Here is a 72089-nt window from a genome sequence, read left to right as displayed (position 1 = left end):
TCTTTTCACTCGACCAATAAAGAAAGATTCATTGAGCCAAGCTTAAAAGGACTAGTGAATATGTTTAGTGCTGTTCCATCAATCAAGTTTAACCTTTTATTTATTGATGGTACTTAAAAATACCTTTAAAATCAGGCTGATGTCTTTACAAAATGACTGTTTTCTTCTAACGGTAATTAAAATATTTTTATTAATTTAAAAAGTTTTTTTACTATTCCTTGGGCTTATTCTATGCCAAAGCTAAAGCAAATAGGGATTCTGCCCCGTGTCAAATCGGAATATTACTTTCTGATTCACTTCTAAAGTCCTAGAAGCATTATTGTTCTAACACTAGAGGTGCAAAATTAATCACTCATTCATCGATTGTACCAGATTTCTTATCTTTATAACAAAAATTTTCTCCATGGGTAAGCAATGCGTATGATGAATCATCTATTCTCCATACATTTTTTTCAGTATTTTTTACTGTAATACTGTGAAGATTTTTCTCTGGTTAAAAAGAGTTTTATTTATTGTTAAACGAGTTAATTTTGAATGATGAAGAATGCATTTGTGCAGAAGTCCTTAAGTACAGTTAAAATTATACAATATTATAAAGCGGTGCTGGCCCTCAAAAATTAAAAAATATATCACAAATTACAAGGAAAAATATAGTTAATTGAGCTACGATGCCTTTTTTTTTATCATTATTAAACGTTTTGTAAATATCAGGGGGGGGAAGAAAACGGAAGGAAACAAAATGTTTTTTCATTGATTGATGTGGTACAACTCAACTAAAAAAAAAAGAAATAACAATAGTAGACTTCATTCTAAAGATTGAATTACACCTTTCTTCTTGAAAGATAAGGTAATGTATATCTTTACCGACCTTGGAAAGTTTTTCGGGTCCTGATATTTAATTTATTATCATGACGCTAATTAGATACAATTTAAAAACAAACACAAATTATTCTTCTGCTGTTGATTTTTCTTTTTTTTGTTCAACCGCCATCGTTTCAGAGCATATTTTAATTGTTAGAAACAGAGTTAGATAAAAACTACTAAAAGGAGCCATTTTTTTGTGCATAGAAGAATCCAAAAGAGATAATTTCCGATTACCCATTTGAGACATTAGGTTCAACGAAGTCAAAATTCATTTAGAGAGCCAATGCACAATGCAGAACCATGGATTTTTTCCTGAATCGGTCACAGTAGCTTTTGTATTATGTGCTTACTACTCTAAGAAATTTATTTTTAATATTAAAATCTTAAAAGCTTCGATTATTTAGAAATAAATATTGCATTAGTTAAAAAAACTACAAAATAAAGCAGATACTTTTAACTTTCCAATCATTAAAAATTCCCCAGTAGAGCTTAAATTAGTTTTAGTCTCAAAAAATAATTTTACTTCAGAATCCGTAGCATTATTTTTTTTTTGTATTTTCAAGAGAATTTGAGTAACGCAGATAAAATAAATAATAGATAAAATAAATTTGTTCAAAATGCTTCTTATTTTAAAAAGATTTACTTAAATCGATTAAAAAGTATTTTGATTTTCAAACAAATCTACAGATTATTTTATCATTAAATTATGCCGTTATAATATTTATTGTTATTATAAGAAGCAAAGATTAATTAAAAATCTAAAATACGCAGAAAGCATTTTTTCCCGGAATTTTCCTTCACATTCTTCCAAAGGTTTAAGTATTCGACCTTGCACAATTCATTTATAAGATATGCCTTTTTAATAAGATGCCTTTATACATTTATAACATTTATAAGATGCCTTTTTAATAAGATATATTTGTAGACAAATATATAAGAGGATATAAAAAAGTTGCCTGCTATTTTAATATTGTAAAACCTTTTTAGTTCGTTGTTAAGAAAGAGCAATGATCCGATGAGCAATGTCCGATCCAGCCTTCTCCTATTCGTTTTTTCCTCTTATCTCTTTATCTCTCCTAAATTAAAGGATAAAAAACATCAAAATGAAAACAAATAAATAAATTTCCTGTCTCTTTACCTTTCGCATAGTTTAATAATTATATGCACAGATGTTTGAATGAAATGAATTCAAATATATTTCACATTAGTCTCTTTTGACGATCAAATGGTTCTCTGAGAATATTGAGAGCATTTGAGTTTCATTATATCTATTATGCATAAATTTTATGTTCATAATTTTCTCTCACTCTCTAAAAAAAAGGGGGGGGGAGTGTCAGTACCAAATCCTACTTACTATTCTGGTAATCTATTTTCTAACTGCTCGTCGTCTTTTGTTGTACTATTTTATTACTTACCCGCCGCGATTATTTATTTTGCAGAGGTTAACGATTGTTAAAAAATTTCAAATAAATGTTTTGGATATCTTGATATTAATGACTTCCCCAGCAAAATATTTTTAAATTTGAAATTTAGATAGATGTATAACATAAACTACTTTAGATGCCTTATACAATTCTATTAATTGTGCTGTGTATTTTCTTAAATTTTTGATTATATTTTTATACATCCAAATATACCACAGAGAAAGAGAAGCAGGGTTTAAAAACGGACACTTTTTCATCATTTCTTGATTCTGAAATTAAATATGATTGTAAATCAGAACAAAATTTCAAAATTTTATTAAAACATGATTTTATACTAAAACTTGCTCATCATGGTAATGTAAGATGAATTTCCATACTATTAGTAGTATTCCCATTCCTTGATTCGCAATGAAAAAAAAAACGGCATGAAATATTAGTCGCAAAAATGAAAATGCTTTGAGTTTCTCTTCAACAAAGAAATATATTGTTGTGAAATATGCTTTAAATGTTTTTTTTTTAATTTATTAAAAATCGGAAAAAATAATGGCAAGAAGTAATATAATTGAAAATACAATGGTTTAAAATTCCAAGTGTTGTAAAAACAGTTTTTATGCTGTATTATTTTCTAAAATTTTAGTTACAAAACGTCAACATTTCTCTTAATTTTTAATCTATGAAAATTTAAAAAAAACCTCGTACCAAGGAAAACTTTCTCACTTCTCAAATTGCATCTGTGTCAAATTTGGCAACTCTAAATCAAACCTTGTATGTTCTTAGAGATATCAAACTTTCACACACGTGATACTTAGTATGTGTATGTATGCTCGTATTATCACATCAAAACTGTCACACACACAAACACACACATTTATCTTTATTATTATTAGATATAAATTATGCATATATTATATTATCAATAATCTTTTGTTATCTTTCCTTTTTAGAAGAAAATCATGCGATTAAATAATTGATGAAACAATGAAAACAGTTTGAATTTCACTGCAATAGTAGATTATATTATTAAAAATTTTGAAAAAAGAAAAGTGTTTTTAAAACTTATTAAAACCTGGTGATAAATAAATAAGCAACATTAGAAGGGTAAATTTTTGAATTTTAAATCAATATAAAAATTATTTTTGTATTATAACATTTTCTGAAGTTATCATGGAAAATGCCAAAATTTCGCTTAATTTTAAGCCAATTAAAATTTTAGAGGTACATATTCCTATTCTTCAAAGTATATACTGTGTAATTTGGTTGCTCTATCTCAGATGGTCTGATGTGTAGAGAACCAACACAATCCCTTACACACACACACACACACATACATTCTATCTTATTATTAGTAGCGATAATGCAATGCCATATGTAAGTGCGAACAAACTGGAAAACAAAAGTCATCCCTTTTGAAAAATATAAGTTTTGCAATATGACTTATTTGCTCAAAAATTGTTACACAAACTTCAAAAGAATTTCCGCTCTCTGGTAATGATACTCTAAAACAAAGAAGTCATGTGACATAAGCAAACCGAACAACACTCTTTATTAAACAATAATAATTTTTAAACAATGCTCGCCACAAGTGCAACTGGGGAGAACTTCCTGTTGTCAGGATCCATGAAAAAGACGTAAAATAAACAATTGCATGTAAAACAATACGTAGATACACCCAGATCATGGTACACTGAGCATCATTTAAATTCTTTATTTCAACCATTACAAAGTTAAATAACGAAATTTGCACGTACTAATGAAAAGATTTGTGCATGCACCAGAAATTGAATATACAATTACTGAAAATTCTTTCAGATTCAAGGCATACTTAATGTGTGGGTAAGTTTTATGTATGATTTTTTAAAAAGTAAATTACATTAGACAATAATTGAATGAACGGAAATGCTTTCCTTTCGACTATTTTTCTATAATATTGGGATACTCATGTTAAATATATCAAATAAGATGGCTGTGGATGGCATTCTATTAGTATTTATGATAAAAAAATTAAGCAACATTTCAGACGAAGCGCTTGTTATTCAATAAATAATAAAGAGAAACCAGAAATCTTGAGAAAAAATAAACAAAAAAATTAGAGAAAGCTCATGAGCAAACGATTCAAATCATAATAAGTAAATCACAAAACCTTAATTTCGAAGAAATGACTTCCATAAGCTGCTTCGTTATTAGACGGTAGAATTATGACATGTTGATAAGTTTTATGATCCCAGAAATTCAATAACATCAATGTTTTCAGAACACAATATTCATGAAAAATAATTTAATTCGTCACTTAAATTGAGTTACTCGATATTTGTTATGACAAGTTTTCACAAACGAAAGGATGATCAGATATTATTTCACAACAGCTTGGTCTTCTCGTTAATTTGGTCTAACCTCATGTATTTTTTGGTTATGGGTACGATTGCTATGAAAACTTCTTATTCTTTTTTATATTTTTAAAATTTAATGAATGATGGTATCAGAATCTGAAACATTTGTTTAAATTCATATCTTTTGGATTGATAAAATCCCCTATGCAGCCCTTTGAGTTAGGTGCAAATGAATTTGAGCAACTTATACTTTTTTTTGTTTATACATTTAAAACTACCGAATTTAAATATTATCTTATTTTTGATAAATAAAATTGGAGGACCTGCATCTTAGAAAATATCTTTACACTAAGGAATAGAGCCCCTCTATTCTTTCCGCTCCCCAACTTCCAAGAAATAATTGCTTGCAAATATTAGAATATGAAATTTGTAAGTTTCGTTAAATTTTCTTTTTCCAAATCACACAAGGGGCTCAGTATCAGGTGGGTTCCTAAGATGTATTGAACGTGTACTAGATTTGTTTACACAAAATTTTTTCTATGGAATCGGGTTTCGAACTTTGAATTCTCCTGTCCTGAAACCTCACCACAGATCAACGTGGCCCTCATAAAGTTTGTAAAGAACGCTTATTATTGCCCACTGGCATAATGTTTTTGATGATTGAATCTGTAAACAATTTTACATGAGAAATGACAATAGCTTCTCTATATATTTCAGCATTCATATTAATTCTGATAAAAATTGTAAGCCAGAGTGGCCACTCAAAACTGTGTCTGCATATACCACATAGCTCTCCACCTTTTACATCAAAGGTTTTCACAGATATTTTCAGGACTTTCGCATGTACTTCATTTCCTATAAATTTTAAGCACCTGGAATTATTTTCAGGTAAAATGGGACTTATCAGAACAGGATTGTTGACCATAATATTCCTATCTCTACCCCTACAATTGAGCGCAGTTCACATCCGAGTTAATTGTTGGCAAATCATGGGTTTCTCGCAAACAACCCTGTTTATGCAGTTTTGTTAGCTGACAGGAACTTCTTTACAAGCTGATCTCCTGTAGTTGCGTTGAAGTCTGTTGCTCTCTTAAACTATCTATGTCTCTGTCAGCAATGGTTGACATATAAGATTTCGAAATTATGTGATTTCGAAATAATGTTGATTTTGAGTTGCCAACCACTTTTCATTAAACTTCACTTAATAGAATTAATATAAACATTTTTTTATGTCTCTTTAATTTTGCTCTCCCATTAGTGAATTATTTTTTAAGTTCGATAAAAAACAAAAACTCTAAAAAATCGAAAATATTCAAAAATATAAGAAAGAAGTTTTGTTTAAAACGATCCGAAATAACTTTTATCTCAAAATCCTTAGCTTAATGTTTTGCATGCAAATCTTTCAACGAAAATAATATTGTTTAACCATAGCAAACAAAGGTATCAAACGGATAAGTTGCATCTTTTAAAGACACAATCATAGAATTTTAATCCTCTTAATTTTAGACTTTTCCCGTTTGTTCTTTTAGAAAGTCAGGCTGCTTTAGAGAATGATGGGGAATAATGAGTCAGAATTTTCCTGTAAATGTTCTTATCGTGTTTGCTTCCAATTTATGCTATTTTTAAGGACTATAAATTTCTCTTAAAAAGTATTTTTACTTGAAAAAACAACTAAAATAGATGCAACAGTAAAGCCATATTTTTTATTCATTAATAAGATATTTTTGAAAGCGACCTTAATGTTAACAATTTCTACGATTTAAAATTTGATAAAATAATTGTCAACTAAGAAAAAAATATCGTTAAAGACTTCAATCGTTAAAGAATATATCTTTTCATACTTCGTATAATGTAGTGTAATGTAAAATAACTTAATGTATGCATGTAAAATAACTTAAAGGGATATTTGATTTTGTAATAATTACAAGGCATGGAATTTCGGAATAATATCTTGAAGCATTTTTGCTTGTAGTTTTAAAACTCTTCCTTTGAATTTGTCTTATTCATTCATTTTGTTAATGAATGATAGACACTCCTTAACAAGATGAATGATAGACATTAATAAGGAAATATTCTAGGAAATTGTGTCTGTAATTGAAAAACTTATAAATTAATATTTTATGCATATTAGTGATGTAATAAGCCCAAATGTGTAATAAACATTACTTAATAGGTTCGATCTTCCAATTGCAATGATGCGTTTACTAAGAAAATAAACATTAGTTTCTATAGTTTATTGTCATTAAAATGATCTTAATTCTTCCAAAAAGTTTGAATTATTAAAAAGAGTTTCATTTGGTACTAACGTTTTTTAAAGAGAAAATCGTCACAAAAAGAATCCAGACTTTCATTAAATTATATTAGATATAACATGGGATATATTTTACATCTGTCACTAGAGACTGAAAGAGATCGAAAGTAGATTTTCTGTAAACAAAGTAAAGTCTTGTTATGTTATTTGGTAACCAATGTTTATAAAATAAATAATTCATAAAAATCTATAAAAGTTTTAAAATCTATAAAAATCTAAGTGTCAGCATAACAACAAAAATAAAAAAATGCCCTCCATGGTCTACGCATCTGGTTCTAAAAACCATATTTTATGCTTCTTATTTTATAAATCAGATGTACTAGTGTATTTTTATTTTATTCAATAGTGCACTTCTATAACATTTCTGAAGATGAAAGGAGATTATACCTGATTTTAAAGAAAAAATGAAAATAATTTTCTTTCAATTTTATTAGTTCAAAAAGTAAACCCTGAAAAACTTTTACTCACATTCTTACGAGTATAATTTCTTTTTGCTGTCATATGATCACACACTATACTAAATGGGCCATATGAATTTAACCAAAACAAATCTTCAGCTGTACCTACAGACTTGCAGTCTCTTTTCAAAGAATTTTCGTGCTTGGAACTATTTTGTAAAGTGCTTTATTATGGTTTTTGAGTTCTACAGATGTGAAAAGCGGAAAATCCTCCTGAGCATAAAATTGGATTCTTATGCTGTGTTTCTCTTCAATTTTCTCCACGGGCAATTGAGCAATCTGCCGGACATTTTGTTAAAGAGATACTTCCGCTTGTTCGCAGTCGAATTCCCAGAGTTAGCTTTATTACGTAGGAAAATAACAGAAACAAAAATTTGTTTTGTTTGACAAATTGCATTAGGTAAGTTTTCTTTTCTTTGTTTCACACGTTCCAAACATACAGGGATAAAAATTTAAAAGATAAATGTTTTGTTATTCATTTCCTTGAAATTTTGAGTGTTAACAAAACTAGTGAAGTTTAAAGAAGACATTTGTAATTTTATTTACCAAAATTGCATTTTTTATTGAAATGTTTTTGTGTAATTTACAAATAAATATAAAGTTCTTGGGAAAAAAATTCAAATCTATTCTATTATATCTATTATCTATCTTTATATATATTTTTATTATAGCATTTCATGTATTTCAGGAGAAAAAGATGAGTGATATAACCAACAAAAAATTCAAAAGGGTTATATTAATAAAAAAGAAAAATTAATTTATGAAACAGAACTTTTTTTGTTATATTTTGGCTTGTAAATTACTTCTCTAATCAGTGTTTTCAGTATAGCTTCTGCGTCACATCCTGTGATGAAAGACTCACATTCGTACTCGAGGTTCTCTCTTTCTTTTCAGTATACAGTATATTCCCGAGTATATGGTTCTCGACTCTCCGACTTTCGTATTATCCGACCTAATCTTCTTTTATCGTAATTAAATGAGGAAGGCAAGACTTTGCATGGTGGTGACGCTTTATAAGCCAGATATCAGCTACGAGACATGAGTAATTACTTTTGTCTTGTGGTCTTATTACTCTGCTACAAACCCAAACATTGCTAGTTCGGTCCTCGCTATCGCCAATTGCAATAAGTTCATAGAACTCTGGCCTATCCGGGTTTTTTGGTATCCGGCTTGTCTTTCTGCTACATTAGATCGGTTAATCGGGAGTGTACTGTATTTCAAGATTGATTCGATAGCATTTCCCCCTTTTTCTTATGAGTCATTTTAACATTCTATCCTCGGATCTTCTTTAGACTTGCCCAATGAAACAAGAATCCTTTTTTCAGTCAATAAAATAATACAGTCGCATAAAAAAGCATAAGTAAAATTTATAAGTACATTAGGAAGATTCATGAAGATAAAAACAAAACAAATATAGAGCTATTAAAACAATACGGCTTAATATCTGTCACAATCTGATGCTTAAAAATGCTTTGAGGAAATCATAACAATCATGATATGCATCAAAGATTTAGTTAAAATTAGACACAATCAGTATTTCTGTGAAGCATTTGATTGATAAAGCCGACTACTGAAAAACACAACTGTTTTCATTTTATGATTTTTAGTTATTTCTAAATAGTTGTCAAATAAAATGGAATGCCAAAAATTTCATAGCGATGCTCTGCCAGACACTGAACTAAAGAATTAAAAATTGGAAAAAAGGAAATCTAGTGATGATTAGCTGAATTTAATAGGCATTTTAACACAAAACGTTTTTAACAATTACATTATTTTTCTTTTGACGTGTATAAATTGTCTTTTGCAACAAAAACTGTATCATTGTGAATTAAGTATAACTGTTTTCGATTGATATTTTTTGTAATTTTTGATCGTGGGGTTGTTTAAAATGACTTATGTATTATGTAAATTTATTCTGTGGGAATAATTTAGCTAAAGGATCATACAGCATTGCAGATTAAATAGATCGATAGAGATGTGATGCATTTTGTTCTCTAAAGTCAATAGCATTACTTTCAAAATAATCGTGGTTGAATATGTTCAAGGGAAACATGGATTGAATATGTACATTAAATTATGAAATAAAAGGAGCAAAGCGATTAAAAATAAGCTCTGAGTTGTGAAATCAACAACTGAACTGCGAAAGTGTAAAAATTAACTTAAATAATTAGGATGAAATGCAACGACTCAAAATTTGTCAGTGATGAAATGATAATAGAAGTGTAGTCACATGAAATGTTCCTTTATTTTTTCTTTTTTGCCGTTTTTTTCTCTCCAAATTCAGATTGCAGCGTTTCTTTTTATCTCAAGTAGAGATAAGATGATCTATTTTGATTCTTTGTCAATTGATTCTGTCTGGTAAAAGCCGTCTAAACAATATGCATATTTATCTCTCAATAAATGGGCACTACACCAATCTGGTCATTTTTATTATTCGACATTTTCAGAGAGGGAAGCTTTAAAAAGAACACAGAAGTCGTTGAAAAGAACACAATAAAATTTTCGCATGCTTTGTATATAATATACATACGTTATTATCGAAATGTGTTTTAAATAATCAACCTCTACTAATCCGGCAATACGGTAATCACCGAATCCAGTTAGACTTCTATTAAATGGCATTTCGTTTGTCCTTTTTCCTTCTATGTAAATGACCTCTAAACACCTATGTTTTAATCATCATTACTATAAATTTATGTAAAATTATAGCTGTGTTTATAAAAGAACAATTTATATTTTTTAAAACTGAATTTTGAAACTGAAACTTAATTTAATTTATTTTAAAACTAAAGCGAAAACGTTCAAAGTTTCAGTGAAAACCTGTTTTACAATGAAATCTCTTCAATATACAAACCAAAGACCTACATAGCATATTCTTATATTAATTTGAATCAAAGAAGAAAAATATTCATTTGCATATTTGTATAAATAATGAAAAATTGCGAATTTCGTTATAACAATGAAAAATAATAAATTATTTAAAAATATTCTTAGAAAATTATTAAAATAAGAAAAAATATCGTATGACAGTTAAAATAGCATTAGGTGATAAATCATTTTTTAAATTTTAAGGCAGTGTAAACATTTTTGGATGATAGCATTTTAATAAATTATCAAAAAATGCAAAAATTTTGTTTCATTTTTAATTAATTAAAAATATAATAAATATCACAGTGAAAATAAAAGCTAAAAATCGCTCCAAGATGTATGTCTCGGTTCTTTAAAATAATTTTGTTTTTAATATGGAAACTCTAGGCTCAATAATCTTCGCTGTAGTGTATTTATAAACAGACTGACACACAAATTTAAGTAGATTTCTTTTTATCATTGTTAGATAAAGTATGGGATGCTAATATTGTAGTTATGAATGAAACTTGAATGTGTTATTGCTTGCTTCCTAAATGATTTAAGATAGCCTTTCATATATATGACTCGACTTCTTTAAAATAAATATTATAATTCAAAGAATAAGTAGAAGAGTTTAAAATTAATTATAGACAGAAAATGTGAATTACTCTTACTACATTTCCTCCTTTCCTACAACTTCCCTTTATAGTTAGCATCCATTACGATGAAGAATAGAAGTTATTATTTCCTTAAAAGTTTCCAATCATTATTAAAGAGATTGTAACTTTATATAGCTTTATCAATGTGAGCACAAGTATTTTAATAGCTTCTACATGCATCATATTGGTCAGGGAGGAGGAAAATTGCAATAAAGATATTACAAATCGTGATTTTTTCCTTGATTAATACTACTGATAATCACAGACGATTACCAAAATGTAACGAGCGCATTGACACGAGCTTTCAGATGAATATCTATGACAAAAAGAAGAAATATTGCATTGTTACTTTGTAAATCATCTTGTGGACGGACGGGCTGTTGTAATAAAAACCAGACAGGACAAAGTAGGATAATGAAGCTTTAATCTTAAATGAATGTTTGTATGTTTAGAAACTAGAGGATTAAACTGTAATTGTAATTTCTTTTTTCACTGGAGGAAAGTCGAGACAACAATGATAGTATGTGTTTCTTGGTAATATGTAATCATTTGATATTAATTCTGTATAATAAAAAACATCTAAGATCTTATTGGCCTAGGTTTATAAATTAGTATATGGTTATTTAATAACTGTACCCTAGTAGATGTATATTTTATTTCATTCATCAATTCATTTATTTATTTGGAAATAGCTCATATTTCAATAGTGATCATGTGTTGATAAGATAAAGTTTATAGGCTGGGATATTATCTGTAAACTGCGACATATATGATGCGATATGCATGATGAAAAAATCGTCAAAAACGCTGTATTTAAGAGATAAAAAAATTTGGCTCGTAGTTACTTCTTGGGTAGTAGATGCTCGCTAACGAAGGGTCTAAAAATTTTTTAATTAGCTTTTTAATAAAAATATTAATTAAAATTTTGACATTTTCTTCAATAACTTTGTATAATTGCACGAGAACTATGTTTTTTTTGTTTAAAATTAAAAAAAAAAACTTTTCAGCGATTTATATTTTTCGATTTCTTACTCTAATTTTAATAAATTAAAAAATACTTTTGCTTGTAGACTACATTACTATTTTTTATAGTTTCATTAACTGGAACTATATTCACGTAAGCTGCAAACGATATTAAATGCATTCATTTATTAGCATACTGTCGCTGCTGTATAATTAAGGGTAATTGTCAAAAATAAAAGACGAATAGAGGAATTGGTTCTAAAACTTTATCACATCACGAGTTTCAAGGCTTTCTAGAGGTTCGGATCTCTTTTGATTAATATTTTTAACGTCTGCTATCTTCATTTTTTACCAGAATAGAATCATTTAATACCATTTTGTATCTCGCATGTTTGAAATGAGACATTAAGGTTTTCGTGTTCTCTTACCATTCGTTCCGTGCACACCTTTTAAAAAATTAGACCAATAGCCTTTATTAGACCTTTATTTTGCTTTAAAGTGAAAGCACTGAATTGCGTGGATTTAATTGTTAATTGATTGAAGCAGGAATAACATAATCTAAACTAGAATGTTCCGATGATGAGAATTATTCTGAGAAGAGTAACTTTGTAACGAATTATAGATTTAAAAAAAAACAAACAGATAGACTTAAGAAACGATCTTTACCGATAAATCTGTTGAGAAACCGATAGCCTCTGGTATGGGAGTGAATTAAAGATTCTGTCAAGAAAATTCGATTTATCTAAAAGGGGGATCTGAAATAATTTTTTATTAGCAATTATGGGAGCAGTGGGACATCCGCTTTTAAATTTTTCCGATCGTTATTAAAAGAAGGAAGCAATTATACAATAGATGTCACTTGTAGTGATTACTTGGTCCATGCCAAAGTGATCGCTTCATCCAAATCATCGGTATAATAAAAAAAATCTCTTAAAAATAATGCAATTCTGTAGAAATACAAGCACATCAGAAAAAACAGACCACCCATCCAATCATTCATATTATTGATTCATTTTAATAAGAAAGCAGAAAAGTTGATAAAATGTCCAAGATTAAAAAAGTAATCATATTTAAATTCTTTTTAGTTTTCTTAAAAAGCTTTCGAAAACTACATTTTTAAAAAAGTATAAAGCATTCACTGGACAAATCATTCACATGAACAATATTTATCCATAGCTTCAGTTCGCGATTGGAATGATTATAATTTTCGGTCTTCTGACGAAGCAATGGGCCATGTCCGTCGTTTTCTCACATTTTGAAAAATTTTTCATTCAACAAGTGCTCCACATCTCTATCCTTTCCATATCGCTTTCGTTTAAGCGCTAAATAATCACTCTTCAGGACTAAAGCTTAATATCACATAGAAGTTCATTTCAGCAATTAATTAATCGACAGTAGAGAAATTTTCGCATATTCGCAGTCTTCGGTTGGTCTAATTTGAGAAATTGATCTTAGTCGTTCAGAAACTTTCACTCTCAAGACGCAAATTTGCTCGATATAAAACTGGTGATGTTCCCTGGTAACAGCTGTTAGTTTATTAAATAAAAGGATATAGAACGCTACAGAAGGTAGAGGCTTCAATAGAAATAACAATCTTTTTTTAAACTTTTTTTTAAAATTTTTATTTTACCACCCATCTGAAATCTTCCCGCCCTTTCAAGAAAATTGTTCAGGTTAATCGTTGATAACTAATACCAGATTTGTATTTATTTAGAAATGGCAGATCCGTTCTACCCTATTTGATTGATTGAACATTATCTCCATGATCACTATAATCGGCAACTACGATATTTCCATCAGTTATATAGCAATATAATTACAGTAAAATGTCTCATAAGACTTTTAATTAATCGCCGATATCAAAATAACAGCACTTTTGAAGGTTTTTCACTTAAATGCAAAATTGAGGCAGTGGAATAAAATAGAGGGTAAGTAAAAAATAAATTTCCAATTTCAGGGCTCTGGATTACGTTCTATTGGATCAAATGATATAAAAAGTGAACAAATTTTAATTCAAACAATGCAATTTATATTTATGATATAAAAAAGATTTAGTACCAAAATTCACCAATAGATGGCTCTATATCATAAATGGTATGTATTTGCATCTATTGGAAATTGAAAACGTAAAACGTCATTTTCCTTAAAAATAATAAATATGTATGGGATAGCGAAAATGAGATATTGGATAAAGTAAATGTAGACAATTATGATCTATTCACATTCCCTTGAGTTGATCGAACAAGATATGAGGAAAGGGAAAGATGGTGTTGAGCTGGTGTAATGGAATGAAGATGAAGACAACACAGAGACAAAGAAAGTTATGAAAATTGTAGATGAAAAAAATGTAGGCTTCCATAATATTTTATGATAAAGTTCATCTATATCAGAAAATGATTTTATAAAGCTTTATAGTACATTCAAAATGAATTTTTAAAACTCTAGCGATAATCTTAAATGTAGGTCGATATTCGAAGTTACATCCTATCGAACGAAGAAATTCATTATTTTATGAGATGATAGGCATGTTAACGTATAAATATATATTTTCTAAAATATAAAATTTTGCACATGTGGCTAAATTTTAATTATTTCAATGGTTTTTAATAATATTAATATCATTGCAGTATATTCATAGATAAACATTTTCAACGGATTTTACATGTTAAAATTTTTATTATAAAACATGAACAGATTTAATTATTCAAATAAATCTCTTTTCAAGCATCGGTGAGGTTTTGTTACTACACGATAATAGGAATTCTAAAATACTAGCAGTAAATATACACACTTCTCAGCAGGTTTTCGAAGGTATGTCTTTACTTTTCATTTCAATCCTAAGATAATTTTTAGCAACATTATTTTTACTGTGAAACTTTAAAAATATGTTTGTTATTTCTTAGTCACTGCGAACTGTGCAGATATAGGCTTTGCTTAAGCATGAGGCTGATATGTAGGCTAGTATATATTAGGTAATTTTCATAAATGAAACATCTTGAGGCGTCACTAATATACTTACGTTTTAAATTGCAGCGAAGTTTCTAAAAGTTAGTTATAAATCTTTTTTATAACAATGAATGGTATTTAGATTAAAAAAAGGTTGGTATTGAATGGTAAAGTACCAGATCTGTTGTGAGTAAGCAGGTTGTTAATGACCTGTAGTTTGGTGGAAATAACTCAGAATTTCTGAAGCATTTAAAAACAATATTTTGATGCCTAACTTATTTACATTGAGTTATATCAATTTTCTTCATGCCTTTATTTTATAGATAACAAAATATGTTTAAAGACATGATGTAAACTGTTTCAGCACATTTTACATAACTTTATAAATATCCATAATTGGGAAATAGTATTTTTGAGACGGCTTTAATTAGTAGTGAAAAACCAATAAAAAAAAACGTAATATTAATTTTTTGAACAGACAAAAACAATTCTTGTACTTCTCCCCTATCATATTCACAATGAGACTTTTCTGATTTATACTAACAAATCTTGAAGAAATGAGCCGCACAGAACAAGAAAGCTACCAAGCTTGAATAATGGTCTTAATTAGGAATATCAAGATACATTATTTTTATTAGGATCAAATTAAAAAAACAATTAATAAGCACAATTATCTATTAAATTTATTAACATTTTTGATTTGAGATGAAGTTAGTTGCGGCTTACTATTTGTTTAGTATTTAATTAAATAAATGCTCTTTGGCTAGTATTTAATTAACTAAAGGCTATTTGCTTAGTATTTAATTCAATTTTGTTATATTTAAAGTCATTCTCATTGTTACTTATCTAAAAGTTTTTTTCCATATTTACAAGGATTAAAATAAAGTTTTTACATAAAATTTTCTATATAACATAAACAGTTAACACGAAGAAAAAAAAATCATTTACAATATTTCGAATAATTTAAAATGAATTTCTGACCCAAATTCGAAACATAACAGTTGTCTTTAATTTTTGCTAGAAATATTTTTTTTTGTGTCAAAAGCATTTCAAATTTTGCTCATAAATAATAAAGTATAATTTTTTTTACTGAAGTTATTGTGCGAATTATTTAAATATTTAATTTTACATTAAGTAAAAACTATGAAAATAATTTCATCCCACCAACGCCAACTATATCAGTTTGCTAACGATTTAAAATGAAAGATGAAAATCGTTTGCTTTTTATAATTTTATTATTTTTTTTTGTGTAGTTTATTTTAAAATTGAAATTGTGAAAGCCCGATTCATCGACCATGAAGAATTTTTGAAGTAAAAGGGAAAATAATAAAATGGAAAATAATATTTTTCCTTGTCCCTGATAAATTGGATATTTCGTTCTTTTATATAATGTTTGAATGTATTTAAAAGTTTTAAAAATTGATAAAAATGACTAACTTATCATAGAATATCCCAAAATAGTTGAAGTGGAACTATACTGAAACACAGGAAATGTGTTTCTAATATGTGAAAAAAAAAGATAACGACATAAAAGTGTTTAGAATGCCTGATTTTATAAAATTATTTAGGAAACGAGAAAAGTTTTAAAGCATTATAATATGCATGAAAATGAATTATTGTTTTAGATTGAAAGAAAAATTATTGCTAAAACTGTGTAATATTTGTTATTTGGCATTTTGATGAGGATTTTGCATTGATAATTATCGGATTTTTATAATTTGCCCTATAATGCTATGTTAAGTAAAAACTGGTTAAGGAAAGTGTTTTTTGAAAATTCGTAGATTATCGATGGATTAGTATTTTTTTTTGTTGAAAAATACCGAAACTATTTGAAGCATTTTGTGCTTAGTTTCATCATATAGTGGAGAGTTTCTGGTATACCTGTTGGAACAGAGCATCTTTAAGCGTTTGAATCTAAAGTCTGATATAGATTGATAATGTATAAAGTTTCTTTTTTATGCAATGTAAAAAAAGTATGATATAGACCATGCATGCATTTTTTTCTAATTCAGTGCATACTTGAGGCCATTGTGTTCGTAAACACATGGACGGACAAACTGAGAGAATTGATTCTTTGAATGCTTTACTCTAAAGTTTGAACTTTACTTGCAATATTAGTGTAACGATCACATAAGAAAATGCATCAGTATAGTTTGCTGTATTTTTGCGTCATCATGTTTTGGTTCTTATAGTTTCAATTACATATAAAGGAACAATAAATTTACATGAAACCATATCAGAGCTGTATAGAATGTGAGGCATACATTCAGCGTCTTTTACATCTAAACACAACTTAACAATGGCAAAACATGAGAAAATGCTACGCCATTGTGTAGATGCCAATCTGAAGGATACTGCTCAAGGTATTTTTATCGAATATTTTAATTATTCGAATAATTATTTAATAAGGGTTTTATTAATTATCACTTCACTTTTATTAGAGTAGGTTGATATAATATTTATAGCAATTTTATAATTAATGTATATGGAGGTGCTTTGTATTGCTAAACATATCATGATAGCTGGAGAAAGAAACCTTTCCTGTTAACCGAATAACTTTGGTATTGAAGAACCTGAAGATTTCCAAATTGTGCTTGCTTTTCTATTTCCTTAAGGGATTTAGTATAAAACCAACTCTCGCCAATAGTGATGATAGATTTTGTTTGTAATTCAATAAATACCTTTATTAGATATATAAACTCACTATATCTACTACCAGAACATATTTTCATTCACACGTTAAAAATTTTGAAAGTCATTTAGTACAGATGCCTCTCATATTCAGACAAATCAAGATGGTGAATATGTTGAGTTCCAGAAGTTCATTCAGTGTTATTTTGTCATGGAGAGGTGTTATGTCTTCTCATAGAATAGAAGAAACCATTTATCATAATTTTTGTCACTGCGCTAGATGGAACATCTGAACTCACCAGTTCCGAAATAAAAATAGAGACTATTTTAAAATTATTTAAACTCCCGGAATGATGTTGATTGTAGTATGACTTCTCATGCTACTCTAGCTACCATAATTCTTGCGTTTCTGTTGCAAAACTTCAAAGATGCTTTCTGCTCTTAAAGAATTGATCCCCTCTTTAATAGTCGAATGATTAATTATCATTCATGCATTCAATGTTCCTAAATAATAAAATTGATGCTCTTATTTATTTTTTCATGATAGTTGATCATAGAATCAAAATGTATCTAACAACTGCATTTCCAACTTTCTTTAAGAACAAACGTATTTTCAATCCTTTTTTACATGAAAATTTACGAATTGGTTATTCCTGATCTGAATGAAATGAACATATCTTTAATATTTATTTTATGACACCCTTTTATCTCTGATGACGTAATTCTGCACAGTTTTACGCAATATTTATTAGGTTTGTGTTCGTTTTTAACGTTATGGGGAAACAACGTTCGAGATTTTTTACTTGCGCAAAACATATAATTCTTATTTGGGGCATGAACGTGGGACTTTTAGTCTCTGAATAAATGTAATTTTATCACACAGGACGGCAAGTAGGTAAAGATTTAAATATTAAGAATACGAAAGAGAATATGTAGAGAAAATAGCGTATGAAATGAATTTTTTATGTATTTAATATTTTCTAATATAAGATAAATATGAATATGAATATGAATAAACTACCTTATTATAAAGGACGGCAAGTAGGTAAACCCTTCAATATTAAAAATATGAAGGAGAATAATGGATGTATTAAAATTAACGTATGAAATGGATTTTTTAAGTATTTAATATTTTTTAATATATGTTCAAAAATTTGTTCTTTTGCCATTTTTTAAAGTTTTTCTTTTCTTTAAATAAATGTTATTAGACTGCCACAATGCATTAGGAAATGATTACTGACAAAATACGCGCAAACTCCCATTTATAATAGCTATTGCCTTAAATATTTAGTATAATCTCGCTTAATGAAAAAAAAAGAAAAAGAGAAAAATAATAAATATTCCAAAAAAATAAATATATAAAAAAAATTCAAATACCCTAAATAAATATCTTTTTTTTTTCTAACAAGATTTTGCATATTTCATAGCTATGAACTCTTGTTTCAACTGATACTTCATAACTGCCACAAAGTCTGGTAGTAACAATTGTAGTTACCGAGGGCCTTCAAGCGTGAATCAGATTAACTAATAAAACTTTTTTTATGTTTCAAGAAACAATGTTTGCCGCTGATATGAAAATAATGATTCTATTGCAACAATCACAATATTTCAAAATTTATCGTGACGATCCATCTTAGTCTGAACGGCTGAGTGACTTACCATAGCTGAATATCGCACAGCTTTAACGTAGTCATGTGGTCAATATTATGGCATTATTTGGTCATCTTTAACTTAAATTGGTGACAGAAGCAGTGATTACTTTTCAGATAAATATTTTTAATACTTAATTTCGACAACTTTTTCAGAAAATGATTTTTTACATAAAATTCGCAAATATATCATCTTTTGCAAAAAAATTTCAAGCAATTTTTAAACGGTAAAATTTTATTATAAAAATTTTAATTGAATCTTAAATTAGAATACCATAAATATTTAAGCTCATGCTATGATAGATTATTCTGAAATAAGTAATAAGTAATAAAAACATTCCACTATGAGTAGAAGTTTCACAATCCTGTTTATGTATCATAACTGATTTCACCATTGATATATAGGAATACAAGAAAATAAATTAGGGAAATGAAGAAAAAATTTGAAGAACGTTCAGACATTATAATAAAATGGTTGTAAATCAAGGGAATTCATTATTTTTATTTATTTACTGATGAACGAATGAAAGGGAAAATATGCTATGTAGAATTGTTTACAACTATGTTTGGGTCCAATATTCATATTCTAAAAGCCCTTTGGATTAATTTCTATTATTGCAAAGCTTTGCGATCTTATTTTTACGAAGAGAATTTTTTCAGAATTATATTTACTAAAAGAATAGCCAAATCATCACCATGAATTATGAAATATATTTATATTTTAAAATTAAGCCAAATTATATTTTTTAATCAGTTTATTTTTGCCTTGATTGAAAATACTCTAATAAATTATATACGTATTCTAATAAAATAATTAACTCGCGATTAATTTATTTATTATAAACGTTTCAATAGTCGTAATTATTATATTAAAATATTATAATTAAAGTAAAAATAAGTGACTTTTTAGAATTAAACGAGAATAATAAGCTACACGATTTTCACAATATTTGAAAACGCCAAAATAATGCAATGAAGGATAATGATACATGGCGCCATCTATGTTTGTATCCTGAAGATAAATAAATTTATAAAAGTTCCTGGAGAAGATACTAATATATAAGACTGTTTTCTTGTTTTAGTTACGATACTGATGTACAAGAAATAAGCTTGACGATTAGGCAAAGTACGCCAACAAACCTTAAAATAAAGTTGATATTCATAAAGAGTATACATATAGCATATAGGCTATAAGTGTATTCGGAATATGGTTTCGCTTATTATAGTTTTATAATTATCTAATTAAAGAAAAATTCTCTTCAAACCTATGATTTTAAAGCTTTATTAGGAATTACATTAGAAATTTTGTACTAAAAGAGAATTTTTAATTTTATTTCTTCAGTTGTGTAAATAAAACAGAACTGAAAAAAAAAATAAGATTTTTATAAATTTGATTGCAGTCCTTTCATAAACGTAGGATTGAAAATTAATCAGTTGCTGTTGAGAAACTCTGTCTGAGTATTTAGGAAATAAATTGATACTTCCGACTGTGCAACGTTTGAAACTTGCAGTTTTGGTATAAATCAGTGCGATTCTCATAGAGTTCTAAAAGGAGTCTTCGCATCTATGCAGTGAAATATAATATATTGAATACGAAATTATGATTGATGATAACGGGAATTTATTTGGGTTTTTGGTATGGAATAAATAATTCTGATTTTGATAATTTTAAAATTGTTTTCATTATCTGTATATGAGTATGTATAATAATGCTTTTTTAAACGGTATAAATCCGATAGAAGATTCTCATTTCATTAACAATTTAATCAGTTTATCCATGCGTCGTGCATGCATAGATTTATTGCATTTTTACATAGTTAAACAACAATTAAACTATTAAAAATAAATTTTAAAGTTCATTAGAGACATTTATTAGAATAGATAAATTTTCAATCATAGGGAATTTATTTTGAATCAATACAGCAAAACATTTCCATAAAAAAAGATGTCATCCATTTAGAAAGTACATAGAATTAACCCGTTAAGTGGTTAATGTGGATTTTACAATTGTATTTCAAATGCATGTTAAATTAATTCAAAGAATTCAAATCTCTAGTCCTAAATATTGAGGTATGATATTTTAGATTTTATTCACCTGTCTTTGTTTCATTTTTAAAATTTAATTGTAATAATTATTCTGCTCTGAATTATATAACAGCGCTAATGAGGAAACAAAGAAAAATGTGTTTAATATCTTCATGATTGACATGCGTATAAATTCAACACCTCAACCGTATATTATAAAATATGCTTAGAAAACTTTAAAAAATTATTAAAATTAGAGAAAAATTTATAAGGAAATAAAATTTGTATAACTAAAAACTCTTTTAAATTCAAAAATAGTTCAATTTTTTTTAATGTGCAATAAAATGCTACAAATTTGAAGAAAGAGCTAAACAAAAGGTTAGGTTTGTTATTTCATTGACTCTCTTCGGATCTGAAATAACACTGTGGGACAAATATTTCTCTCTAAAACACAACAAGAAAAAGCATATTTTGCTATTGATGCAAAAACACTTTATGAATAAACATTTAAATTTTAACTGGAATCGTAATTTCTTTGATTGTTTTTGGATTGTTTTCGTTTTATTGTTTTCGGATTACTAATGCCTCTCACCAAATCTGAATACAGAAATAATAAAAAAAAAAGTCAGTCCGTTGTCTATAAACAGATTATAATTTATAGGAAATGTCTTCAACAATTATTTTTCAGAAATTTATGTAGGTAGTATGCGGCCTTGCCTGTAGAGCTTTGATTGAGTGCTTGAAAGAATAAGTCAAGGCTAAGAAGTAGGTGATATAAGGCGATCTCTCAAAAAAAGTTAAGCAAAAGTCGATTTTCTTGAAGATATTGATGACGATGTTCTGCAAATGATATGAACAAAGCTTTTGCTTAGTTTTTCATGATATCGAATGAATGATTAGACAATTTAAATGTTCAGGTCTTGGAGCTATTTAACCTATTAATTAATAACTATCGTTCTTGATTGAAATCAGACGTTTTTTTTTTTCGTTACAACTAGCTCCTTTGGCGACTATCTTGTTCATCCAAATTATCCACTTTTTTTAGAGTGTTAAACTTTTAATAAGGAATATAACTTTTTAGTTTCATTTTGTTGTTTTATAAGGTTCAGAAACATAAATTTAAATCAATCAGTTAAAAAAAATTAGCTTGCAATAAACTAAAAAAGTATATATGCTATAAAATAAAAGCGGAGGGGAGAATCCTATTTCAGAGTTAATGTTCAAAGAAAATAATAAATGAAAGCACACTATTGAATTCTTTGATAGGATAGCAAGTTTGAATTTCCCCATAACATTATAATTGTTTATTAGAAAAATTAAGATATTTTTATTAAAAATAAAGAAAAAATTGCACAGAAATGTAATTTATGTATTTGAAATAGGGATTTTATTCAGTTTCAAGATACTGCAAAAATCTCTTATGTGAAATAATAGCTTTGGAAGATATGGTCATCAATCTCAATAGATAAGTCATAGCGATAACCTATCTGGCGATGATTATGGCTATTTATTCTTTCTCGATTAAACTATATGATCCTATTTCTTGATTTCTTTTATATCTCTTTTCTTCTGATTGAATGGAGTATTTGGTGACCTCTCTGTAGAGTATTTCTAGTATTATTTTGTAGCTCCATTTATTAGGGAAGGGTTGAATTAAGTGCGGTTATAAAACTGTTCAATGACTGAAGTAGTCTGAAAGTTCGCACAGCAGTTAATTTACATTAGACTATTGCCTTTCGATAATAAGTAATAAGAAAGATTTTTGTGCCACGTAACTTAACGTTTTATATATAGAAATAATTAAAAGAAATTGGGTTTTACGAATAAATGTCTATGATATTCTTCAACAGAAACCCTTAGGATCATATTTTATTAATTATAGCATATTAATAATAGACTTATAAAAAGTATATATTTTCGGATTGAGATTTCTTTTGAAAAGAAATAAACTGTATTCTGAGCAACTATATATTTCAAGGGATTAATGTTTACAAAGTTTCCGTTTAAGCTTATTTATTCTAAAATTACTTTTTCAGTATATGACAATAAAATGGACTTTATGAAATATTTATACTTGCATTAATGTACAATTCAGAGAGTGTAACTGAATTTATGCAGAAGAAAAAGAATAATCACTCTCAATATTCTGAACTAACAGAACGTGAAAATAATCTCAGATATAGTAAGAACGAATATACACCAGTGTTTTCAAGCTCTACAGCGTAAACCGCCTACTCTAAAGTTTTCATTTCAGATCAGTTTTTAAAACTGGTTTTAATTAAAAGTTCATTAATTAAAAATTAAGCTTGAGTTTACATTTTTTTTGTAATAACTTCCAAAAATATTATTGCGCAGAATAGATTTTTACACCATTTTAAAATTTTAAAAATTGTTTTTTTAATGATACTAATTTATTTGTTGTACAAATATTTCTTGAATTTCACCAATTTAAAAAAATTATTATAAACTATTAATAAAAGAATAATTTTTTAAAATTACACTGCTGAGTTAGACGAAATAGCAACAATTGTTTTGTATTCCATTCATATCTCTTTTATAACCAGAAAAATAAATATTTTTAAATAAAAAAGAATAAACGAACATCTTTTACATAAAAATATTGTTTCTTATGTGTTCTAATTCAAATCTGGTGTACTGCAAATCAGAATAAGAGTGAGAGCTTTACTTATTTCGCAAGATATGTTATCTTACTTAAATCTGGTCATAAAAATTCAACAGCAATATTTATAATGATTCATTTTTGTTTACATTTCAATTGTGAAATAAAATTTATTTTGTAATTTACTTTATTTCGTCAATAGTAATGTTAATATAATCAGTAGTCATTATTCTTGCAGAAAAATTCCGGAAGATATTTAATGATTGCCTAAAAATAACTATAAAAATACGTAACAAAATTATCTTCAATAAATTAAGTTCCTAATCAAGAAAAAGAAGACAAAATTAGAATATATATAAATATACATATATGACTTTTGATCTCAAATTGTAACGGCATAAAATATAAATAATTAATTTAAATGTAATTCTCAAATATTATAATTGTTGACGTGTTTAATTACTTTTTAAAAAGGTTTTTTTATGGCTAGCAATAGTTTGTTTTATATTTAAAGAGATTAAAGATAATATATTTTTTTTGTGTTATAATATTTTCAGATTTTATCGCAGACAAACGCCAAATTTTCGGAATTCTATTTAATTACGTTATACATAGAAAGGAATATCTGGTAGAAATTTCGAATCGATATTTATCTTTTTTTTTTTTTTTTTAAAAATTCGTCCTTGTCAAAAAAAGAAAATAATCTTTAAGTAATTTTTTTATCAGTCAAAATTCGCGAAATGAAAAGAATCCTATTGTAACAGTGTTATTTTATGATTTCATATTATATTAAAACTAATGATTTTTTTAAAAAAGTGGTTGATATTTTAAATAATTTTTTTAAAAAAAGTTGGTAGTTGATATTATAAAAAAAGACTCTTGATGATTGATTCTAGGAAAAAAAAATCAAATAGTAATGTTCGCGTGTATAATGACAATCGGAAAATGAATTCAAGTTTAATAATTTAGATAAAATGTTAGCTTCAAATTTAATTTTCACCCTTTGATTTTTGAGAATCGTACATTATATCATTTGAAATAGGAGAATAATACTTTTTGAACGACATTTTTTCAATTTGGGAATTTGGACTGATAAAATAACACTTACAAGCATTTTTCGATGATTGTGCTTTTTCTTTCGACGTTGTCAAATTAACAAATGGGGCAGATATCCACCTAGATTTTTTTAATATATTATTCATATCCATGTAACATGTTATTAAGTCTGTTTCCAAAATATCTATCATTTTAAGAAAAAATGAAAAATATTTTTCCATTTCCAATGTGCATTTTTTTCTTTCTTGCATGTGAAATATAGAGGAGATATGGTAATCGTTAAATAATTTGAATTCGACATTTTGTACGAATCTCCTCGTTTTAGGCATTCTTGAGTACGAAAAGCATACTTTTGCTATTATGTCTCTCTGCCTATGAATATGATAATTTAGAACAAATTTATAGATTTTTTGTTAAATTTTGAAAACGAAATCCATTCAGAGGAAATCTGTCTGGATTTAGAGTAAAAGTGAATTCGGTAATTATCAAAAGCTATGAGATTGGTAGTTCCAATTTGGTGCTCAGATTCATCACCTAAAATACAGATTCTTATCAAAATGTGTACCAAATCTATCAAAGATCGTATATTGGTGTTCAATACACAATTCGACTGGTCTAATTATGATAAAAAAAGTGGCCTTCCTTGGGAAATTATTTCGATTTAAAATTTTCTTTATTAATATGATACTATTAGCAGACTGCCCTTCTTTTTACGAATTTTGTGATGACTAGAAATTCTTACAAACACAATGCAACGTCTAATGCAATCAAATCAAACGAACAGACAGATGATTCAAGCCTGAAGCACCAAGATGCCATATTTCGGACTAGAGGTTTAATTTTTTTTTTGTATTTTATTTTGGAAAAACTTTTGCTTTCTTTTATAAAAAAAGATTTCAGATGGCGAATATATTAAAAAGAACCTATATTTCCAAAAATTTTAACACGCTAAGAATTTTTCTCCTTCTCCTGTGCTAAGAGCATTATAACGTAATTAAAACATTAAAAACATTAAAGAATATTAATGATAAAAGAATATTTTAAGTAAACATTGCAAATAAAGAAAATTTTTACTTATAAAATATCATTTAAAATTCTGCGATCATTTTTCAGAAGAATATTTTTAAAGTTTAGGTTTTCTTCAGTTGATGTCAACTCTGAGCTTAAAGCTATTTTGAAATAAAACTTCTTGTAATTTTGAGAAAATATACTTGGCTTTTCGTAAATGCTGATACTGATAAGATTTGATAGATCCATTGAATTCTTAATAGTAAAACAGCGCATTTAATTCTTGTGTTTATTTATGAAACTGTCTGAGGTATTTAAAAACACTTTTCAGCCCTTTTAAAGAAAATAGCGAAAAAAATTATTTGGCTTGAAGTCATTAAAAAGCTTAAACTCGGAAGAATGAAGTTAAAAAAAGTTTGATTCCTTTTATTTGAAACATATATTAATTATCTGCTGAATAAAGGTAATGTTTAGAAAATATTCTTGAATTTTTTTTGATTAAATGAAGCATATTCTTTATTTAATGATTATTATAAAAATGCTAGAAGCTCTGTTATTATTAGTAATATTGCGATGATCTTTATTATAAGTTACGAAGTCAAAAAGTTCCGAAATAATTAAAATTCATATGGCTACGATAATTAGAAGTTTAAAAGTAAAAGAAATGCTTCATAAACTTTTCTCTCGAACGCATTTCTTAAAAAGTTTCAACGGCATTTTTATTTAAGGAAAGCATTCAATATTTTGCCGAAATATATACGAATTCTTACGAATACATTTGAATAAATGAATATACCATTTCCTTTTCAGACATTAACCAAATGACTTTAGCTTTAAAAAATAATTAAAAATGCTTAGTTTAATCAAATAAATACAACTTAGAAACGTCAAATACAGATTGTCACCCTTAATTGTTTTTTTGGAGACTGTTAATTGGTTTTTTTTCATAACGCCTACCAAAAATTAACTTTGATGTACGTGCGCTTTTATTTCTGCTAATAATAATGATGAATGTTAGTTTTGGGGATCTATCTGACAGATCCTTTATTTGGAGCTACTGAATTTGATGCAAATTTACTTAGAAAAGTTGGAATGTGCACCTCAAAAAGGTTTGTTTATAAAATTTCAATTAATTAAAATTCAAGGGGAGTTTTGGCATTTTCCAGTGATAACCCCCAAAAATACAACAGCAGAAAAATTATTTTTATTCTACCTTAAAATTTAAATATATATATATGTTTTCGTTTATATCAATTTAATAGACTTAATTTTTTTTGAATTTTGTCAGTTTTTAAAAAATTTTTTCTACTTATTTTCAATAGTAGATTACATTGTTGCCCTGAAATATTCAAACCGTTTTCATTGTTTTATCAAATATTTAATAGCGTAATTTTTTTCATTAATGAAAGCCAAAGGGAGAAGAATTCTGTTTTATATTTGTGTAATTTACATGGGGATAAAAAAAAGTGAAATTATAATACTAAAAAAATTTTAAGAGGGGTACCGGACTATTGCATTTTTAATAGCGTCTGATGTCAGGGAACTAGTTTCCATTAGAAAGATTCAGATACCTAATGAACAGAACATATATAAGACCAATAAAGTAAACTTATGTTCTGTTAGCAAATGGAGACACTTGTATTCGAACTTAATATATATAAAGTTATAGATTTATTCAAATGCATGACGGTTCAACACTCAATAAACGTTTGAAATTTAATTCACTTATAGTATGTACTCGATGAGATGTCTTACTTAGAGATATTATAGAAAAACAAACAAACAATATTTTATTTGTATCACTTGGTAAAAGTGCTTATTGCATTTACTTCCGTAAAATAAAATTGAAATGCCGAATTTAATTTGTATGACTGTAATAAGAATTTTTAAATATTTCTGCTGTCACCTCCAGCAATATAAATCGGATAAGCTATTCTGAACCAGAATGAACGGTGACAAAAATAAGATTTAAAGGAATTCATAATTTCTAATAATTCTTGAATATTAAAAATGTTCAATAAAATCTCTATTTAATGGCTGATAATTTAAACATAAGGATACATGTTTTCAAAAAGTTTTGATAAAAAAAAACTCTATTTTAATTTAATGAATAAAATTAAGCTCTATTTTAATTTAATGAAAAAAGTCAGTTGCCAAACTGACTTTTTAAAATGAATATCCTTTGTTTAAAATTAGAATTTTTTTTATTTTTATAATCGATGCATTTTTATTTAAAGTATGTATGCATCCCCCTAAAAAGTACCTAGACTCATTTTTTTATAGTAAAAAGAAAAGAGACAAAGCATAAATATTGTTTGATGATGAGGTGTTAAGTACAAAAAAGGATGAATAATACATTATTTTAATTTAATGAAATTAGATATAAGTAAAATTATGGTTTTATTTTATTATTCAGATTCTTTTTTAAAAACTTTTTTTGATATTAAAAATGCAATATGCTTATATAAGGTTGGCATTGGATTATGATATAGTTTTTAAAGTAATTAAATTAATGTTTTATGTTGTCAAATATAATGGTCTTACAAAAAGATCTAAATCTGGATGTAGAAGAGGACGGAATTCCTAATGTAAATTATTAACTGTAATTATAAGGATATTATTGTGCTGTGGCTCATCCAATTCTTTTTGATTAATGCAACCCCCTTTTTTTGTTAAAATGTCTTAACTTTTAATTTAACTTAACTTAAACTTTGTAATTTATCCAGAAAATGACAATAGATATCTGTAGTAATAGTTTGATTATCTGAAATTCTTCATATTAGATTAAATGTTGCATATCAAACCATTAATAGACAGAGATTTTTCAATGCATCATGACTATGACGTGAGACTAGGTTCCCCATTTGCTCACTCACATTAACATATTTTATAAATGATCTTATCTCAAAGGATTAATTCTTCACTAGGCACAACTAGTTATAAAAAGGATTCTGCCAACTGCATACAATGAAACTTCTTAGCTGTTTTCCCATTGGTATTACATGCTTTTAACTCGCCAACTGACTTCAATTCATCACCATCAACTCCTCTCTTCCGGATCATGTTTAGGTTGTTTTCAAACTGAAATTTCTCTTTAGAAACATTCTAAGTTGTATTTGGTATTATCTTTCATTAATCACATTAAGATATGTATAAAATATTTTTTTTTTTTTTGTAATTTTGATTTCATTTCTATATAGCCAAATTTTTTAAAGTACGATATGCCAGATTTATAGCGCAACGTAGGTATAATTTGTTAGCAAATTAAAAAAAAAGTCATAAAAAAATAAAGTGGGTATAAAAGGAATGGACCTTGGTTAATAAAATTTAAAAATTGATTTAACGACATAAATTAAAGCAATTTTTATGTATTTAATTTTTTGAAAGTAAAATTTACTTGAGCTTGCTTTTTTTTATTAGAAATATCTGATCATTGAATAAACTTATTAGAGAGTGCGAATCCTTTAACTACAGTTGGAATGAATAATTAGATTTCATAAAGTCAATTTTATAAAGTGTTTAAGCTCATCATTTGTGGATTCCATGAATATTTCTTTTTGATTATTGTTATATATAAGATTATTATTTATCTTAGATTAGAGAGCAATTTATATATTCAACTAATTAATGCACTTTTATAGGAATTAAATTATTTTCCATTTACAAAAAAATGAAATAATAAGATGTTTATGCTTAAAATCTTAAGTGTTGACTTTTTAAGGAAACATGTTTCTTCTGTGTGGAAACTGAATCTGTATTAAAACAATCTCATTAGAAAAAGAAACACTTTAATAAACTTATACATACTGATACGTACATACAAAGCAAAAACATACAAAGAGTGGACATAAGAATAGCATCAACATTTCCACGGGCAGTAAGGATTCTGTAAGACTTGTATTGAAAGTTATAAAAGGAACGTCAATCCAGAAACCAGACTTGCCTCGATGGAAATCAAGAAATATTTTGCTTCTCCCTTCACTAGTTCGATAAAAAGTTCTCAGATCTATTGAATGGTAAGGAAAGTCTAGAATAAGTAATATCACTGATATGTCAGATCTTTGATTTATGAAAGAATAAATATAAAAAAAACGTTCATTAAAAAAAATAAAGTATGGAGATACTCTTTTGTATGGGCTGATTATTCTTGTAGTATAAACAGGCGAAGGGAAAAGCAGGGCCAAATACAACAATAAGTTATTCAAATACCCCAGAAAAGCAGAGCAGACTTGTTTTCGTCTGAGAAATACAACAAAGCTTTAACATAGAAATCACAAAGATTAAACAAATCTAAAAAATACTTATTTACATGTATGTAGAATATTTGAATATGATGAAAAAAATTTGTCATCTGTTTCCATTTGCACCGAAAAATTCATGTTGATATAATTAATCTGCTTTTGTTAATAAATTATGTAAGTAACATATAATTTTCTTAGCCGTATGGGATGGGTTTGAAATTGGCACAGTATGCATTAATTAAGAGCTAACTTATTTTATCACAGATTCATCATAACAAATTTTAAACATTCTTCTTCAAATTTGAGTATCGATATAGAAATCGTAAGTACATAATATTATTGATAAAGATTTCATAATAGAATAAACAATATTTGCATATTAAAGGATTAAAATTGAAGAAAATTCATATTTAAAAATTTAAACATCAGCAAAAATTGAAAGATGACAGTTATTAGAAACACAACGTAAAACAACTTTTGTGCGACTGAGAACGTTAGGTTCCCTTACTATCCCCTGTCTTCGTTATCTTCGAATGTTTATAAATTTATAGCCCATTGAATGGGGATACTAACCAACGTCCAAACAGTTAATTAAACAGTTCTACTGTGTGCATATTAGTAACACATTTACTCAGCTCCAATGTCGCCAAGGAGTGGTGCTGCTGCTGGTTCTGGTTCAGGCTGTGGTAAAATCTTCTGTTCGTTTACTTCAGAAGCAGCTGCTTGGAAGCCAGCTGGTGGTGGAGGTCGATAAGCACCACTTCCTTTTAAACTTTCGTTCGGATGGTCGGGATTTTCTCGGTGAGGGAAGACTTGTCTCTGGTAGGGTGGCTGGTGACCAGGAATCTGTCTATTTGTATAATCTGGTCGAACTTGAGTTCCAGATCCTGAAGAAGTCGACGATCCTTGATATGCTGGCTTGACTTGAGAACTTGTTATGGTATTTTGAGAAGGAGTTCCTTGTTTCGTACCTTGGTTGATTCTGGATGGTGTAGAGATAGGTTGATAAGGTGCATTTGGCTGCCCGAATTCTGGTTTAGGATAAATGTCAGGTCCTCGAGTGTAACTGGAACCGCTATCATATTCAGGTCTAGGCACTTTCGATGGCTGGCCTAGCTGAGATGAAGATTGTGGTTGATAACCACCGGTCGTCTTTACTCCTGAAACTGTCTTTACTCCAGATGTCGTCTTCACTCCTGAAGTAGGAGCTGTTTTTGTTCGTTGAGGAACATATGCTCCATCTCCTCGAGAAGGAGTGCTAACTGGAGATGGATATCCGCTTGCAATCGGTCGGTTTTGGCCTGTCGAAGTCGTTTTCTGCTCGTACGCAGTCGAAGGTGAAGATGGTGGTCCTGATGGACGACTTTGTGGTCTTGGCTGATTGTATCCTCCTTTTACGTTAGCATTAGGATGGTCTATTGGTTGGTGAGAAGGGAATCGTGGTTCAGATGGTCGTGAAACAGTCTGAATTTGAGAGGGTTGTTTAATCCTACCAGGTTGTGGGGCTGGGGGTTGAGGACGTGTTTTCTCATACAGCTGGCTATCAACTGGAGTGGGCCTTTTTACAGCAGCAGGAATCGATGGCGGTTGAGGTCTGGAAACTACTACTGGTGCTCGTGGACGTTGAACCTGTGGCTGAGGATGTCGGCTACCTTGTGGCAATTTAACACCTGAGACGGAAGTCGAAGGCGATTTAATTCCTTGTGGTTGCTGATGTATTACAGGATCTCGATAATCTGCTCCCTTTATTTCACGTTGGGGATGGTCTATTACTTGGATTGGTGGTTGATATACTCCTCTAGAAGGCTCACTTGGCTTTTTGATTCTGTCTTGTTGAGGTGGCTTATATCCACTTGATGTTGAAGTGCTAGGCCGTTTTTCACCTGCAGGTTTTACGGCACTGATTGTTTCAGGACGAGGACGGACAGGCTGAGGTGGTACGTAGCCGCCTTGTGGAGAAGATGGCCGACCTATTCTAGTTGGCTCGAATCTTGGTATTTGTGGAGGTGGTTGGTTGTATCCAGGACCGCCTTTGATATTAGAATTTGGATGATCGGATGCTGGTGGAAAAACAGGCCTTGGTTGTTGAGGTGGTCTTGGTTGCTGTGGTGGACGGACTCCAGTTGATACCTGTGGTCTAGATGGCTGACGACCTGCTGGTTTTTGTTGCTCATTTACGATTGATGGAGAAACTGGAGGTTGAGGTTGAGGCTTTCCATAATTAGGATCAACGGGTTTCTGAGATATTGGTGGAGGAACATAAGGTCGAGAAGGTGGTTGGGGAGGTTTTGTGAAACCAACATTTGTTACTTCTTGTTGAACTGGGGGTGGAACAAAAGAAGTTGGTGGCTTTGAAGGCTGCCTAGGAGGAGGTGGTGGAGGTGGAGGAACGTATTCAGTATCCACATGTTCTTGTTGGACTGTTGAAGGTGGTACATAAGAAGGTCTACCAACAGGTCTTTGTGGTATTGGTCTAGGTGAAACTGGTCGGGGTGAAACGGGTCTTGGGGAAACAGGATAGTTTGGATACCCAGTACCTACAGGACGGCTGGGTTGGGGAACTCGTGGTTGTTGGGGAGGCTGGTATCCTACATTGCCTTTTAAATTAGAATCTGGATGATATTCTGACTGAGTAACAGAAACAGGGATTCTAGGAATTGATACTGAACCTTCAGGCTGCCTAATTATTGGTGGTGTAAGAGGGGGACGAGACACACGTGGTGGAGAAACTACAGGGGGGAATGAAGGTCTCGGTGTCTTAGGGGGAGGTGGGGGTGGAAGAGGCAATGAAACTGGTTTAGGAGGCTGGTAGCCATCAAACTGATATCCAGAATCTTCCTCCTGTTGAATAGATGGTGGATAAGGTTGCTGAGGTTGCCTACTGCCTGAACCATGATCTACAGTTTGAGTTGGATATTGAGGTTTTACATCAACTCGTGGCGGCTGTGGCTGAATCCTAGGAGGCTGAGGCTGAGGCTGTGGTTGTATTCTAGGTGGTTGTGGCTGTGGTTGAATCCTTGGTGGTTGAGGCTGAGGCTGAATTCTAGGTGGTTGTGGTTGAGGTTGAATCCTAGGTGGTTGTGGCTGGGGCTGAATCCTAGGTGGCTGAGGCTGGGGCTGAATTCTTGGTGGCTGTGGTTGGATTCTTGGTGGTTGTGGTTGAGGTTGAAATACTGTTGTCTCAGGTCGCTGAACTGGAGGTTGAGGTTGAAACACCGAGGTCTCAGGTCGCTGAACAGGCTGTTGAGGTTGAAAAACTGATGTCTCAGGTCTCTGAACAGGAGGTTGAGGGTCATTTCGGGGAGGAGGAGGGATGCTTACTCTAGGAGGATACGACCCAACTGATGGAGGCTGCTCTGGTTGCCTTGGATAATTTGGAATAGAGGGTTGCTGACCACCAGTTACTCGTCCTTGACCAGGCTTAAATAGTACATCTGGCACTTTTCCTATATCAGCATTAACATTATAGAAGCTAGGGCTTTCATTACAATCGAAATTGTACCAAAAATCACAAGCTAGAATTCTTTGATTGAAATTTGTTCCCGGTCCGCATAGAAAACTTTCCTGGCGGTCTTCGAAGCATACGTGGTACACCTGGGTGAAAAAAAGAAATAATAACATCATTTTGCTATTATTTAATCCATTTTATGAGTTATAAAAATTCAAGAGCAATTTTTTGAAGTCTGTTCACATAAATTTGACGAAATCCCAAATCTAGTCCCTTGTTATTTCGACATATACCCTGTTATTTAAACTTTTAAAGCAGACATAAAATTTTATCAAAAAATTCTGCATTGCTTAATATATCATTGAAAAGCAAATAATAATAAATAGTTTTGCTTTTATTTTTAATCTTTTTTATCTATATTATCAACCCTTATACATTATAAGAGTAGAATCCGTATAAAAATCGCTAGATCCTACGTTCAAACACATTGGTTTTATAATAACAGTTAACTAAATTTTCAATGAAGAGCATAAGAAATTTCATTGAAAAGCATATTTTCAGTTAAAAAGCATAATTTATTGTTTCTTAATTAATATTTTATAATTAAAAAAGTCCAAGATAGATTAAATAAAGTTATACAATTTAAGTAATAAGTTTAAAGTGATAAATATTACCTGACATTGTGTTTCCACGTCAGCATAGAGACCAGGATTGTATGGTTGAGCGGAACAACTGAAACTTGTCTGTGGTATCGTTGGAGTTTCTCCTTTTACATATCCGTCGTGTCTCTGAAGTACGCCATCGAATCCAAGAGCACCCTCATCTCCTCTGGCTCCACCCTCGTTGTAGGATTGCTATAAAAAAACAATGTAATGAATGGAAAGGTTTTTCATGAAACTGTCTGCAAATAATATTTTATTAAACTAACCTTTTTCTAGAAAAAAACAATAAGATAGTGAAAACAAGGATTTCCTAAAAAATTTTTTAAAGTTTTTATCTAAAAAATTATGTTTTTATTAAATTTTTTTTCTAATTTTTAACAAATTAGAAAATATTATTTTATTTTAATTAAACATTGTTCCATACGAAAAAAAAAATACTCAAGTCCTTATTTGAAAAATTTTAAGTCCTTCAAGATTGTACGATATTTAAATATGTTGATTTTGTTTTCTTTTAGAGCAGCGAAAATTACGAAAGCAATAACCTACTTTTCTCGCTGTGTATATGAAATTATATTAGCAAGAACCAATGTGCCACCCGGTATTGAATTAAAATTTCCTAAGAAAGCCTGAAGAACAGTTTATGATTCAAATCTTCTATAAAAACTAAGTTTTTTCCGTTAAAACTGGTAACCCTTCAATCGCAAGCTTTGGTCATAAGCCTGTAATTGAAAGAAATTCCCCCAAGATATAAAAAATTCATGTATCAAGCTTCCATTTGTTTAGTCAAAATTGCAAAATTATTAAAATTGCAACTGATTAAAACTTATATTGATAAAATATTAGTTCAAAATTAATTCTTTCGAGGTATAAAGTATAATTTTTATCATTATATATGGAGCAGTAATCTTATATAAGAAGCGTAAAATGATTCACTTATACAGAGTGAAGTGGATTTAAATCGATATTTTTCATAGAAATATTAAAAATGCACGAAAAAAATTTAAATTTTGGGACGAAATATCAATAGAAATAAATGTATCTTATTACTTTGATAATTTTCGCTCCATTGTAATATTTTTAATCCACTACAGAATGAAAAATAATTGTGTAAAATGAAGCAGTTTTCTAATTTCTAAGTATATTTGCGTTATAAACAATTAATAGAAAATATATAAAATAATTACTTACACATTCTGAAATTTGAATGCACAAATTACCTGAAAAAGAAATAATAATTATAAAATAGGTAAAAAAAGCAATATATAAGAAAATGAAAAAAAAATTATATCGATTTGTTGCATTTAAATAATTCTAAAATATATCTTTGTTCGGATTCATAATAAAGCAAAATTTTAGACAGTTTTTGCCTATTGGTGTTTTTGCTTTTTGTTTAGAATTCGAAATCAGAACAGAAAAACTGATGAATTACAATCAGAAATTTTAATTTGAAGGTGCTTTCATATAAATATTCTAGCAACGATATTGATGCGTTTATTATTATTACATTAAGGAGCGATGAGATTAAAGAATTGCTTAGCTTTTAGAGTGATCATCAAATTTATATATATTTTATTCAGGAAATTCAGTTCTTTTTAATAATACCCATTTTACGAAACGTTGAAAATGATTGAATAAAGTATTTACTGAATGTTGAATTGTTTAAAAATTTAAAAAGAAAACTATTTTTAAAATTATTAGCTGATAATTAGTATAGAATTCGTTTTTTCCAGGTTATTAATGATTCAATATTCCTTTCTATCTCAACTTTCATATTATTTATTTATTTCAACTTAAATTCTTTTTGAAACTTTTTATTTGAATAAACCTTATTTTCAATGCTTTGCATTTAATTTAATTTCGTTAATTATTCATTAAATAAATGAAAAACTTTTATACCATGTTATATTAGATAAGGAATAATTATTCTGAAAGATAAATTTTCTTAAAAATATCTTTAACATAAAAATATATTTAAAAATATAGTAGGTATCGTGGCGATAAAAATTAATTTTTATTCAGTACAAAAACCAGAGAAGTATGCATATAACTGAACTCCTAAGTCTGATGCAGTGAAGGCCGTTAAAAAAAACTGTCGAAAGCTCGTCCTTCGAAGCTGAAATATTTTTATTTGAGAGTAAAATACGATCGAAACCACTTAGTATGGGAATCTGTATTAGAAATCCACCACTAGAAGTAGAAGTAAAGCATAAATCACTCTGCACACCACATATTTCTCAACGGGCAGTGACATTTTTTGCTTATGATCAGAAAAGAGACACAAGCCGAAAAGGAAATATCAGAAATTTTCGAGGACAACCAAAGACAAAAAAATGTAATGCATCTTTATCTGTTTTAAATTGTCTGACGTTTATGGTGGATTTTCCGTGAGGATCTGTCAGTTAAAAAACATGTTGAAGTTGCTTTTGAAGGTCACCTGAGTGTGTAAGACGAGGTCAGTAAGAACAAATTAATGTGTACGATATATATATTTTTTTGCCATCAAATATTTCACATTCAATACCTATCTTCCTGGGATGCATATGGCGACTGGTTTCTTCGCTCGAATAATTTAAGTGCCAGGAAAAGTTCTTTAAATCTCTTAATTACTTAAGCATGCTTTCCATGAATAGAAAATGTTTTGCAATTTTTTTTTTTTTGCTTTGCAGTGTTTTGTGGTAATCTTCTGAACTTTTTGTATTTTTATTTAAGATTTATATGTTTAAAGTTTAAAAGTTTTGACGATAAAAAAAATATCGGGATTTACAGAATTCTTATGAAATGGAATTTTTTTTCCTCTTTTTTTTAAATTTTGATATCTTATTCAACTATCAAAACTTCCTAAAACAAAAAAAAAAGGTGGGGGGGGGAATTAGCATTTTAAGCATAAAATTATTCGAAAGCTCATTAGTTCGAAAGCTCATTTAATAATTAGAGGTAATTAAATTATTCAAGCCTTTAGAATTTAATTTTAAGACAATCTTTATACTTGGATGCATATTTAACAAAATGCAACGAAGTTCTCCCTCCCTCAATAATTCTTCTTATTTAATCAATATAAAGTCATTTTCCAATGCATGTTTTTTTAATTTTAAAATTTATCTTTCATCATTCTGACATGCGTCGCTGGAGGAAAAGAAAGTGAATTTCTTCCCCAGGAAGTTCGAGAATATAAGTGGAACACAACATGCCTTAAGGGGATGTTCGATCGAACTTATTCTTGAGGCCATACATTTGCCTGGGGTATAGGTCGGATAAAATATTTTTCTTTTCTTTGTTACATCTGACGAATGATCGACATATTTTCTCATCGTTTTAATTAGTAGCATGGGCTACTGTACGCGAGAAAAAAACGATGATATTTGATTGAATGATATTACAATTAAAGATTATTTGCTTAAATTTTAAAAATTAACAGAACACATTTTTTTAAAGATGTTTATTTTCAGTTAGCCGCTGTCAGAATCTGCATCAGCTGTCGGAAGCTTCTTTAATTGAAAAGTCTGTTGATTGAGAATTATATTAAAACTAACAATACAAGTTTACAAACTAACAATTAAAACTAACAATACAAGTCAGTTTTTTAATTATTAATTAAGTATAGCAAGAATTTTAATTAAAAACGCTTAAAATACGAAGAACGAAAATTAGAATAATATAATGAATGACTTCTCTCCAATATAAAAGCTGAGAAATAAAACAATATCTTAAAACTGTGTTTGAAATATGTTGTATTCTTTAAAATTTTTCTATTTGCAATTACCATTTTTCGTTGCAATTTACCATCTTTTTTTTTATCTCATTGATAATTATATTGAAATATAGAAATTATATGAAATATAGAATTTGAAATATTTCAAAACTCTGTTTATATATGTTTAGTCTTTGTCTAGTCGAAGACTTTCTACTTAGGAAGCTAAATTTTACGTTTCTTTAGTTAAAAACGGATTGAATATCATAATAAAAATTGCCAAAGCCAACATATATAAATCGGATGATTTTTACAAAAAAAAAAAAAAAAAAAAAAAAAGAATTGTTCGTCATTTAATGAGATTAATGAGATCAATTTTTAAACTGACCTCTCCAGGAAGTAGCTACGTTTTGACAGTCATAACAGTTCATAATCATAACACAGGAAAAGAAGGATATCAAGCAATTATATTATAATCTAGAATAGTGAATATTGTCTTTAAAAGATAAACAATTCAGCAAGTTCAATTTTGGTATATTTTTAATGTTCTTTGAATAAACAAAACGTCGAAAAAAGTTTTGAACTAAATGACGAAATTTTAATGTTGGATATCCTAAAAGTATTTTTATCTCCTGTTATTCTTCCTTAGAAATTTAAATAATCGGAATGGGAAATGGGCTAGGTTGTTATATACAATCGATATTTGTATTTCATAAATTATTTATCTTCAATTATGCATATAAATTAAGTGACTTTATTTAATAGTGCATTAAATGCATACTAAAATAATTATCCAATTATGCATTTAACTTGCAAATGAAATGAAATTTTGCTTCGTAATTAGAGCTACTAAAAATAATAGGAAGATTCTTTACTTCTTTGGAAAAGAGAACAAAGAACTTTCTTAGAAAAAAATTCTTTCTCGAAAAAAATAAAACTTCCTTATTTCTTTATCTTTCCTTTCCAGTGTATTATATTGCGATATTTTGCAGAAGATATTTGATTTCAGGAAGTGATACTGAAATAAAAAGGTCACCAATAGACTGTAGAGACAGGATAGAAAGCCTATCAATATAATTAAATGCATGTTCCACAAATGCATCGTAACTAAGTATATTTTATACAAGAAAGGAATATTGTCAGTTTAGTTCTTATCCTTTAGTTATGGAATTAAACATGCTAAACAATTGTATAGTGTCTAAAACATTTTTTTGCCAAGCAATTGCTAAGAGCAACCATCAAGAATTTATTTAAAAATTCGAATCTAACTAATTTGTGAACTCATTTTTTGTTATCATGCAATAAAAGATAAAAAGCTTTATTTTAAAGTGATTTTAAACTGAATAAATGATAATTAATTTTGTGAATTCATATCAATATTTCTAAATATTTGATACACAATTCATTTGAGAAAATGCTGCTACGTTGTGGCATACTATGAACTTCTGAATTGTTAATGATTATTGATAAATGATATAAGGGTATTTCATATTCGCTACCATTGTTGTAAAAGATATTGAAAGAAAGAAGAAAAACTTTCAAGAAATCAACTATAACGAAACTACACCAAAATCCTTGAGGAATTCCAATGTCTTAAACTAGTATCTTCTACTGTATTGATTAGTGGATGCTCCAGGAAATCAACTTCATTGATTGACGGCTGCCCTGCTTTTTGAGAGATAAAAACAAAATCCAGGCTTGTCGGTCTAGTCACGAAGCAGCATGGAGAGCATGATCTCGGTAAAGATGTTATTTTTTCCACGCTTTCAATAGGAAATAGACTGGGTGAAAGAACTTAATTACAAAGTAAGATTTATAGAACAATTAATAGCTGCGGAATAGAATTATTATCTTATTTCTTTATGAAGTAGCAAGTCAAGAAAATATCCATGATGTCAATATTCAGATTGATTAACATGGAAGAGTTATATAACATAAACTGCAGAACGTATTAATTATGAAAATTAATCACCTTTTCGATAAAAAAAAGACAATTATATTTTTAAAATTTAATTGAGGATCTTATCAAATGTTTTATTTGAGTTCTTTTCTTCAAGATAAAGAATACAAGCTAGAAATAGCAAGTATGAATATTATTGATTTTACATGAGAATTTCCTGATAATTTTAACGGACCATACCATTTTCGAAATAGTAAATTGAAAAAGAGTCATCAATTTAACGTTTTTCTTTCAAAAATTAGTATCTTTTGGTATCTTATTATAAATTTACTGAACAATCTCAAAATGTAGCAACTATGGAATTTTTTTTTCAGGCAAAGTTTTTTATTTTACACACTCAGAAAGTGAGGGAAAAATTGTTCGCTCAAATTTTTAAACTAATTTGTTGGAAAAAATTGAAAGAACAAAAATATTAGCAATCAATTAATTTAGTCTAAGAGTATTTAAAATAATCAGTCACCATAAACTTTAATAAAAATGTTTTTTATACAAATATACTACAGGCCTTTTCAATGTAAAGTAAAATAGACATTCTAAATTTGAGCATTAATTTTAATTTTAAATTAAATTTCTTTTCATTCGATTCCTTTAATCATCATGAATTTTTGAGAAATACATAGAATTAATATCTTCATATATTACAGCAGATGATGTTGAATTAAAAATCATTCGCGAAGAGACTTTTGGAGGTAGTGCCTTTATAAAACGTTAAATGTGCCAAAATATTTAAAATTTGCAGAACCAGTTAAATGTCTATAACTAAATAATTGTTATAGTAATTAATGATAATTAAATAATTGTTAAAGGAATTCATTTTTTGTAAAAGTTCTGAAACAGGGAAAAATTCACAATTTTCAAATTAAAGAAACGAATAAATGTTTTTTTATTTGAAAATCTTTTTTAAATCAGCCCTATTAATTCACGAATTATTTTTAATTCTTAATGCATTTTAATTCATATTTCATAAAAAATCATTATCAATAGAATTTTGTATATAAGTATGGAAGTGATTTTAAGTTTTAAGTATCAGCTATTGTAAAACAACCTGTTTTTGATATTATATCATGACACGATGAAAAATAATGGAAGTTTTAAAAATATCATAACATGCATTTCTGTATTTAAGAACCAACGAAGGAAAAAAAAACTAGAAGAAATGTTTGGGATATTTAAAATTATAGATATAGAAATTATAGATATCCCCAGTATCTATGATTTTCCTTAAAAGAATCCTACACAGGTTATATAAAAAAATACCTTATTGTTCCTTATGATTGGACAGATTTTTCCATTGAACTAATGTATGCTAATTACAGTTTCAGGTGCGCCAGTCGAAAGATTTTACTTCTATTTAGTTTCTTAAAGAATGTATTTGTAATGATTAATGTTGGATATTGCATCGTGAAAAGAAATATATGATTTTAACACATGTTTAAACTTTCTTTTAAATTAAAATCGATAATTTTCAAAGATAAGAATTTGATGACGTTCATACAATTACCCTACTTCAGAAAAACAAGGCCATTGCGATACCACGTGACAGAGTCAACCCCTGGGGTTACGAATAACACCCTTTTGCTAATCACATGATTTTGGTTTACTTCTAGAGTTGATTTCCCGCATTCATCTGGTTAAGTTTCATTAATAAAATGCGAAGAACTGGATGCCAAACACAGTGTCAAACATTTCAGGTCTCAAATCAGGCTGACAACGAGGGAGGGGAAGCGGTAAAGTACATCTCGAACACATCCTTTGCTTATTTATTCATTGAAAACCCTAGATTGATCGTGTTGTGCAACCGACGTCCATACTTCATTTGAAATCCCCCAGGGCACGAAGGAATATGATCAAAAAAGTGTTTTAATGATTTGTGAAAGATGACAGATTTTTTTTTCATGAACCCGGAAGACAAGAGCAGCTGCTTGAAATAAGAGAAGAAAGTTATACACGCACTTTAGTCTCCTTTACAGTCCAGGCATTTGATTCGCTCACAAAAATAGCTCTGATCCATTAGAAAAAACACTCAGTGTTGCATTCTTTCATTTATCAGGAAACTTATGTCTTTCAAATCGATTTGATAGGTAAAAAAATATCTGAATGCATGGATTAATTTTTGAGTGATCAATATAATAAAAATCGAAATTACTTTTTATTCAAATAGTTAAAAATTTTATTCTTTAATCCATATACTAAAAGTATTAATGTATTTTTTTATTGACATATTTTTTTTAACCTTATACAAGATGTTTTATGCAGCTAAATTAATAATATTGAAGCATTTGAATGTATATACTTGAAATTTTATTTTGTAATTTATGATTTTTCTTGTTATTTATTTTTTACGAAAATTTAATTTTATTTATGCTTTATTATCAGGTTTATTTAAGAATAAAATATCAATACAATATATTTTTCAGTTTATTTTGATGTAGATATTATTTTAAAATTCTGTTTGATATCCCAAAGATTTGAGAAAAGAGAATTAGGCGTAGTTACTATATTCACTATTAAGTATCGGAAAGGTTCTTACAAAAGATTATCATTTGCAAATTTTAATCTTACAGCCTAAAGGAAATAAAAAAAACAAACATATATTCTAAAAATATATCATTGAATATCAGCTGGGTGATATTCAATAAACATAAACATGGCTCGAGTCTCGTTTGTATGGCAGGGAATTCATTTTCACCCAAGATGGTAGGATTCCCATCAGTCGGAAGCCTATGGTATCATTGCAAAATAATTGAAATTCAACCAGCTCCGAAAAAAAATGACTCAATTCGACGAAAGGTCATGTGTTTGGTAAATAGGTTGCCTTCACAGGTGGGCGCCATTACATTCTTCAGATGATAGCTTTCGAAGGTAAAGAGTAAAAGTACCTAAGTAATGATAAACTTTCTCTGCGCCTGTTTCATCTAATTGTTGTCTGATACCTTGACCTCTTTTCCTGTGTGAGGGAAGAAGACTCGCCCTTGTTTGTTCCATAGTGCCCGTCACTCAATTGTTTCTTACTCCGTTGCAAGAAGGATGGGAACTCATGGAATGCCGTTCATCTTCAAATCCTGCTTCACTTATTGACGTGTGGGTGGCAAAACGGAATAGCGGTTCACGGCAACCAACATTATGGGTGTGAGGATTTATGTGATGTATCAGAGCAGTCGTGATGGGGATTGGAGATATTACGTTTCGAACAAGCAAATAAAAATTCAGGTTTTAGGCATTATCTTTATAGCAGGTTTTGAGTTTCGAAATTCGTAGTTATCTTTAAGCGGAATCTTTTTCTTTTAAATGATAAAACAAATCGTCCACTTGGCAAATTCTTTTAACATTTCTTGCATTAAATTCATGTAAATTATCTATAGTTCTTTTGAAATTACAATTTGGAGTGTTTGAGTTACAACTCTTTATATATATATATATATATATATATATATATATATATATATATATATATATATATATATATATATATATTGTTAGATAACCTAAGAAGGGAAAGTTAAATTATTATCTGCGATATTTGTGATTTTTTTTAGTTATTGCTGAAATACTTTATTAAGAATCCAGAAAAATTAATAAAATAATTTGAAAAGTTGTTAAATTCCTTTTCTGATAAATATTTCATATGATAAATTGGTAGTAAGAATGGAAGTTTCATGTAAGCTATTTTATATCTGATTAATTTTTTTTGTTAAATTTTATGTGATGCATGCTATCTTATTTGAAAGCAGTGAAAAAGAACTTTTAAAATTCCCTATGATGTATAATTTTTGAAATGGAAAAAAAAAAAAACATTTGTTTTTTTTTACATTAAAATTAAAGAAATGGCACAAAAATTCCTATTATCGCATTTATTTTGAGAATGAATAAATTCTTTGCAAAATTAATGTTGAATATATTTATATTGAGAAAATTTTTATTACTAAGCAAACATAAGTAAGGAACTAAGTAGTATTAATATAAATATTTTGTGGAAATATATGCAAAATAATTTCTTCATTTGCATTTTTTTTAATAAAATGTGAAAATAAACAAATAAATCTCAATAATTTTTGAAAAATCGAAATCCAGAGAAATTGCGAACTTTATGTGCATTTTATTTCATAATTTGCACTAAATAACATTTAAAAGTTTTAGTATTTTGTTTAAGCAAGCAAAAGGTTTTGACTTATTCGGGTTACGCGCATTTTTTGGAATTTGCTTTTAATCACAATACTTTATTATTATTTTTTCCAATAAAATACTTTTTATTTTATTACTTATTATTTTTTCCAATAAAAAAGAGATGGATAGAAATTCAACTTATATATATTCATAGAAATCCTCCCTCCTCAAATAATATCATTAAAGAAAGAAAGTACAAATAAAAAACATTGAGCATCCTTGGCAAAATGCTAACATTCAATTATTTCGATTTCTAATTTTTTAAATGAAATAATCGCTTTTAACGACAAAAAGTCCCATTCTTCTTTGAATTTGGATCTTCTTTGGAACCTTGTTAAATTAAACAAATATGTATGCAGCCATTTCATAGTTATAAAAAATGACAAGATTTTCTTAAATTATTTTCCATTATTGTAACAAAAAATTTGAACTAAGATTGATGCTAGCCTGCATTTTACTTTCCTTATATTGTGACTTTGAGATTTAAAAATAGTGTGCAACAAATTGAAATTCTATGAGGGGATTAAATTATTCTTACGAAAAAAGTTACTATATATATATATATATATATATATATATATATATATATATATATATATATATATATATATATATATATATATATATATATATATATATATATATATATATATATATATTCATTTTGATGTTTCGTTTTGATCATGTGGCTCAGAAAGGCGGTGTCAAATAATGCACGCACATTTTATAAAATTCTCACTTAATATACAAAACTTATATCACATCGCTCATAACGTTTTCATTAAGCAAACATCATACATTCTCCGTCAATGGGGAGAATGACACATTGATGCAATTCTTTTCAAAAACAGGTGGATCTCTAAATGGGTTACTGGGAACTTTTTTTCTCCACACGCTTATGTCACGTGGGTTAAACTCTTTCACAAAGGAATCCAATAGTCACTTGAATTGTGAAGCTTCTTGGAATGCTATGTATCTTGAACCTAGGGCGTCGCACGCTTGATTCCCGGAGGGTGGGCCAATTTTTTACACCCCCAGCTGAGGCTATGCATGTGTTTCTGTTTTTCTTTTCTCAAACTTTCTAAAGAAAAGGTCATGCAATTTCTTTAAACGATAGATTTCAGGATCCTCCCAAAAGCGAAAGCATTTGCGTGACCTTTGTTGACTATCGTGAATTCATAATCTTCAGGATTTTCATGCATTTCTCATCCAATATAAACTTTATTACCTGGGCAAGAAAGAATCGTTTGTTGTTTGAATTAGCATTCGGGAATTTGCTGTTTTCTGTCAACTTGTCATTTTCGGTGAAACGGAACCACCTCATGTTTTGATTGCAGAAGAACAAGAACAGACATCTTTTGATAATAACACTTCTTTCTTGTTTACCGAGTTTGCATTGACAAAGATAAAACCTTCATGCAAATTCTCCAAAGAATGATTTTCATGATTACTAAGGATTAGCTATGTGTTATTTGTTAAGCATTAGTGTTATGAAGCCAAGAAAAAGGACAAGTATTATTATTATTGTTACTCACATAATTTTTTTGACTTTTTTTTTTTTTAGAATGCATTTTCCAATTTGAAATTTTTATTAAATATTCCATTTATTCCTTTAATGTTGTTGTTTCTATCACTGTTAATTCGCCACCCTCAAACTTTTATCAATCAATAAATACAGAACCAATATATATTTTCACAATAATCTATTTATCATTAAATTCTTCTTGTTTATTCTTTTAAAAAAAAATTCAGCATTTAATTTTTTTTAAAATTAGTTTTATTAGATATTTATGACGCAAATATTCAATACGCTAAACTGATATTAGATTCCATTTAATATGTGATTAAATGCATGTTTAAATCATCCAGCTAGTTTAAATTAATTTAATCTTTATATTTTTGAACGCCTTTTAATATTTTGAAATGAACAATTTATCTCTATTAATAATAAAAACGCACTTGAGTGTGTTTGCGCTCTAGAGGGCAGATTTTTTTGACCAACAGCTATCAAATTTAATGATACCAATTTAATAATCAAGTGAATTTTTTCTTAATTTTTGCAATTTTTTTAAAGATGTTTCTTTTTCTAATTTCCAATATTAGATTATATTATTACCCTGGAGTTAAAAGCCGTTATTATTGTTTCCTCAAATACGTAATCGTGACATTTTCATTCATTTTTGAAAATTAAAGAAAAAGGTTTAGTATATGTTTAATTTACAAGATAAAGTTACAATATCGCGAAATTTAGAGGATAGATAATTCAGTTATTTGGGCTTTTAATCAGATTATGGGATATCTCTATTAGAAAGTTTTATATCTTAATGATTTATAAGAAATCAAATATGGCTGATATTCCCAGTGAATTAGGTAATCGTCAGAGGCGAACAAAAAAACATCACTTATCATAGTTTGGCAAAAAGCAATATGTTATTAACTAAATTTATTTGACAAATGATTAGATTGCCAAAAAAAGGGCCAAAAATTCCTCGAATTATCCGTAAAGAAAAATAACATTTATAATTAAAAATATAGCATTCTCCAATAAACGTTTTGTACTTAATAAAAGGAGCATGCGAAGGATATGAAGAAAGGAGAATTGATTATTTTTTATCTATATAAATAAGCATTTAAATGAGCTCACTCTTATGATGCTTATTCATTTTATGTTGCATATAATATATTTGATGTTACATATAATATATGCATTCCATTTAAGTCATCACACACTATTCAATTTATGTATTTGCTTTTATTTCAGTGTATTTTTTATGTAATACGATGATTGAGCTATATTATAATGATTATATTAAGAAAAAAATTACAATGTTTAATGAGTGTTACACCCTATAGAGCTGCAAAAATGAATACAACTTTATATTCGAAATAAAATTTTCCTCATCGCATATTTATCGTTTTTTATACTGTGAATCTTTGATAAATTGAAGAGCAATATTAGTTACAATACATTTAATTTAGATTTGTGCTATTAATTACCTAAATAGTCTAAAAGAGGGTTGAACTTTGCCCTCAGAATAAATTTAATCGATAACTTTCTTGGATATTTGCTTTGAAATATTTTAAATAACTCTTTATACATATATTTATAAAATTGATAAAAAAAAAAGGTTAAAAAATTAGATAATTTAAAGGATGAAGGATGATAAAGGATGAAACACACAAAGGATGTTTTATGTGAAAGTTCAGTTAATCATTAGTCATAAACATAGAAAGTGCTGAACTCGCAGATATAAGTTAACCAAGGTAAAAAGTTAAAAGGAAAAATGACGGAACTCCTGTGATAATTGCTTAAAATTAATTCCTCTGTTCCTCCATTTCAAACACTCTTCGACAGAATGCAGAAAATTAATGTCACTTCCGTTAACTAATGCTTCAAGTCAATTATATAACTCAAACAACAGCCCAAATAGAGACTGAAATCCGCGAATGCATTATGATTTATTACAACAGATCGCTTGTTTCAGTGACGTTAAATGATGATATTAATATCGAGATTTGCATAATCTAATAGAAATAGATAAATATATGAAGCAAGAGATGTAACTATTTTATTTTCAACGCAGCAGATGTTATCTAAAATTTCTCCGAATTCCTGCATTGTAATGGAACACGTTATGATCCAGTGTTCTTGACCTCTAGTCAAATGATTTATTTGAAATGAATTTAGAGGCAGCATCCACAAGAAAATAGCGAGTTTGTATTTTGATTATCTCCATTCAACTCGCAACCACATAGAAAATGAGAAATGCAGATGTACTTCCATCGGTTCATTAATAAAGCGTAGGAGTAAATCAATCAAGGGTTTTTACAGGTGGGTAAACGGGCCAGGAAGTGCTCGCTGAGGGGAGGGCAGTTGGTCAATTAGTTAAACAATTTAATTAAAAAAAAACTATATTTTCTATTTATTAGAATGACTGAAAGCGCTACAGGTCTGTTCAATTTTACTGTTCTTAACGAAAAGGGGATACACTGACAGACTTCAATTAGAACATTATGTGACGTATTACCACTTAAATAATAATCATTCAAAGATTGTTCAAAATGATGTAACTTTTGAATAAATTCCATCATAATAATATGCTTTTAAAATGCTTTTCTTTTGACAAAAGACTTCACCTTAAAAATCTTCTTATAACTGGTATAAATATCTTGGAATTCATCAAGAGGATAAACATATCCTAAATAGGTACATTGAGAACCTTAGGATATAAGAAAGCATTGCATTTCAATTTCTGAAAATTGCTCTTTGTTATAGCATTTATGATACATTTTTTATACTACTCGCATCAAAGTATGAACTCAGAATATTACTGAGATAGACTGGCACGTAAAACATCAAATTCTATTCCTGAATTTGAACATTAACATTCATAGCAGATTGTCTTTCATTTCCTCAATATAAACACTTGTAGACGTAATTGATTCATCGATGTTAAAAACTCCTGCATTTTTGTCTTCAGGGCATTCTTTCTGTACAGCAAATTACAGGAGTAAAGATAAAATAATGCACCCCCTTTTCTGTGAAAAATTACCTATATGTCGCTGATTTAGGAGAGCATCCTTGTGAAGGCAAATGTGCGATGGCAGCGACCTAGGTCAATCGTACGACCTCAATGAACATATTGGCTACTCTTTGTTTATGCTGAAACGCCAAGAAACTTGCAGTCTGCAAGGGTAAAAGCAGGTCAACGAGGGATAATTGATTGAAAATTTGAGGCAGCATGTGGAAGTAATAATAATTGTTTGATCATTAGTTTTTTTTTTCTTTTTTTGCGTGTGCGAGAACGGCTACTTTAATGGTGAAAGTTATTGGGTTATCATCGCCTGTTATCGATAGGTTAATTGTTTTCTGGTCACATATTATTGCAATTAGAAACAGTCGTGGAGATTTTAAAAATCTCTCCGCTTAATATGTATGGACTGCTTTAAATCTTTTTATAATAAAAATGAATAAATATTTTTTTACTTCATTAAAAGCTTTTTATAACGAAAAAACGATATTCCTTTAGTATGGGTTTAAGGTACTTCGTACACTTTTTTCAACGCTGCTCTTTCGTAAAGAAAAAAAAAATAAATATGATAATTTAAAAAAATTTTTGCTTCTAAAAAAATAAATTACATTATACTTCACATGACTAAGCGAAAATTATATAATTTATTTTATGCTCTGACAGTAATCTCTCACATAATAAAAGAAAAACTATAATTTTTTCTTTTACATATATATTTTCTTAAAATGAAACAAAAATTTCCTAATTTTCCTTTTCTGTGTGATTATTTTAATAATTTTTATCATAAAATTTAATTATGGTAAGTAATTTTAATATAAATGTTAACATTTTCCACTCATTTTTCTTATCCATCATTCTATCCATGAAAATTATGGATAGTTTAAACAGAGTTAATTTAATCTTAACGCAATAACTATTTAACTGCAATAATCTTAGAATTTATGCTTATTAGTGAAAATATTTATATCCTAAACATTTCATTAAATATCTCAGTTGTATCCTTTTATTAACCTATCGGTGGCAATTAGTCTTTTTAATTAACATGAGAAATGTGTTGCTGGTCTGTTCCAAAAACAAATTAAAAAATATATGAGGGATATAGAAAATCGCAAAGGAGAAATTTCCTTGCAAATTTAAAATCATAGTTGTTATTTCTTAATTACCTTTCCCTTTAGTAATTTTTTTGCGAATAATTTTTTTTCCTGCTTTGAATGCTTCAAGGATTGTCAGGTAACCATGGTTCAAAATAACCAAAATGTCTTCATGATGAATGTTATTTTGTTTCTAAAGGAGTATTTTAATCAATCGGTTATTATTAAAAACTAATGAAAATAAAACAAAAAAAAATTCTCAGAATAGATTTTTCTTTGTTGCCTTGATTTTGCGTCGCTTTATTATGGATAACTGATTTTTCTATTTTTCTCACTAGTTTACACTCTAAAAGAATGCATACTGCCTGGTTAAAAGGTTATTGTTTGGAAAATGTAAAATACCATATAAATATATTATATTATATATATATATATATTAATTACCATATATATGTATTATATACATATATGTATGTTTAGTATTATAATACTAAAAAAGCATATATTTTCATATAAGTTTCAATCAACTTATTTTAAAAGCAGACAAAAATGTTTAAAAATTGTGAAATCCTTAATATGAGTATATGAATCTTAATGCTGAAACCTGAACTAGAAAGCCTTTACTTAAACCGTAGGTCGCTTTTTTCTCTTTTGTAATACACAATCATAATTTATTACTTTGCAATCCCGAAATTAAATTTATGTTCCTATACATTCCTTGAATAGAATTGCTTAGCGTAAATTCGGATTATGCCCAAATATTGTAAATAATTACCATTAAAGTAATAAAATGAATTCTTTTTCACAAATGTAGCTTCTAACATCAATTACTTTTCAGTACAATTTACAAAGTAGTTTCAGAAGAGGCTTGAAAATAAAAAGAACAAACAGTACATAAAATATAACCACAGAAACGTTTTGAGACAACATGCTGGTAATGTTAATAGTAAAATAAAATGTTCAAAAGTCATCCACTTATTACTAAGCTGCAGTTTTTTTACTTTTTATGTCATACTCTTAAGAGTTTTGAGACGTAAAAATCGATTCATTCCTTGGGAGATTTGGCCCGTTTTCTTTTTGTGATCAAGCCAGTATATCGTGGATAGATTGCTTTTCTAAAAGACTAATGGGCATTTGAAAAATATGATCCATCCTAATCAAAATTCAAGAACTGAGTTCTTCTCCATTTCCCGATGAGAATTAGGAATTCCTCCATAACCCAGCTCAGTTTATCACACGAGGCTAATCACCGCCAATTACGGTCTCGAAGCGCTTTCAACCAGCTTCAAGTGATTGGGTGACACCCAAGCGTGTCTGCGATGATGTGGTTAATGGAATAATTTTGAATTTAGTACTCGGCGTTGTAATGCATTCAACGCACGTCACTGGAACATAACGGAAGCTCTCCACTCTGCAATAATCATCTATCAAATGGACATTCCTATGGCATATTTTAGCGCTTAATTTATGCCACACAAAACTGGACAATAATAAGATACAACCAGTTTTAAACTTGTTATTAATCTGATGCATTTACGAAGATTATTTTTTTTTCTTGTAGGGATTTTTTTTTCAATATTCTTTTTTGTCTTTGTCGTTTCTTTTCTACATGTTGCTTTTCTTCTTTCTCTTTGTATATTTTATTTCGAAAATGTTCTTTCGACGAGTCCATGTAAACCAGGCCGATCTCTGGGCGTAACTTGGGCCTACTTATTGAATTTTTATTTTTCTCCATTTTTTCCAGAGAAGTGCTTGGATCGCTAAATGTTGTGGTGTGATAGGACACTCTTTGCAGTATAATCGCTTGTAAGTATCATAACATCTGCCCCTAAGAAGGGTGTGGCTTACCTCTCCGGCCCATTCCACACTACCAATGCTAAATTGTTTTTCAATTGGAACGATTTGAGACCACAGCACGTTGGAAACATTTCTTCTTTGGTTTTATTTTCCACGGTGTCGGAAGTATTGGAACAGGATGATAAAAAAATGAATGTTCCCATTATAAAGATATGAGCTATGAATTTTTCAAAAAAGTTTTTTTTTATTATAGATATTTGGTACCATCTAATAACTCAATCAATAATTAATAAAATGATTAAAAATCTCTATAACTAATTAAATATATTTCGCCATTATTTTAAAATTGTGCATTTTATACCAAAAGCTAAAGAGATTGTGAAATCTTTGTAAAATAAATGGATTTAAAGAATTTTTTTCTCTCAGATTTCATTAATGCAGGAAGAATTTACGAGAAGGAAATATCATAAATAATTGCTTATTTGCAGCTATAGAATCAAGATTTTACTTTTGAACGGATTATTAATTTTTTTAAAAAAAATGGAATCATTTTTTGTAAATTAATTGCATAAAATCGGATTTGAAACTTTTTATTTTGGAATGTAGGTGTTTGTAACCTGACTTTCTCAAATAACATACAGTAAATCAATAACGAATAAACTTGGAAAAATTAAGAAATATATTTCATATTATTCAACATTAAGTGCAGTTTACCTGAATTTATTACAGTTTTAACTACATTTATATTGCTGTTTTATAATAACCATAAAAAGCTTTATGACAGGCATAAATTAAAATTTTTATTCCTATGAAATTAAAGCATATAGAGTTGTTTATTATTTTATAGACTGAGAAGCCCTTTTTTTCTTGAAAAATAGAAAAAAATAAATTAAAGATTATTTATTAAAAGATTTGATGCATGGCACTTTTTTAAGGAAATTCACGGATGATGCCCTATTACATTTTATACTAGGTATTCAGTTCCTCTGATTTCATTCTGTGTAATAAGGCAGACTTCTATTTATTTATTTATTTTTCATTTAATTCATGTAGCCGATCTCTTTTCGCGACTTGAATAGCAATGAGGCGGTCTTTTTTTTCTATTTAGGCGTTGTTTTGTTAAGTTTCTTTTTTTCTTCTCTCTCAATATTGCTTATCTTTTACACGTGCTTCGAGAGATGAAGTAATAAGGCCCTGAAAAAGCACTTTCCATTTCAAACCTCACTTTTTCCTTATTTGTAAATAAGAAGTCATGGTCTGGCCGATGTACGTGATGACCAACAGCCAGGTAACTGATCTCTGAGCTGAATCGTAAGTTCTGGGCGTGTTTCAGATTGAGGATCAATGTTCATGAATTTCGACATTTCCCGTAGGCATAGTGAGGCAATTTACTTTAGAACCAAATTCAGTTCGTTTTGATTTTATTTTCACTGTAGCCATGCCAGGGTTAAGAAAGTAAATTCAAAAGCAATTTTTATCAAGGAGACTTCACTAGATCGTTTCATTAAATGCTAGTGTTGAAATAGCAAAAGAAAATAAAATTAGTCCTGATTAAATCACAGTTCAAGGTTTACTTAACTATACTTAAGGACAAAAACCGTCTCGGAAAAAAGAAACTACTAATGATTTTTTTTTCTTACTACTTGTTCCTTTCTACGCCTTACTTTAGATAAGCGCTTAATTCTTTTTATTATGAGCTTTAAGATATATTTGCTACTCGTAGCTTTTGCATCTTATGATTTACTTTGTTTTACAACGCTACTAACATGAATTAACCAAATTAGTAATAAACAGAGAAAACAAATGAAAATCTTTATTAATAAAAAAGAGGTTTTCATAAATCATCCTGATAAAAAGGCTTTTTAATAGAAAGGGCTGTATTACTAATAGAATATGGAAGACATTATGTATGATTATTTTAAACAAAAAGAATTAAAACGAGTTAAAGCTGTTATTAAAGAAAGCATTACATATTTTAAATGCAGGAAGAAAAACCTGATGTTTGAGGTTAAGTAAGGGTTGTTGTGCACATATAACATGATTAAAATCACTCAAATTAAGTAGCAGAAAATAACTTAAAAAATGTATTACGTAATATTTGTTTAATATTATAATAGTATGCTTGTTAACATGCAAAAGTTAATTTATCATTTCAGCATTCACTTGATGTATGCATTAAAACTGGTAAGCAACTTTCAAAGTAAAACGTGCATAAAAAATATGCCCCAAATGAAATATACTGTAAAAAAGGAATAATGCAAGTGATTATAATAGAGCAGAGCATTTCGAATATATTTTAAAGAATTTTTCAAAACCTCTAGAAGAATTGGAATGAATTTTAAAGCACGATTCAGTTTTTTAGTATAGAATAGAGTAAGATTATATAGTAAAAATTAATAATTATGTGTTTAATTTTTATTAGATCTTATATTATTAAAGCAGATACTTATTTAATTAATTTTTTTCATTAGAAACATAACAAATGCTTCAAAATATTATAAAAAAAGCTTTGTTTCTACATTGAGTACTTCAAAAACATTAAAAGCGATAGAAATATGATGAAAACGCTTTAAATTTATTTCAATTTAATATAATTTTAATTTTTCATTCTTCCAATCAATTAAAAAGTAGCCTATTTTTACTTTTGTTTGCTGCAAGATAAAAAAATATTTTGTTAAAAACTAACTATTACTAGAAACTATTTATTAAAGTATGTTAATAAAGTGAATTTATTAAAATACATCTTGATTTTTCAAGGCAAAATATGAGTGCAATCAAATGATCCTTTAAATTCAATGCGAAGAGAATAAAAATATTAAAGTATAAACAAAATGAAATATTTAAAATAAATTAATAATATTACTCTCTTTGGTTTTGATTGTTTGATGGTTTTGGTTTGATTGAACATATGATAACTTATAAAGTATGAAAATGTATGACTATTCTTTCACAAAGCAAAAATGTTTTGAAGAAAGTTCTTACTGTATTGTTAAATTTATTTAAAATAAATTATTTAAATTTATTCCTTACTCAGATGGTCTTTAGTATTGATTAAATGATTTATCTAAGAAAATTAAATTTTATTTAATAACTATTAATTAAACTGGCATTTTTTCATAAAGTAAGAATAATTTTAAAGTTTTAATTTTGAAAAAGACTCGTACAGAATACGGCAATTAAATATTTTGTAATGATTGCAATCGAAACAGAGTAATTCAATGTCTCTTAAAGAAATTTTATCATATAATAGCAGGCCTTCATTTAATGTAAGAGTGAAAAACCCCCCATTTCACATTATTATTGCATTGAATGAGCATATTCCTTAGTGCGGCTCGATAGTTAAGATTATGAAAACTTATGCAGTTTCGAGTGATGAAATGGACAGTGACGTTTACTCTTCTGATTTAAAAACTGCACGAAGGAAAATTTTCTTCAATGTTTGTTAAAAATATGAATGCAGAAGAAATCTTTTTAAAGATGTTTATTTCTTCTAGGTGAGATTTCTTGGTTGAAAAATTCATAAAAAAATTTCAAAATTTTGATAATGCTCTCTATGTTAGTCATTGAACTTCAACTTGATTGAAATAATTGCAGATAATATTTCAGCCATAAGCATATACTGATATTACAAAACTCTTCCCGAGGCTATAACATTCCTGTATCATAAAATTTAATCAGATCACCCCAATAAAAGCTAATTAAATCAAATTGGATCCGTCCGATACATACTAATTCTAAACCCTATTTGGAACGCTGTAATAAAATATTGAAAATTATTACATTTTGTTAAGCCAAGATTTTATTCGTCCCATTAGTTCGATAATCTCATTCAGTAAATCACTGTTTGAAAATATATCTAATAATTTGTTTAATCATAAGGACTTTTAACATGTTACTGAATTTCACTTCAATTAAATAGTAAAAATGACACATGGTGGATATTTCACACTTATAAACGAACGTAGTGAGAAATGTAGTGTTATTTTTCTACGCTAGCCGTGGGCTAGTTCTCCTCGAATCTCAGTTATGCGGAATTATTAAACGATAGTTATTCAATTGAAGCGATTAAAAAGTACCCCGCCTAGTCTCTACAACCCATTTCATCAGTCTAGTTCTGTCGTAGGAGACGGGAAAGTATAAATTAACACGAGCTGACACCCATCCCATCATTTAAAACCAAACACCTTCCAGCGAAAGGAATTAACAAGAAAACAAACTCGTAACACTCATTTCTTACATTGATTTACATCAACTCGTGATTTCAGTCAGACGTTCATTTGCTCGAACTGATTAGAAACAGTTAGATAGAGACAGATACTCCATTTTTTTTATTTCTTTTAAAATGCCCGCAAGTATGGCCTCAAGTGAATCGAGTAACCCGCACCTTTTTTTCGGAGGAACTGCCATTTAATATGCGAGACCCTGTTTCAGGTTCGTTAGGCTTAGAAAATTCTTAAATACGGTCATTTTATAAATAGGGTTCCGAACTCAAAAGCAATGCACGCTTATTAGATTAAAACATTGATTTAGAACTCCTCACTCATAATTAAGAAGCTAATAATCATTTTATCATGGGTGAGGGTATCGGATTCCGCAAAATTACTTACTGAAGTGCAACCACGAAAGCAGGGCATATCAGTGGAACTCTTCTATCCAAATGCTTGGAACTCCTTCCACGTTTGCTTATTCCGTGAGAAATTTATTCAGAAATTATGCCGAGCGCTACGTGCACTCATTTTTATTCTACTCCTGAATTTATAATTTGGAAATCTATTAATACATTCGACTTGAATTAGGTCTGCTTGTAATTGAAATGGCATTATTTTATACAGCAGAATGCATTTTTAGCATTTAATGAGAATAATGCGCCGGGTTATCGTCGGGGAATAAAGGAAGTTCGTTCATGCTTAGCTCATTTTATAAAATTAAGTTATTAGGCATTTCTAAGAGTAGTTGTCTAGCATTAGTCTCAATATCAGAAAAATTACTACAAACAACTGTCTTTATTAATCTAATTGAATAATCTCTTCCAATAAAAGTTGGATATATTTGAATTGCCTTTAATTTTTAGCAACTGTACATTAATTCTTTCTCTTCTTTTTGAATCTTATTCTTATGATTTCGAATTTTTTTATGAGCTGAGTGTATTTGAATAAACAATATTCATTTATTTTATAAATGATTTTAATATGAAAAAAAAATTTAATATGAAATGAATTGAGATGTTTTGTACGAAACTTAGGTAGGTAAAATAATCGGTCCCCAAATATATACAAGCTACAGGAGTTCATTAGGAAAGTCAATTGCTGTTAATTTATATTCATTTCGTTCGTCTGCACTTCCTGGTGCGGGTTATTTGACCTTGCAGGAAATGATGTCATCATCGGTAATTCGTAAAAGGAATAGAGAATTCTGACTAACTCATCCCATACCTATTAAAGATACCAGCTTGGAACATCAAATGGCGCGTTAGAGGATTTAAATTGATCTCTTTGAAGGTCGAACCGCACGAGGTTGACATTGTAGCAAAACCATCTACTCCGAGTGCAATTTTCATTATGAATGCTGCAGCATAATATTCACCATGACGCAATATCAAATATTTTATTTGACATATAACCTTTTTTTTTAATCTTTCAAATTATGTAACACAAGTTCCTCTTTAGGGAAAAAATTTGTATTTATAATGTTTTTTTAAACGTGAATAAGAATGCTGATCTTAAAATAAATTTTATTTATTATTTTACCGTACATTGTTCAGAGCGGATATGGTTTTTAACATTCATGAAAGAATCAAATTCGATTCGGACGAAATAATTTATCTCTGTTTATATTCAGAAATTCCCTTTAGATTTTTATTTTTTTCTGTCAAACAATTTTATTCACAAGAAAGGAAATGTCTCTAGTAAAAACATTCATAACGGTAATGTATTATCTTATGTCGTAAAAGTATCTGGCAAGGTGACTAAGCATATGATGTTATCACTGCATAGACACATTCTTTTTTAGCATCAAACAAGTAAAGGTCTTTCAAAGTTTTGATTAAGTGATGTTTAAATGGCATTTAATAATTCATTACTTTTCTACAAAATGTAAAGGCTAACAAAGGATAATCCTTATCACATTGCATACACAATATACTTTCTATTAGATGTCCTTAGTGCTATTACAAAAGTATTATTTACAATTACATGGATTACATCTCCTTTCGCGAGAAGTAATTGTCTCGGTAATAGGAAACGGCGAAACCTCGCCGTCACAAAGGAAAAAAGGCTTTTTGAAATGGAAAGACCATTTGAAATGTTATCTCAGAAGCTATCGGCAATTTTGTTTTATGGTAGTAATCAGACCCTTGTTACTATAGATCGAGGTGATAAAGAATGTTGCTTCAAGCGAATACAAAGCAACTGTCAAACTGCTCTTTCCTCCGCAGAAAGCCCAGAAAGTAAATAATGCGGATTAAGATGAATTTAAAGGATTCAAGTATTAACTACGTGTTAAGAGTGATAACCTTTACAACCAGTTGTGTTATTTATTTATTTTTAAAGTATGGCACTTTTTCGGATATGCACAAATAATTTTTTTTTGTATCAATAGAAGATACGGAATGAAAATATATTTATTTCAAGGTAATTATTTTTGAATAAAGCTATGCTTGCTACTTACCAACGAGTAATAGTGTCAATATCCAAATCCGCCACGGTCCCCCCTCCTTCATTGTGGTTGGTTTAATGTCGTTTTTCAGGGACCTAGAAATAAAAAGGAACGAGAAATTTAACATTTTGAATCCAAATTATATTTGATGCATAAATTATTCTATAATCATAAGAAAATGCTTTTAAAATCTGTATCAGTTTTTCTAAACCTTATTTATTTAGATCTTCATATTCCTTTGAAAAGATTTTTTAAACGAGTAGCTTTCATTTGAAGTTTATCTTTCGTTTCAAAACTTCATTCGCTTTCGCACAAAAATTTTATAACGAAAATCGAATTAGCTAAATCTTTATTTTCTTGTATAAAAAATATTTGAAGTTTGTTTGCAGTTTTTAACTATTGAATATATAATTGAATTTTTCTTATAAAAGTTAGAATTTCATTTTTTACTTCGAGTGCAGCGTAACAATATTCTCTTAGAAACTTATTCTGTTTCTTATAATTGTTTTTAAGAACACTCATTTAAAAATAATTAGTTGTGTTTATTTTCTAGTTGGCAAATAAAATACAAACATGCAATCAACTTCAATACTACCAATTAGTCATCTCAGAAATGTTTTTTATGAAAAAGAAATTAGGTTTATTTGAAGAGGTCTCTTGCATAGGAAGTTTTTTCCGAGTAATAATTTATATTTTTTAACGTAAAATAATGTCGTATTTAATTTTTTTATAAAAACTGACATGAAAAGAGACTATCTTTGAGGTTTTAACCGGTAGAATCCAGCTTAAATAATGTTTTTGTTTAATTAACTCTAATTAGATTTGCTTTATCGAATAAAAATATTGCTTTCATGACATATTTCATTTTTTACAGGTGTGACAACAAAAATGCAAACGCTATAAGAAATAGTCATTTAAATTATATAAAATGATGTGTGTAATTGTTTAGAAAATGTAACTAGATCTGTATACTTATATTTTGGTTTAATAAGGATATCAAAATGCAAGAATATTTTTTTTATATGTATATAGGACTTTTGGAATAACTTTTTGAGAATAAATACGCGGGTAGCGTTATGCATAAACATTTAATATAAAGACTACTTGAAAAATAAGTGTGGCAGGAAATGTTATATGTTTGTTTTTTTTCGTTTGGATGTACCTGTATTTTTATTCATTTTTTATGAGATAAAATTAGACTATTTCAAAATCGCCGTTCAGCAAATTACGCGGTCGAGAACAATTAAGATTTGCGTAACACTTCTTTTATTTTCTTCTTCCCGAATTTTACGATCGCTTTTCCCTCCTGTAAGTACTTAAAAAAACGTTCGTTTGCGAGCTTAGAGTAAGGAGAAGACTCGTAGAATGTGGATCCTAGTGTTTAATGGCCTCTCCAGGGTCATTTGAGAGGTCAAATGCTTTCTATTTCTTGGGGTGTGGAAGGAGGGTCTTGAGTGTTTTCAGGATTCATTTCTCTTCCAAAAAGTTCTTTGTATTGCTTGGCATGATGCGGATTTAGGTCAGTTGGTGATTTTGTTCTCTTAAATGTGTCAGATGCAGCCTAAACTTCCTCTATCGGGAAAGTTGTGGTTAAAATTAATTTTCGCTTATTGCCGCGTGCTGTCTTAACTCACGGAACTGGTTTTTTTTTTTATCTTTTCACTTTCAGCCATCTTTCGATATTTTTTTCTCTATTTGTTTCTTATTCAATATGATCAATTGATACCAGGTATGTTTTCCTTACGTCACTATTCTTCTAAAATGGGATAAAAACTTTTTCTAAATCTTTATTTATTTCCTGTCTCCGCTGTTTGGCAAAACTGGTACACTTTGGGGAAAATCGTGATATAATTAATTATCTCTGATTGTGATAATAAAGAATATTAATTTTATTAACATCCTTGGTGTAAAGTTTGTATTTATTATGTCCAATGCTTGAGAAACTTATGTATTAATACGGAAAAATGCAAAAAGAAAAGTAGCTATTTAAGCCGAATTTGGATACATTTTAAAGTATTAAAAGACGTCTGCATCGTACTATACTCTTAAAATATTAATAAAAATATAACATTTTTTTTTTAAATACCGTGACGTATTTTTACTGAAGAGCTGTTTTATTATTTTGATTTTCATTTAGGAAATTTTATTAGAATTATTATTCCAGCTGATGCCTTTATAAATGAAAAATATTTTGTTATAAATATATTACGATATTTCAATTTTTAAAATTTTTTTACTAAATTGTATTTAGTTAAAATAAAAATTGTAAATAATTTTACTCATCTGCACTCGATCATTGGTCAAAAAGGAATTTTTCAAAATCTTCCATGCAAGTTAAAACATTTACATTAAATATTCTACCACCATTATTAAGTTTTAATCCATATTTTATTGATCATTTTATTGTCTTTATACTTTATATTATCGTTTTTAGACTTATTTGAAAGCTTGTAATGACTTTAAAATAAAATAAGAATTAATATTTCTATACAAACTTCATTTAGATGAGTAGAATTAAATCGTATCATTTTGAAGCGTTTATCTACAATTTCCACGACAAATTTAGCAAATTTATTCATTTGTTTTTATTATGATACAGACATAGTCTCTAAAAATATGCAGGGAAATGATTGCTCTAGTATAAATTATTCTGAAAACTTCGATTAAATTTTATTTCTTCTTTCAAGGGAAAAAAAAGAACTGTACGAAATATTTTAATAAGCATGGAAGAGGAAATCCTAAGAGATATTTAAAAATAACAGATAAAAACCAAAGAAACTTTTTGAAACAAAATTTAAGCAATTATTTATAAAAGAAAAAAATATATGTCTTAAAAATTCTGAGAGAAGCTACATAAAAAAAATTATTAATAAATTCAACACTAATGCTCATATATATTAAAATTTTTAAGAGCGATTCATGCACAGTTTTTTTTCTGACAAAGTAACCTTAACATAAATAAAATTAATAGATAAAGTTTGTGAATATTCAAACCGCAGAACCAAAAATTTGCATAAAAGAAATTTAGTAAACCTTCTGATAAGGTGTCATTGATAAAGAATATTTTTGATGGATAGAGAAAAGCTCTGAAAATAAGGAAAAAAAAATGAATAAGAATTGCAGAATCTAACAATAAATAAAGTCAAATCATATTTTGCGTATTGATATTCCACTCCCGAAACCATCCTTCTCTTTGAGATAAAAATATATTAAGAAATAGACATAGAAAGTAAAGCAAAAACAGCGGATCACCCCACGCTGATCATCAACTTTGGGTGTGCCCATCGGCCCACAATGGCGCCAAGATCGCTTTCTCATCTGATATATATATATTTTTTTTTGTCTCTTTCTGAATCATTAAAAACATCATCAATTTTGAAAACGCTTTTGCTTGAGATACCACACGTAAGAAACCATCCTGTGAAGAATGGCAAATCAATTTCTGTCGTTCACACATTAAAAAACAGATAATTCTAATTCTCGTTTCGCAAAAAGAAGTAGCAAGTATTTTATCATATATAGACCTTTATTATTACTGTATTTTTTATGGGAATGAAGAAATTAATAATAAAATGCTTTATCTTTAATAGAAAAAAAAACTTAAATTTTGAATTTAAACTATTCATATTAAATGCAACAAATTTTTTTAATTACGATGTATATTATCAATAAGAAATAAAATCGAACAAGGTAGCAAAAACATCGGAAAAATTTCAATTCTTAATTATTTTATAACATAAAATAGAAGATTTTTATTTTAAGTAATTAAAAACTACATTAAATTCCATTAAATCATTGTCATTAAATTTTCATTTTTACATTCTTAATGAAAATATATATTTTCGTTCAATCAAAATAGTTTGAGAAACCTCCACTGGTAATTTAAATTTTATATTTATTTTTGGAACAATTTCATTATAATTTCCAGTTCTTGATTACAATTAATATGTCATTTCAGATGCATAAGTTGTTTCATTTTTCCAGAATTTTTACATTTTCTGACCAATAAAAATATTACCTATCATTGAGAAGTTTGAAAAGGCTGTGATTACAGATCTCACACTGATTGTAAAATAAAAAAAAATCGTAAGATAAAACATGCTTTATATATTTCCAAATTCCATTCTTTTTTAACCAAAATCTAATTTCATTCTTTTTTAACCGAATCCTCTTACTTTTAGGAAACCATTGTATTTTCCAAAAGGAAATTAGATCTAAACTGAATTAAGTATCCTTCGCTGTCGATGTACATTGCAATCTTGTGGATTTTCCGTCTAAGAGAGTCACAGGTAGCTAGCTACAGGAGCGCCTGCAGAAGTGACAATCACCTACACTATCGCCGCGGCCACCCCCGGATAGAGAACTAAGTTGGTAGATAGAGGTTAAACATCTAGCGTCAGTTATCCACCTTCTCAAATCTGTATAGCGGCAGGTAACCTTGATCGCCCACCAAGTGCTGATCCGGCCCAACCCAGCCCTTCCTTAAAATGACAGTAAAAGCTCAACAGCCCGTATAAATATTGTGACGCACACATCCAATTGAAAGAAAATAGGTGGATCTGCACTTGTTTATGTTCTAACCGAGCGGTGGTTAGTCACCCTTCTGTTGGGAGACGGTACTGTTAGCAATTAAACGTAGGAAGATTGAATTCCCAGAGAAATGTAGGTTAATTACACCACTGTGAAAGTGAGCGATCATAAATCTAAATCATCACAACATAAATGGTGTGAAAGTTTTAATTGGATATTAACAAATTAAGCTTCAATAGAAAAACATTCTAAGTCTTAAACTAAAAAATAATAAAAATTGTTGATCGAACTAACAGAAAAAGACTTCTGCTCAAGATTTGCACGATTTTCATAACAAATAAGAAAAGTGAGTTTATGAGATGTTGAGTTCCTGATGAATTGCTGAGCAGCAAATATTATGTTTTACTGAAAAAATTACTAACCTGCGAATTGAGGTGTGCTTTTTATAAATAAAATATTAGATTCACTGGAAAAAATATGATACATCCTAAACTGAGTTTTGAAGATGAAATGTACATATTTAAAACAAAACTGAATTTTAAATTATGTTAATATGAAATATTTTAAATTGCGTTTTTTTGAAGAATTTAAATAATTAATTTGGACGATTTAAATTATGCACTTTTGAAATAACATGTCTGTTTTTGATATTTGGAAGGAATAAATATAAAACGATAATAGGATAAGGAATTATTTGTTTGTACAGGTTATTTTCTTTTTATTCTTTATATTGATTTAAGAGTTTTGCGTCGTTTTTAAAGATGCCAACCCTAAACCAAAACATTTACTACTCTTCTAATCCAGCCCCATCCTAAAATATTTTCAAATTCAATGCTAAAAATTGCTGTGCCCCAATTATTTTTTATTCCTTTGGTTAGAATTTCATAAATGTGAAAATAATACGAAATAGGTTTTTATATTTATTCCATATCATAAAGATGGGGAAGAAATAAAAATAATCCATAATACATGATTTATATGAGAAAAAATTATTTTAAAAATATTTTTATAGCATTATGTGCTCATTTTATAGATGTTTTATAGATTTTACCCTTTAAGATTTTTAACTGGCCTTGTCCAAAGCGAGTTAAATTGGTGGTAGATATCTGCAATTAAGTTTACTCATTGTTCGCAAATCTAGCATGGAAATATAATTAACTTCCTAAACTACTATAAATTTGTAATTAATTCCAATCTGAATAGTAATGTCACCTACGAAAGTAATCACGAGAGAAAGAGAAAGAGTTGGTAAATCTTTTTCAAGCAACTAATTAATTATTATAATAAAAAATTCTTACTCTTATAAATTAGCATTGAAACATTTTTAAATTTTCAGTAACATTATTAAGCAGAAATATTATTTAAAATTTGATGTTGAGATATTTTTAACCTAAAAGTTCCTTTAGAATCTTCTTGTTATTATTAACAAGTTTTAAATTTCTCACACTGATTCCGTAAAGAAAGGAATGATAAATGGATATGTAATGGCTTTTTGTCACAAAGAATGATAAATTTCTCTAATTTCCTCGTCTGTTACAAGCTTTTATGATGTATATTTAGTGACAATGTAGAAAGTTATCTGAAGTGAAAAGTATCTTCAAGTCTTGGCGTTTCATTTAAGCGAGCGTGTGTTGAATTTAATGGTTGAAATTAGAAACCGACTTCGGTGAGTAATTAGCAAACAAGACGCGAGCAAACGAAAACCGAGATAAGGAAGAAAGTGGAAGACAGTAGCAATTTTCCACACTATCAGATTTCACTTTTTTATCTCTTTCTTCTTCCTGCTAAACAACAACATTTGAACGGGAGCTCGCTGCTCTACGATTAGTGCCAATATTCTTAGGCAGGTATAGATTCAACTCTTGCATAAGAATAATCTGAAGATGAGTAATGACGTCACGGAAAACAACATGCCAATATTAGTGCAAGCAAAAGCCAAAAGCATTAAAAAAACAAAATGGCGTAAGGGTTATTGGGACGAGCACAGATCAAACAGCACAATGGCCCTATATCAATTATTAATTCCAGTCGCGTGATCTTTTGCCAATAGATTCTTTATCCTTGTCTACTACCTCCACATTTATATGCTTAGAAATATATTGAAAAGGAATACAATTAAGTTAATATTTGGGTTTCACGTTCAAATATCCTCTAAAAATGTTTTATTTACGTGCACGGGGAATTTGCTTGCATTGAATAGTTAGATTTTAAATCAGAGCACTATATTTTAGAATTTAAAAATATTTAAAGTTCTGGATGAAAAAAAAACCACAACTAAGTAATATAAAATTTTAGATTTTCTCATCTATCTTCATTTAAATACATATGTAGAACATTTGCATGATTTAGGCTTGGTTCCTTTAAAGTTCCTTAAATGCAAATATAAAATGACAATTATTGACACAAGTAAAACTTAGGACTATACAGACAAAACAGAATATGTATGTTAGAATATTTAATTTTTTGCATCTAAATTCGTTCAAATATTTAATGATTAAACAGGATTTCATAAGAAGACACGAAGTATATGGTGTACATAAGAGAAAAAGGGAACTTCTAATTTGTAGCGATGTTTTCCCACGTGGAAAAACTTTGACATTTCTTTGACTGTAGAAGAGACGGTATGTCAACAGAAATCTGATATAATGCGGTTAGCGATAATAAATACCTTTGAATGAAACAGAAGTGATAAAACTAAAACCATTGCGCCATGGACTCTTTCATACATGGTCAACGTACAGTAATCCAATTACTTTTTGGCAAAAGATGTTAATACCATCTCAAAAATAACAGACCATCATTTTTTAGACTATGCTATTAATTTTAAACTAATGATTATAAATAACTTGGTCTCATCTTGCCAGCTTTGTGCAAATGTTCATAATTGGTATAATGAGTCCTAATCAATCTGAACGGAATGATTAAAATTTAGAGCTTCATATTACACACTTTAATAAATATTTTTCTTCATCGGACACAATATAGATTATAAACTTAAAAATACAAAATAATCTGAATATTACCTATCAATGACTATTGCGATTTCAAAAGATTAAGAAGTCAATCTTATTAAATCGGAATCGAATCGAAGTCAATTTTAAAAGTCGAAAAATCTTATTAAAATCTTGGAAAATTTTACTTTCAATCAAGAAGATAATCGAAAAGTCCAATGAATATGTTTATTATTAAATATTTTATTACCGCTTTTTATTAACTTATTAAATCACGTACAAGCAAAAAAGTATTAGTAAAAATTATCAGATGACGCTGAAACAGGTTCATTTTACAAAAAAAATCTCGAGTAGAAATTTTGTCTTGTATTTCTAAAATATCGGACTTTAAATACTATCCCGATTATTTGTGTAATGAATTTATAAAAAAAAATTTACGAATAGGTAGAAGTCAGACGAATCAATAATAATGATTGTATATCAATTGCAGACGAGTAAATTAAAAATATTTAATAATGTCATAATTAAATGAATGAATAATAGTATTTTAAATAATGATAGTAGCCAAACCAATCAACAAATAGCAAGAATAACAACAAATAGAACTCAAGCTACGTGATATACAAAGGGAGTTTTTGTCTTTCTTATTTCGAATAGAATTACGCAGAAATAGCTAACGCATGAACTTTCTTCAAAGCGCACATAAACACCTAGATTCTTTCTAAAAAATAATAAAGTATTAACAAACCCAGGAAGTATCCATTTTGAGTGTCCTTAAAAAGCACACAGTTTCCGTAACCTTATGGGGCTAGGTCACTTGACCTTTAATGGTTAGTTTGCGAATGAGAATGGTCGTGTATGAAGAAACGATTAGTCGACTTAGGAAAGTATGCATTAGAGGGGAAAATTGCATTGCAGGGTGGATCATCTGGTCGTTAAATTGGTTGCACAGGTAAACAGAATCACGTGTAAACCACAAAGAAAAAGAATGATTCTCATCTTAAAAAGCTATTTTCAGCTTTAAAGAAAACACTTCTATTTAAGAATCATATTTATCGTTTTGCGGAAAGTGACTTATCTTTAAATGAATTATCTTTTAAACGAGCAATTCGAGTATAAATAGCTGACAATGGAAAAGGAAAAAATGTGATAAAAAAAGTAAATTCACTTTTTTTTACTGTTACCGAAGCGAGTGTTATGACAACCTTTAGATAATAATCGATGTATAACATATGCTTTGGTTTCTATTAAAATGATTTGATTGATTCTCCGGAAAAGTGGCTTATCACGGATTAAATTTCGGACAAATGAAGTTGTCCAAATATTTATTTTGGGACATTATTACAAATTTTTTAGAAAGTTAACAGTAATATTTGAGCTGATAAGCAAAATTGGAATTTTGATCTTAATAAATTTCACTTGTAAGTCAGTTATAAATTTCAAATGCTTAATTATCATCTAAAATTCCAGGAAACACTTATGATCAAAAGGACTAAGCATTCTATGTTGATATGTAGCTAAATTTAATTTTATGAATTAATTTGACCATCTTAAGACGTATGACTGAAATAAAGGAGAATGATTACTTATTTTTTTGACTTAAATCGCTGCATTCATAAACAAGATAATTCCTTTAAACCATTAATTAATAAACTTATATGAATCACAAATATTAAATGCAGTTTTATGATTTTCAAATTATTTTTATATAAATAATGTTACGATAGTTATTTCTATTAATATTACTCGGAAATATATATAAAAAATGAATAATCCATTCCCGTCATTTTTAATCTTATTTCTTTTTCACTGGTCAGCGCAGATCCAACAGCAATCTGTAAAACTCTTTTTCCTGCACGAACCCAGTGTGTAACTAGGTTAAAGTAGGAAATGCCCGGAAGGAATAACATCGGACCTACGATAGAATTGAAATATAAAGGCACACCGCAAGGTTGAAATGTGAAAGGCAATTTGGGAAGAATTTTTTTTTCTCGTCAAAGAAGAGCGAAGATGAAACCCGATTAATAACTTTTTTGCACTTCTTTGAGCGTTTATTTTTTTTCTGAAAGCTTGTGTGTGTTTAATTTCGTTGCTATTACCCCGTAGGCCGTATTATTAATCTTAAGATACGGAAAGTGGATATTAATCAAGAGTGTTTATAAAAGGTGACTAAGGCAAAATGAGTCTACTCATCGTTCTAATGAATACATATGAAGTCAATTTTATTGATATGTCTGTGGCAATCAGGAAATAGGCGCATTTAAATTGTTCTTTGTTAGAATTTTAGCTAATGAAATAAATAAGAGCTGAGAACTTATCTGAATTAAATAAAGCGGCTAATCATATACAATCCTATTTATAGTTTAAACTTGTTAATTATTTTATCTATTAATTTTGTCTGTTATTTTAGGTTTAGCTATTCCGTGCTTTTTTTTGGTCAGAAAGAATTTGAAGAAATTCAATTTATTTATTACAAATAATAAAAAGAAAATTAACTCTGATAGAAATTATTATTTTAGTAGTGTTCACTGCATCACTTTTAACAATTTTTAAATTTCATACAATTGGATACAATTTCCAGAAACAATAATCTCAACTCAAATTATTTTTTAAATACATTATACTTAAAAAAACATCTAATTTTGATTTCCAAAATAAGTAATCTAAAATAATTTACCTTAGCAACCTATTGGCAAAAGGTTTAATATAACATGGTATAAAATCTTTTAATATTTTCAAATCAAACATATAATTAAAAACTGTTTCTATTTTTGTATAATTATACATATAACATATGATGTAAAATGAAACATTTTAAATAATTGGCACCTGCAAATAGACACAAAAAAGAAGCATAAATTTGTCAAAATATATATATAAATTTCTATAAAAATTATAGGCACTTCATTTACATATATTTCATAATCAATTAGAATAACAGTACATACAGAATGTTGTTTAAGTTTTCAATGCCGTTATTTTGGTATTCAGATAAGTAGGTAAAACCTTTCCAAAAATATTTCTTTAGGCCAAAGTAAGTAATTTCAATAGATACTGACTGATATCAATGTCCATAAAGTTATGACCGTATGGCGAAATTTTCTTTTCCTTACCTTTTAAAAGTGTTTGTTATTTTACTACCACTTTAGACAAGCAGTTTGTAAAAAGTAATATTTACATTTACATTTTAACGTTAAATTAAAATTTGCTAATTATTTTGCTATTTATTGCAAGATGAATTCAAAGGAAATGGAATTTTTTTTAATGCCAAAATGTGTTCAAATTCAATAACATATTATTTATATATATATATATATATTATGAGGGACCATTGGATAGGTGACAGGAATATAAATACTGATTGTAAAACTCAAAATTTTCTTTTTTTTTAAATGTCTATTATTGATATATGCGAACTAAGCTAACATAATTCAGAATGTCTCCATTCACTCTTCATTTAATTCAAATACAGCATGCCTTAAACATTAACTTTTCTAATACATTAAAACTGTTATCAACTTATTGATAAATTAGAGGAAAAGAAATTCTCATTTTATTTGGACGCCTTTATAGAAACCTGAAGAGATTGAGAGTGATATGTATTCGAATTGAAGCCATTAATTTTATGAGAAAATTCAAATGCTAATCCAGTAATTCAATTTAGAGCGAAATGATAAATAACACCGAATGTTTTAAAAATTTACAAATTATTTCTTTTCAAGCATTGGAGCGTAAGATAAAAGCGACAGCCGAGACGATAAGATGCTGGAGAGTCCGATCTTACCTTTCCCAGCAGTTCGATTATGCGGTCCGTCCGAGGAGTTCCCCACCAATTTTCTGAGCGGAAGTTCCACTCTCACTTAGCACGAGAAGAGAAACCAAATGTACTCTTCAGCTTCTGTAAAAAGTATATTCTCTCTTTTCACGACGTGACCCGTCCGACTGGCTGGCACCTCTCACTTTTGATAGGCCGGTTTGCCCTCGCACGTCACAATCTGCAACCCACTTAAGTGTTCACCCGGTCCTTTTTGCCAACCAAAACCAACACACGCAACGTAACACTTTAAAAAGACCACAGAAAGTGAAAACGGACGACCGGCCATCAGGTTTTATATAGCCTGCTGTCGAACTGCAAGCTGGGGGAAAAAATTTGGTCGTGAACATGACGTCACGAGTTTTGCGTCAGGGCCAAACGGATGCTTATCAAATGTGGCTGGAGGAGCGCAGGTATTGTGAAAAGAAAAAAGTCTAAGTTGTTTTTTGCCCCCCTTTCCTGGTTCCTTGCAGGGAATAACTGGGGGAATTTCCAACGCCAATCAGCAATGTATAGCAGAAAAAAAAAGACAAAAGAATCTTCCGTTTGTTGGAAAACGTGGATGTGTGAGGAGTGATTAATATTTAACTTTTTTTTTTCTTCCTGTGGGACAGTCTAATGATATCACGTAGATATTTCATCGAAAGTTAAGCGAACTTGACACAAATAAATCTTGGTGATTTACCGCAAAATCAGATAGCTCAGAGCTTTCAAAAATGTTAACGTGTTTCAACACAGTGAGCAATTGCATCCATGCCTAGTTGCAATGGTTTGGAATTTAACAGATTTATGAAAGATCTTCGAATACGAGCTATACTTAAAGTGATGTTTCATGTGAAAGAGTCCCCCCCCCCCAAGGATTGTGAATTTTATTCAGTATATTTGATTCCAAATTGATTTTATAGCTGAAAAAATAAATTAGAGAACTAGCTTTATTCATCATACTTTAATAATGATATCTAAATTTTAATAATCAATCGACAAATTATTCAAAGTGAAAGACATATATAACGTTTGTATAAATCGGACGCAGATTTCTAAACAATCTTTAAAAAAATTAATTCATTTCATTTCATTTTTATAACTCAAACATCAGCATTTGGATTTTTGCCATTCAATGTATTTTTTTATTAAAATTAATAAATTATTAAAATTAAATTATTAAAATAATTAATTTTTGTAATTATTAGCATTAAAGGGATATATTTTAATTGAAAACAGAAATATTTTTAATTGCTTAAGTGAATATAATCCTTAGCATTCAAATAAATAAAAAATTGCCATTATCTATAATTTTTCCCAGTATGTGTTAATAGTTGTTCCTTGACGCATTATTCTTAACTGAGTGGAAAATCAAACTTTTTCGGGCAACTTTTCTTAAAAAAGACCAAAAATGGAAATTATATGAGAGACATTGAATTTCTGTAGGTAAATTATTGGTGATTAGCTGTTCACTTTTCATTTTACAAGATCAAATAACTGAAAAATATTGCACACACATTTCCCATGTCCAAAAAGAGGATATGAGAAAGATTTTTATAAATCTCACCGAGGTCTCATACAATTTTTCCTACTTATATTATGGTTTTAGGGCTACTTGTATCATGGATAAAATGAATGATTATGAACATAGACTCGCTAAATATTAACGTTTTTGGAAGTTAAGCGGCGCTGCAGAAACAGTAAACGTATTTATATGATTAGTAATAACTCTATACGATTTGTATATTCATTTAATATTGCAGTGAAATCTAGTTACCCTCTATATTTTACTAGTTCACCATATATTTTTTGATATGATACGAGTTCTTGAAAGATACAAGATTTTAATTTTGCACGATACGCAATATTTATAACCTATCCAATCACTTCTCTTTTTTATAGAAAATTCTTAATGCATTGTATTGCAATTCCCTTTCCCAAATATAAAAATTTCAGACTTCAGCATTGTTGAAATATGCGTTTTGCAATGATTTTCAGTGGTATCTTTGTTTTAATTTTTAAATGCCGTTCATTTAAAATGTCAGACAATTTTATTGACGCTGTAACATTTTTTTCTGCTGTCGATTATTTCGAGTACCACTCATTTATTACTTTTATTTGAAATGATATCTAAAAAAATCCTAGATTATTTCTGTATAGATCAAAGGATTATTTCATTTAACTGAGAAAGCAGGGAGAAGACAGAAAATGTATCGTGATTTTTATTTAGAAAATCTTAAATATGCATTACTGATATTTTTTCGGTTACTTTCTAGATAGAATTAATAAGAATTTCACATTTTCTAAAAATAATGTGTTTTTCTAACATAGTTATTTTTTTAAAATTTACATCTGAAAAAAAATAAATGCTGAAGATTTGTAGTAAGCATTTTATTTTTCTTGTTACCTTATTAGAGTGTTTACATAAAGTATATTAAGTAATAAAGTATATAAAGTAAAAGTTTCATAAAGTATAAAGTATGGGTCGAGTTGAAAAATATTATTTACGTAATCATTTTAATACAGAAAACTTTTGAAACAGAATGGCCTTATAAAAAAGAATGTTTGTTATCTTTCAAAAGAAGAAAAAAATCCAGACCTTTATTTATTTGAAATAAAAGTAAAATTCTTTAATATTAGCGTTATTTTTTGCCCCTGTGTGAAGAGGAAATTTCTCTAAGAACGTGAAACGACCTCCTATATATCATCCATCTAAACAATACAAATGTGTAGGTTTTATTGTTTTTGTATTCTCTTGGAATCGAAAACAATAAACTTTCTTTTAAT

The 72089-nt window shown here is 28.6% G+C and overlaps 1 protein-coding gene across 1 annotated transcript; it reads right to left on the bottom strand.

Moving 5' to 3' along the window:
* Positions 1-29559: 29559 nt before the first annotated feature.
* LOC129968259 (uncharacterized) lies at positions 29560-69597 on the bottom strand. Its single transcript, XM_056082116.1, has 5 exons — positions 69291-69597; positions 58038-58120; positions 35328-35356; positions 34152-34331; positions 29560-33623 (listed from the first exon to the last, which is right to left on the bottom strand). Exons 2-5 carry the CDS (start codon positions 58087-58089, stop codon positions 30657-30659), a joined length of 3228 nt encoding a protein of 1075 aa, XP_055938091.1. The 5' UTR covers positions 58090-58120; positions 69291-69597; the 3' UTR covers positions 29560-30656.
* Between the last annotated feature and the right edge of the window lie 2492 nt (positions 69598-72089).

The sequence above is a fragment of the Argiope bruennichi genome, chromosome 1 (assembly GCF_947563725.1).
Source record: "Argiope bruennichi chromosome 1, qqArgBrue1.1, whole genome shotgun sequence".
NCBI classification, from domain to species: domain Eukaryota; kingdom Metazoa; phylum Arthropoda; class Arachnida; order Araneae; family Araneidae; genus Argiope; species Argiope bruennichi.
Note: the sequence above shows the minus strand (reverse complement) of the source record. Positions and strands in the feature narration are given on the sequence as shown.

Coding starts and splice junctions, on each gene's coding strand:
- LOC129968259 (XM_056082116.1), bottom strand. CDS start 58,089: ATGAAGGAGGGGGGACCGTGGCGGATTTGGATATTGACACTATTACTC. Junction 34,332..35,327: donor GCATTCAAATTTCAGAATGT/GTAAGTAATTAT, acceptor GTTTTTTTATAG/CAATCCTACAACGAGGGTGG. Junction 33,624..34,151: donor ACGTGGAAACACAATGTCAG/GTAATATTTATC, acceptor TTTTTCACCCAG/GTGTACCACGTATGCTTCGA.